Source organism: Miscanthus floridulus, chromosome 5 (assembly GCF_019320115.1).
Source record: "Miscanthus floridulus cultivar M001 chromosome 5, ASM1932011v1, whole genome shotgun sequence".
Taxonomy (NCBI): domain Eukaryota; kingdom Viridiplantae; phylum Streptophyta; class Magnoliopsida; order Poales; family Poaceae; genus Miscanthus; species Miscanthus floridulus.
The window spans coordinates 22,014,967-22,073,811 of NC_089584.1; the positions used below are offsets into that span (position 1 = coordinate 22,014,967).

General features: G+C 44.7%; 3 protein-coding genes and 1 long non-coding RNA gene across 24 annotated transcripts; 2 read left to right on the top strand and 2 right to left on the bottom strand.

Moving 5' to 3' along the window:
• The first annotated feature begins 8,432 nt into the window (after positions 1 to 8,432).
• Positions 8,433 to 18,015, top strand: LOC136454395 (dof zinc finger protein 4-like). Its single transcript, XM_066454838.1, has 2 exons — positions 8,433 to 8,558; positions 17,605 to 18,015. Exons 1-2 carry the CDS (start codon positions 8,433 to 8,435, stop codon positions 18,013 to 18,015), a joined length of 537 nt encoding a protein of 178 aa, XP_066310935.1.
• A 7,865-nt stretch (positions 18,016 to 25,880) lies between these two features.
• On the top strand, positions 25,881 to 28,027 carry LOC136451747 (beta-1,2-xylosyltransferase XYXT1-like). Its single transcript, XM_066452435.1, has 4 exons — positions 25,881 to 26,061; positions 26,139 to 26,210; positions 26,317 to 26,379; positions 26,743 to 28,027. Exons 1-4 carry the CDS (start codon positions 25,950 to 25,952, stop codon positions 27,909 to 27,911), a joined length of 1,416 nt encoding a protein of 471 aa, XP_066308532.1. The 5' UTR covers positions 25,881 to 25,949; the 3' UTR covers positions 27,912 to 28,027.
• Positions 28,028 to 28,536: 509 nt separating this feature from the next.
• Positions 28,537 to 37,084, bottom strand: LOC136449667 (uncharacterized). Of its 21 annotated transcripts, XR_010758081.1 has the most exons (8): positions 36,217 to 37,083; positions 33,114 to 36,113; positions 32,281 to 32,361; positions 31,901 to 32,014; positions 31,409 to 31,534; positions 29,244 to 29,323; positions 28,898 to 29,151; positions 28,537 to 28,814 (listed from the first exon to the last, which is right to left on the bottom strand). It is a non-coding gene; the product is annotated as an uncharacterized lncRNA (long non-coding RNA). The 21 variants fall into 21 exon arrangements; XR_010758078.1 differs by lacking the exon at positions 32,281 to 32,361 and having other exon boundaries at positions 31,409 to 32,014; positions 36,217 to 36,392; positions 36,478 to 37,084; XR_010758077.1 differs by having other exon boundaries at positions 31,409 to 32,014; positions 36,217 to 37,084.
• A 7,375-nt stretch (positions 37,085 to 44,459) lies between these two features.
• LOC136454396 (uncharacterized) lies at positions 44,460 to 47,213 on the bottom strand. Its single transcript, XM_066454839.1, has 6 exons — positions 47,058 to 47,213; positions 46,603 to 46,963; positions 45,226 to 46,482; positions 45,092 to 45,098; positions 44,980 to 45,001; positions 44,460 to 44,882 (listed from the first exon to the last, which is right to left on the bottom strand). Exons 1-6 carry the CDS (start codon positions 47,211 to 47,213, stop codon positions 44,460 to 44,462), a joined length of 2,226 nt encoding a protein of 741 aa, XP_066310936.1.
• Positions 47,214 to 58,845: the final 11,632 nt, after the last annotated feature.

Here is a 58,845-nt window from a genome sequence, read left to right on the forward strand (position 1 = left end):
CATTGCAATTGCAATTGCAAGCCTGCGGGTGTCGGTTTCCGACCAGTTTAGCTAGCCGCCCCCGTAACGTGCCGGTCACAAGGCGGAGTGTTCCCCTCTGAAACCAAAAAAAAAGTAAACAAAAGAAAGAGCAAGAATGTGGCAGCAGCACTTTCAGCCGGATTGACCTGGCTGCTGGTGCTGGCCGCGGAAACAAAAGCGGCGGCGCCAACATGGTCCCGCACTAACCAAAATGGAACAAGTCTATTTAACCCCACACCTTTCATACTTGGTCTACTTCACCCTCCAACTATGAAACCGTCTGTTTTACCCCCTAAACTTTTCAAAACCGTCTGTTTTACCCCCTGAACTTTCCAAAACCGTCTGTTTTAACCCCAGCGTGTTTTTTTTTGGCAGCGGTTTGCTACAGTAACAGCAGATTGCTACAGTAACATCAGTTTGCTGCGGTAGCGGTGGGTTTGAATAATTCATATAAATAAAAAATCTAATTTTGTTGGACTCCACATGAGTAGATCTACATAGTGAATATATAATATGGTATGCTTTAGTACAAAAATTTTACTGTAGCCTTAGATTAATTGGAAAATCTAATTTTGTCTGCAATTAATTAGAATAATTCATAGCTGCAGCTTCTATGGTCCAATTGTGGTAAAATTTTTATGGTACGCTAATTATTGTATGCTTGAACTATAATAAAAATTTCGACTCATTGGGCTATGTATAACTTAGTTATAGATAAATTCTAATTAATTACAGACAAAATTGGATTTTTCAATTAATCTAAAGCTATAAAAAAAATTTATACTAAAGCATATCGTATTATATATTCACTGTGTATATCTACTCATGTGGAGTCCAATAAAATTAAATTTTTCATTTTATGATTTACTATGATTTTTCAAAAATTCATCGAAAATAAATAAAAAAAGGAAATTCAAAACCATGATACTGTAGCAACCACAGGTAGCGTAGCAAACCCGCTGTTACTGTAGCAAAACCGCCGTAAAACCCGCTCGGGGGGTAAAATAGACGGTTTTCGAAAGTTCAGGAGGTAAAACAGACGGTTTCATAGTTTGGGGAGTGAAGTAGACAAGTATGAAAGGTGGAGGGTTAAGTAGACTTTTTCCTAACCAAAATCAGCATATTATATATATATAGGAAAAAGTCTACTTAACCCCCCACCTATCATACTTGGTCTACTTCACCCCCTCAACTATGAAACTGTCTGTTTTACCCCCTGAACTATCTAAAACCGTCTGTTTTACCACCTGGGGCGGTTTTCAGCGACGGTTTTGCTACAGTAACAGCGCTTGCTACAGTGACGGTGGGTTGCTACAGTCCCCGTTTTTTGAATTTTCTTTTTTTATTTATTTTCGGTGAATTTTTGAAAAATCATAGAAAAATCATAAAATGAAAAATCTAATTTTATTGGACTTCACGTGAGTAGATCTACATAGTGAATATATAATACGGTATACTTTAGTACAAAATTTTTACTGTAGCCTTAGATTAATTGGAAAATCTAATTTTGTCTGTAATTAATTGGAATAATTTATAGCTGCAGCTTTTATGGTCCAATTGTGGTGAAATTTTTATGATACGCTAATTATTGTATGCTTGAACTATAGTAAAAATTTTGTACTCATTGGACTATGTATAACTTAGTTATAGATAAATTCTAATTAATTACAGACAAAATTGGATTTTTCAATTAATCTAAGGCTACAGTAAAAAATTTGTACTAAAGTATACCGTATTATATATTTACTATGTAGATCTACTCATATGGAGTCCAATAAAATTAGATTTTTCATTTTATGATTTTTCTATGATTTACTATGATTTTTCAAAAATTCACCGAAAATAAATAAAAAAAAGGAAAATTTAAAACCGCCCCAGGGGGTAAAACAGACGGTTTCATAGTTCAGTGGGTGAAGTAGACCAAGTATGATAGGTGGGGGGTTAAGTAGACTTTTTCATATATATATATATATATATATATATATATATATATATATATATATATATATATATATTACTGTTGCCCAGCCACGTCGACAAGCCCCGCCCAACCCCAGCAATCTCAAAATACTGTTGGGCCGACTTGCCAGCCTGTTGGGTCACTTTCGCCTAATTCACACATCCAGGATATACTTGGGCCTAATTCACATCTGGGCTGAATTTTCTTCTAACAATGGGCATGGATCTAGTGCTTCTAGTTCCGTGGACATTTTCAGGGAACTGAATGGGCTCTTCCCGGCAGGTGCAGACATGCAGTGCCGCGGCGGGGGAGTGTATATTCCTTCCAACGGGGCCCTGGGTGAATACCTCGTGCGCGATGCTATAGAACATTATTAGTGGAAACTTTATTGTTCCTAAATAGGACAAACTTTGCATCTACAGTAGAAATTGTAGCAAAAAATTCTCTTGCAATATACTCCATCGGATCCAAATTATAAGTCGATACATAACAAAATCGATATGCCAAAAAAAAAGTCAAAACGACTTATAATTTGAAACCGAGGGAGTAGCAAATATGATGATAAAAATAACATAGACATTAGTTACCAATATGAATGAGACGAAATTAGAGCAAGATAGAATGGGTTGGCACCACCCTGGTTGCTACCAAAACTATTGTTGAGCTCACAATCATTAACTAAACATCAAGGTAGTCATGCGATAAAATGCTCAAATGTAAAAGAACAATGGCTAGAATGAACCGACTGACGCGTGCACATAGCAAGACACGAAAACATCTACCGGCTCCACTAAATGGCGAGCACTCACCCAAAAACGAATCAAGCAAACAATTTTCAGACATACCTTTTTTTTTAAAAAAAATCCATAAATTTCCTTTTTGGTAGCCACTCAACCCAACCAACAGCTGCACGTTTACACCTTGTACCGTGCCCCCCCTCCTGCGCGTTTTTTTAGACCGCTGACGCCTCCTGCGTGTTTTTTTCAAGACCGCTGACGCCTCCTCTCCTGCGCGTTTTTTCCAGGACCGCTAACGTCATAAAAAAAACATTTATTTCAAAATGGTATAACTTCTGAACGATGTATCCGTTTTTAATTTTGTATATACCCATGTGTTCTACTCGAGGAGACAAATAAAACTGAACCCTACTTACATATGTTTTGTAATATTTTTTTAGTACCAAATCATGTATATTAACTTATACTCTCTCCAGATATTACTCTCCGTCGTCTAAGCAAAAAAAAAATCCCAATAGTCTAAGTCATCCGAGGTGGTCATTCGTATTAGAGCAAGGCTAATAATACAACCGACTTGCTGGCTTCTCTTTACAGTTAATACATAGCCCACTTGTCTCTCTCATAGACTTTCTTAGTTCTTATGCCCAAACCGACTATAACCTTACAGTCCGTTTCTCCTCTCTCTCTCTTCTCCCCTCTTTTTTTTCATCTTAATATTTAGTCAGCGTACAACCTGCTATTATACTTGCTCTTACGGCTGTCTCGTGTGCCTGCGACTCATCAGATGGATTGGGTACAATTACGACGTGACCGCTCTTTGGTTGCATGAGCGCCACTCTGCGGAGGACTTAGCCTTGTTTAGATGCAAAAATTTTTTTTGTAAAATGGCTACTGTAGCGTTTTCGTTGTTATTTGATAAATAGTGTCCAATCATAGTCTAATTAGGCTTAAAAGATTCGTCTCGTGGATTTCGTCTAAACTGTGTAATTAATTTTATTTTTTATTTATATTTAATGCTTCATGCATGCATCCAAAGATTCGATGTGACGAAAAATGTGAAAAAATTTGCAAAATTTTTTGCAAACTAAATTGGACCTTAGGCCATCGTGGCCGCTTTGCACGCACGCATGCGTATTAATTGGATCACATAGTTTATTGCAAAGGACGTGAGCCATCTGTGCTCCTTGGTCTCTGGGCACAAGGCATAAATGGCGGAGACTGATAGACGGAGGGAGTAACGTATAACTTAAATAATAAAACTTATAACATATAACTTATTTCAAAGCTTAGAAATATAAAAGTTATGACAAAATTTATGTACAAAAGTTATTAAACACAAATGAACAATTAATATATAACTTATACCAAACCTTAGAAACACAAAAGTTATTAAACACAAAAAAAACGAAGTATGGAAACACAAAAGTTATGGAACATAACCTATGTCCAAAAGTTACGAAACACAACTTATGTATATAAGTTATTATACACACCTTGTATACATAAGTTATTCAATACAACTTGTGTTCAGAAGTTGTAAGTTATAAGTTCTATGTTATAAGTTAATATACATAAATTGCTACTAAAAGAATTCTTTGAAACATATGCAAGTGAAATCTAGTTTTCTTCGCCTCGTCGCATAGAACATACCAGTGTAGATGTAATTGAAAATGGATATACTGTTCAAAAGTTATAACATTTTCAAATAAATGTTTCGCTTTTTTAAGAGTGAGGTCAGGCACTCCCGGTCGGATCGTTCCCTGGCCAAAAAATGAACGACCGTCAGAATGGATTTGGGAACATCTACTTGGATCTTATGGGCGCAAGAACACGAAGTGTGTTTACATTAAAAAAGAAGGCAAGCCAAAACACAAATTTAGGACATGTTTAGAACGAAGAGATGGAAAACATAAGAATGAAAAAAAAACACGGGAAATGAAGGTAAGTCTAGTGGCAAAACTAAGGAAAGGAAAAACGCAAAAAAGAAATAGGAGGGAACGTTTGGAACATGTGAATTTTTAACATCGTAGTTGCAAAAGTGCATGATTGATAAAATGCACTTAACACATAATGATGTTTGGAACATAGGAATTTATAACACAAGAATTTGTTTTTATTCCTACTTTAAATGGGTAGGACCTGCTATCCATGAGCTATAACTTGAAGTAGTATGGAAGCATACGCCGACGACTACAAACTCGCATTGCATGGTGATATATAGGAAAAAGTGTACATAACCTTCTAATATATTCAGGGTGGTCTACATAACCCCCTGAATAAACTATAAAACTATGTATTATACACACTAAACTTTGTAAAACCGGACACCTATAGTGGTATTGGGAGGTGTCGACATAATATCATCGGTAGTCCTTCGAGGGGTATCCCACGAAGATAGATTGATCGATAGAGAAGCGTGTGATCAAGAACAAGAAGGCAATAGAGACACACACACGAGTTAGACAGGTTCAGGCCATCGGTATGACGTAATACCCTACTCCTGTGGTCTGTTGGTTTGTATTAGCTATCGTATGATATTGCGTGAGTTTGGAGTGGGTCCCTGCCCGCCTTATATAGTCCGAGGGGCAGGGTTACAAGTCGGTTAGATCTGAGAGATAACCGGAAAGTAATAACAGATTACAAGAATCTTGGGATGATACGTATCCTAACAGATCTTGTAGTATCTTCAGGATATCTTCCTGGTGTCTTGCGGAAGGTGCCGAGCAGAGTCGTGCCCCGCAAGGCTTTATCTTGTAGGCTAGGCCACCCCTGGGGGCACAACCCACGTGGTCTGCCGTGGGTATCCGGGGTCATACCCCCCACAGCTAGTTCTCGAGCGCATTGTACCCATTGTGCAACGCCGTCTTGAGCTTGTTCGAGCTGGTGCGAACGAAGCCGAGCAGTCAAACACATGGTCTGACCACCGTGATGAGTTGCCGAGCAGTTGTGAGCAATTGCCGAACAGCATAAACCATCGCCGAGCAGCGTGAACCATCGCTGAGCAGCGTGAACTGTCACCGAGCGGCATGAACAGTCGCCGAATAGTATAACCCAAGTATGGCTTACCATAAGGATGTAAGGAGCTCAAGTTCAGAATCAAAAGTTTCTTCGCAGTGGACCAAGTGTGCCTACTTAGTCCAACCACGAGAAAAGGAGATAGTCTTCTTCAGCTTCAAGAGGCACGGAGTCTTCCAGAATAAAGCAAACACATTCACCGCAAGGTGAAGTGTGCCCACTTAGTCCCCAAGACTGATAGTAGATGACGTAGTCATGTGGTGTCAGGGTCCAAAATAGAAGAAAAGTAAAAGACCAGCCAAGCAGGCAACCAGTCCCCGGGCGTAGCCCCAAAAAGCACATTCACCACAAGGTGAAGTGTGCCACTTAGTCCCTAAGCCTGATAGTAGGTGACATAGTCACGTGGTGTTAGGGTCAGAAACAACAGTCAACTTGAAGAAAATAGAATCACAGAGAAAACACCAGAGTAATGGTTGTACAGTATTAATTACTGAGCCATAACGGTTGGTAGAGTTGTTGGTGAATATTCGGCGAGCTATAACAAATTATGAAGATAAATCAGCAATACGGGCTGGGGCTGCGCGAAGGCCTAGATAACGACCCACCTTCAGTTGTGGGGAATTCAGAGAAACACAAATCGCGGGAACAGTTTCCCAAAAACCATCGAATGTGAAAAGGTGGGGGGGTGCTTTATAACTGTGCTACCGTACCCCGCGCTCATACCTTTGCCCCTTTGCCATTTCATCTTCCTCCTCCGTCATCGCATTTCTAGATTCACATCTACTCCTGCTTCTGCCACCAAACCCTAGCCAGATCTGAGAGATGGCGCCGAAGAAGGGAGATACGAAATCAAAGAAGACGAGCCCCCAGAAGGCGAGTGCCGAAATTCGGTGTGACAAAGAGTGGGTGCAGTCGCGAATGGGAGAGGCGGAGCTCAACAGATTGGTGGAGGTGGGCGTTCTGCTTGACCGCATCACCGCCGGATGGCAGCTGGCCCTTGGTGAGCCCTTCCGCATGCCTCATACCGATGAAGTAGTGGTATTTGAGGACTATTTCTGGCGCTGGATGGGATTTCTTGTTCATCCATTCCTAAGGGATCTATTGGAGCTCTGAGCGATTAGTCTGTGCAACCTCCACCCAAATACCATATTGCACATATCTATCTTCATCTATTTATGTGAGGCGTATCTCAGAATCCTTCCACACTTCAATCTCTTCCATCACCTGTTCTGGCTAAAGAAGAGAGGTGGCGGTGGTTCCAAGGTGGTCGGCGGAGTGTATCTTTAGCTGCGTGATGGAATGGCGGGAGAATACCTTACTGTTCCACTAAGCACATCACTGAAGGGGTGGAACACTAGGTGATTTTACATGAAGCAGAGCCACCCTGCAGTCCGCTGCAATGCCGACCACATACTGGAGAGCCAGAAGAGCTAGTCAGAGACGCCAAACAACACCGATATGGAGTAAGTGAGGGAGCTCCTTGGCTTAATAAAGGGCGTAAAGACCAATAGTGGATTAGTGGCAGCAAGCTTTATGGTGCGCCATATCTAGCCCTACAAGGAGAGGGCCCACCCCACCTTTGAGTTCAAGGGGGAGACCGATGATACCCGGGAGAGGTCGAAGATGCTGTCGAGGGATGTTGTGCATGAGCGGGCCATAGAGCTGTTTGCTCCACTTGCCTCATTCAACCTGCTAGGGCAGACAAAACCCTTTCACTGCAAAAATCTGTCTCCTCAGGTAAATATCTCAGTTGTGTGTTCCTAACGCTTTTTATCTTTTGTCATTGCCGAGCAGTTAACTGATTTACTCATGTAAAGATCCATTCGTAGAAAAGAGCGGTGTACTTCTCGGGCGTGCCAAGGAGCGATTGGCCGAAGAGAGTAGATGCCCGACCACCGGTGCAGCCTGAGGAGGAAACCATCAGCATCTCATCGGAGAGTCCATCCCTGGTGTCGGAGAAAATCCAGGGGAAGAGGGCAGCGGTAGACGAGCTAGCTTGGAAGAAGAGAAAGACGGCGAGTACCGCTCCCCTCAAGTCGAGTGGCATCTCACTTGGTGGCGACCAGACCACTCAGACATGAAGGACCGTGGTGTTTGAGTGGTCGAATGATGATGAAGTTCTGGTGGCTCCTCCATCGAGCATAAAGGCACCTCCACGCAGCATGTGTGTGGAGGAACAATCGATGGAAGGGGAGGAAGTTCCCCAACAACGGGCATCAGAAGTCCCTGAGCAGCAGGCATGGGGAGCCTCGAAGCGGCAGGCGAGGGGAGCCCCAGAGCGGTGAGCGGAGGAAAGGCCAACGATAGAGACTACAGGACCTCCACCCCAAGACGCAGGTGTCGACCCCAAGGCTGTGATGGGGGCTCTAGTAGGCACCGCCGGTTCAAGAAATTGTACCAACAGATCAAACCGTAAGTATCCTTATCTTAGAGTTACTTTACCGTCGTTCCTTAGCTTTTTTGGTGACTGACGAGCTAAACTGATGCAGTGCAATGCGTGCGGGGATCCGACCCCACCTGTCCAGACTATCTAGCAACCGAAGGTTGGTCCCAGAACGGAAGTGGTGGCAGTAGACCCCATTCCAGAGTCCCTAGCTGCTCGATGGTCTGTGGAGGAGGCAGCTGCCGCTACCGATGAACTTGGTGGCGGGAAACAGTTGACGCTGATAGTGGATGAGTCGGCGACGGTGCCTGGGGCAATGGCAGAAGCCACCGGGTCTTCAACGGCAAATACGGGAGATGTCGATGCTGCACCGAAGTCTGGGGCGGCGAGGCCAGTCACGCCCAAGGAGCAGATGGCACCCCTCGAGGCATCACAGAGCATGGTCAGACCCGCTGCTAGCCACGGAACCCCCCGATGGTGCCTCCAATTGTGGCAGAGGAGGATGAGGTGGAAGAGATTGAACATGAGGAGTCTCAACCCTAGGCCGTCTGAATCCTCCACAAACACGGCGACAAGGTGGTGGTTGTTGAGGAGGAGGAGACCACCAGGGAGATGAGGAGACTAAAGTCTGCCCTTGCGAGAGTGATGAAGCAAATCGAGGTCAGTACTACAACTAGGATCCTCATCTTTGACATTAGAGATCATAGTTCGTCATAACCATTGTGCGCTTGTAGGGGATAACTCAGACTACTGAGCAGCACCACTAGCTGATCAAAAGGATGGAGCCTCTCACCGAGGAGAATTAAAACTTAAGGAGGCGATGAACCTTATGGAGAAAAACATCTAGAGGGCCCAGCACGAGCGAGACATTGCTGAGTCCAACGCGCAGGACCTAGAGTACCAGAAAGGCGTCCTATTCGAGCAGTTGGCGACTATGTCCGAATAGCTGTGTGGCAAGTCCGAGCAGCTGGCAAGTGCTTCCACACAACTGGAGTAGAAGTCCGAGCAGCTCAGAAGCATATCCGTGCAGAGAGCAGGTACGATAGATCGGTGAATGTGCTTTGTATTGCTAAATAGTTATATCTTTGGTGATGACTGTGTGTGCTCACAGAGCTCGACCAGCTACGCCAAGCCATTGAACAACTCCACGAGGAGAAGACAAAGGAGATAGGGCGAGTAGACAAACTGGCCGAGGAGCTAAACGGTGAGTACTTCCTGGTCGGAGTTACTACTGAAGTAGTTTCCTTGCTTGATGGAACCTTGTAACGCTTGTAGACTACCATCGAAGGGTCAAGGCATAGTTTGATGTGCTGGTGTAGGAGGCCAGGACCCAATGGGAGAAGTTCGACGCCGTAGTCGTCAGAGTTAAACCAGTGCTCGATGCCATTGTTACCGCCATTACGCATGCCCTTGCAGTGGTTTGTTCCCATTATCAATCCGTTGACCTTTAGGCAATGGGGGCTAGATTCGCTGAAGGGATGGGCGAGGCAGAGACCCAGCAGCTAGAGGAAGAGGTGGAGGACATGGCAAAAAAGAAGGCCAACAACATAGACCTGTTCGGCGAGACAGACGGCGTTGGCGGAGCTCGGTGATCTGCTCAAAGAGTATTATCTATAACATCTAGAGAGGGTAGTTAAAGTGTGCGAAAGTGCAGAAAACATTTATGTATTTGTATAAATATTATAAAGTGCATGTTTATGCAACTTGCTCGTATTTGCGGTGAAAATCGTTGTAGTAATAACCCTAATGCAATTATACATAGTATAAGTAGCATCCGAGCTGTTAGTTCGTTACTGAACTCTTTGGCCTTAGCTATCCCATAGTCCATAACTTCGAGCATGGAGCCCGTGCACGTGTAGAAGGAACATGCGTCACCAAGGAACCACAGCCGACCACCCATAACGTAGAGCGCGGAGCCCACAGCATGTGTAGGGAGAGATCAAAGACTAAGTCTTCTCCATAGAGCGTAGAGCGGAACATGTGCTGCTCGGTAGTTGGTGAAATAACTTGGAGATAAACGTAGTATAAGTGGCATCCGAGCAGTTAGTTCTTTACTGAGCTCTTAGCATTGGCTAGGCCATAGTCCATAACGTCAAGCACGAAGCCCATGCACGTGTAGGAGAAATAGGCGTGACCAAGGAACCATAGTTGACCACCCATAACGTAGAGCGTGGAGCCTGTAGCACATGTAGGGAGAGATCAGAGACTGGGTCTTTTCCATAGAGAACAAAACAGAACGTATGCTGCTCGCTGATCGGTGAAATATGTTGGAGATTTGGAGAAAAGTGCTCGGCGATTTGGAGGAACCTATTTGATGAAATACGATGGCGATTTGGAGAAACGTGTTCAACGATTTGGAGAAACGTGTTCGGCGATTTGGAGAAATGTGTTCGGCGATTTGGTGAACTTGTTCGGTGATAAACATGTTCGGTGATTTCGTATTGGAGTTTGTTATGAAATAACATAGAGCTCGACGACCGTAAGTGGAGATTAAACCATAATGGAGAAAAAGTGGAGACAAATTATGGAGACCAAAACTTTATTCATCAAAAAGTGGAGAGTACATATCTAGGGTGTTTCAAGGATAGAAATGTATAAGGTGCTCGATGTGCCATGAGTTGTGGACATCGATTCCATCTAAGTCACATAGGTGATAAGACCCTGGTCAGGTAACCTCTTTGACGACGTAATGCCCTTCCCAGGGGGAGGAGAGCTTGTGCATTCCCTCGGTTTTTTGTTTTTTGTGGAGAATGAGGTCGCCGACAGCAAATGAACGACCTTTGATGTTGTGGTTGTAGTACCTTCGCAAGCCTTTTAGATACTTGGTTGTGTAGACGCAAGTGATTAGGCATTCTTCCTCAGCCCTATCGACGTTCTTTGTCCGAACAACGGCGGCTTGCTTTTCATCATAATTTTCCACCCTAGGTGCTCGGAAGGCAATAACCGCTGGTAGTATGGCTTCTGATCCGTAGACCAAAAAATATGGAGACACACCAATGCTGTGACTAGCTTGAGTGCACAGTCCCCAGACCATAGCTGGTAGCTCCTTGAGCTATTTGCCTAGATGCTTTTCTTCTTTCTGATATAGCCTCTTTTTGAGGGCATCAAGAATCATGTCGTTCGCCCGTTCAACCTGGCCATTGGCTCTAGGATGGGCAACAGAGACGTATTTGATGGAGATGCACCGGTCTTCGCAGAAGTCCCAAAAGTGATGGCCAGTAAACATAGTTCTGAGGTTGGTGATGATGTTGTTCGGGAGACCGAATCTGTGGATGATATCTTCAAAGAGCTCGACTGCTTTCTTTGTAGGCGCCGAGACGAGCGGTTTATACTTGATCCACTTGGAGAACTTGTCAATGGCGATGTATACGTACCAAAAACCACCTGGCGCTGGCTTGAAAGACCCAATCATATCTAGTCCCTAGCATGCAAAAGACCAGGAAGCTGGGATGGTCTGTAGCTCTTGTGCCGGCACGTGTATTTGCTTGACAAAAAAATAGCATCCTTCACAACGTTGGACGAGGTCTTCTACATCAGAGATGGCCATGGGCCAGTAAAAACCATCTCAAAAAGCTTTGTTGACTAGTGTTCTTGAGGCCACATGGTTGCAGCAGAAACCAGAGTGAATTTTGAGAAGTAGCTTCACTTCATCTTCTTGGGTGATGCATTTTTGTAGTATCCTTTCCTTGGCACTTTTCCTCATCAAGTCATCGTCCACCAGCATATAATGCTTGCTTCGATGGATTAGGCATTTGGTTTTAGTCTTATCAGTGGGTACTTCAGTGCTGGAGAGGTACTTGATGAACTGTTCTCTCCAATCGGCGGTCGGCGAAGGTACCATAAGTACCAGCTGCTCGGTGGGGGGAACTTCCTGAATTTCCTTATCTTCCTTAATGGATGGCGCCAAAAGATCTTGAATGAAGACCCCTGGCAGAATCATGGCGCGGGAGGAGCTTAACTTGGATAAGTGGTCAGCGAGCTGATTTTGATCGCACACCACGTGATGGTACTTGATACCATAGAATTTCCCTTCAAGCTTCCTAATTTCGGCGCAATATGCATCCATCTTTTCACTAGAGCAGTACCAGTCTTTGTTGAGCTAGTTGATGACTAGCAATGGAGTCTCCGTATACCATGAGGCATTTGATGATGAGCTCGATGGCTATACAGAGTCCGTGAAGACATGCTTCGTATTCGGCGGCGTTGTTGGAGGCCGGAAAGTGTATTCGAAGAACATATCAGAGCTTATCCTTGGTCAGTGTAATGAACAGAATTTCCGCACCAGCACCATTGATGTTGAGGGCGCCTTCAAAGTACATCACCCAGTGCTCGGGGTAGGTGGCGGCGGTGGGGTCTTAGATCTCGGTCCACTCAGCGACGAAATCAGCAAGCGCCTGAGACTTGATGGTAGGCCTACTTCTAAATTCAATGGAGTAAGTGCCAAGCTTGATAGCCCACTTGATGATACGACCGTTGGCCTCCTTGTTGTGGAGAATGTCCCCCAGAGGGAACTCAGTGACCACGACGATCTTGTAATATTTGAAGTAGTGGCGGAGCTTGCGCGACATAATCAGGACGATGTATAGCAGCTTCTAGACCTAAGGATAACGAGTCTTGGGCTTGTTAAGAACCTCACTGATGAAATATACTGGATGTTGCACCTTATAGGCGTGCCCAGCCTCCTCACATTCGACCACAATGGCTGTTCTGACGACACAAGAAGTAGCAGCGATGTAGATCAGGAGAGTTTCGTCTAGCCATGGCGCAGTCATGATCAAAGGCTTTGTTAGGAACAACTTGAGCTGCTCCAAGGTTGTGTCTGCCTCCTCCAACCAGGAAAAGCGCTCAGAGGCCTTGAGGTGTTTAAAGAATGGTAGCCCTTTTTCACCGAGGCATGATATGAAGCAGCTTAAAGCAGCCATGCAGCCTGTAAGCTTCTATATACCTTTGATGCATGCTAGCCATTTCATGTTGGTGATTGAGGAAACCTTGTCAGGATTGGGCTCAATGCCTCGTGCGCTGATGATGTAGCCTAGGAGTATACCGAATGGAACTCCAAAGATGCACTTTGAAGGGTTCAACATCCATCAGTACCTTTTAAGGTTGGCGAACGTTTCTTCGAGGTTGACGATAAGATCATCGGTGGTCTTGGACTTGACGACCACATTGTTGATGTAAGCTTCGATGTTGTGGCCGATCTGTTGATTGAGGCACATCTAGATAGCCCTTTGATAAGTTGCCCTGGCATTCTTGAGTCTGAAGGACATGGTTATGTAGCAGTACGCACCGAAGGGCATGATGAACGACGTCTTAATCTGTTCTTCTTCCTTGAGGGAGATCTAGTGATAGCCGGAGTAACAATCGAGGAAGGAGAGCAGTTTGCAGCCGATGGTGGAGTCTACAACCTCATCTATCTAAGGTAGACCGAAGGGGTCTTTAGGGTAGTGTTTGTTAAGATCAGTGTAATCAACGCATATTCTCTATTTTTTATTCTTTTTTTGAACGAGAACAGGGTTTGCTAACCACTCAGGGTGATACACTTCTTTTATGAATCTAGCAGCTAAGAGCCATTTTATTTCTACCCTAATAGCCTCCTTCTTGTCTGGCGTGAATCAACGGAGTTTTTGCTTGATCGGTTTGGTGGTCGGCGAGACATATCTTCTCCTATGGTACCCTCGGTATATCTATAGGTTTCCAAGCAAACACGTCGGTGTTGGCACGTAGGAAGGAGATGAGCGTGCTTTCCTATTTGCGGTCAAGGTGAGCCCCAATCTTCATGGTCTTGGAGGGGTCATCGAGGCCGAGGCCGACCTCCTTTATTTGCTTGGACTTGGTGGAGGCGTGAGGAGGCTCCAGCTCTAGGATCTCCATGTCATCGGTGGGCACCGTCTTGGCTTCGGTGACCACGCTAGCCATCTAGATGGAGAGGTCGGTGGCTTCGGTGAGGGCAAGACTCTTTGTCTCGTAGGAGTAGGCGATGGAGAGGTTGGCCCGTAGGGCCAGAACTCCTATAGGCAAAGGCATCTTTAGCACCAGATACGCGTAGTGCGGTATAGCCATGAACTTGGCCAGAGCTGCCGACCAAGTATGGCGTGGTAGGCGGTGTTGAAGTCAGCTACGTAGAAGTTGATGTGCTCGACGTGGTAGTTGCTTTCCATGCCGAACTGTACTGGTAGGGTGATCTCTCCAAGTGGTTTGGATGCCCTGCTAGGTACCACACCCTAGAAGGAGTCTGAGGATGTGAGATCTGTCATCTCGAGGCCCAACTCCTTTTGGGCTCCAACGAAGAGGAGATTAAGAGCGCTCCCACCGTCGACGAGCACTTTTCTAAAAGGCATCTTTTGGATGGTTGCGTCGAGGACGAGGGGGAAATGCCTTGTGTAGGGAATGTCCGCCCACTGGTTAGCCCTACTGAAGGTGATGGGGACCTCGGACCATGGGCGATAGCTGGGGTTAGCGGCGGCATCTTCTGAAGTGATGATGAGCACCCGCTAGGTGGTGAGCTTCTGTTCTCTTCTGCTTTCGATGGAGGTGAGGCCCCCGAAGATGGTGGCGACCACCTTGTTGTGGTCCTAGAAGGCATTGTTATTGCCCCTAGGTGGTCGGTGGCCTCTAGCTCCATCGTTGGTGTCATCGTCTAGCTTTTTATCTTGGAACTCCTTAGCCAAACCGAGGTAGTCCTTCATCTTATGTCTGGCATTCTTGTGGAGAGGGCACGGGCCATCGAGGATCTTCTTGTATTACTCGTCGTAGTTACACTTGGCGCGAGGTTCATTGACGGTGGTGTTGATGTGGTCTGGGCGGCGGCGGTGATTTTGGCTAGACTTGGGTCCTTCTGGCCGATCACGGCTGCTATCATGATGGTAACTACGGTCATCATAGTGATGGTCATTGTAGCATCAGTCATCGGGGTGGTCGTCATAGCGGCATGTTGGGCGATGAGTGCCCGCATCCTCATTAAAGCGCACCTCGGCTTCCTCGGTGTCGGCGTACTGGTTGGCGGTCGTGATCATCTTGCCAATCCCTATGGGTGGCTTGCGGTTGAACTTGGAGCGAAGCTCATGGTGGTGGAGTCCTTGGATGAAGGCGGTGATGACCTCAGGTTTTGTTATGTTGGGAATAGAATTCCTCATCTCGAAAAAGCATCAGATGTAGCTATGGAGGAGCTCGGACGACTTTTGGTGGATGCGGTTCAGATCATGCTTGGTGCCCAGCCGAGTACACATAGCCATGTAATTATCGTTGAAGACTGTTTTTAGCTCTTCCCAGGATCCAATGGAGTCCGGGGCAAGGCTTGTAAACCAGCTCATGGCAGTTGGCGTGAGCATGATGAGAAGATAGTTCGCCATGACACTGGTGTCTCCTCTAGCCACATGGACAGCAGTGGTGTAAGCCTATAGCCACTATGTTGGATTCATCCTTCCTTCATAGGGCTCGACCTCGGTGATTTGAAAACCATGAGGTCACTGAAGTGTTCGGAGCGCCCTTGTGAATGCTGGGGGCCCTTTAGGGTTGTCGGCGCCGTCATCTGCAGCGTTGCCAATGCCGAGCGGCTTGAGAGCTGAGTCCGGGTTACGGTACTCTTCCTCATACTCCTGGTGGCGGCGTACTTCTTCTTCATGGTGATCGAAGCGGCATTCGTCGATACGCCATTAAGCATCTCAGAGATTATTGAGGTGCACTCAGACGTCCTGGTCGACCTCCTAGCTGTGTTGGCGGTGATGTTCGTTGCGGTTGCCCCTAGCTCTGCCCTAGAGGAGTTGCCTGTCGTCATGGTGCTGATCAGTGAAGTGACTTTGGCGGTGATTGGTTCTTGTCATGGTTGATCAGTGAATCGAGGTTGTGGAGTATGAAGGCCTCTGATCCTAGCGGATCTCATTGACCTGACAGCGTGCCACTTTAAGCATGACGACGACCTTAGCGACCTCGGGTGTTTTGCGGGAGCCAGGCGAGCTCATTGGCGGCCACTGCAAGATTGGCGCTTGGGGTTTTGTAGATGTCGTGGCCGTCAACAAGGACAAACTCATCATCGAGGTTGCGTTGGAGTGGCCTTCCTTGCGAGTCAAGTTGCTGCTCGGCCATCACGAGAGCAATCTCGTTTGCACGGCGCTATGCACGGTTGACATTCTGGTTCTCACGGACAACGTGTTCCTCCTCGGTTTTGCCATTCCGAGGGAGGCTATCGATGCTGACGTTGAAGATTGCGCTGCCATGGAACCGAGGGGGAAGAAGTAGCTCAGTGGTCATTTCAATGACGGTCTCCGTAGAGCCCTGGGACTTGGAGTCTGGATTCTCCTCTAGGATGGTCTAGAGGGACGCTCCGGAGCATCGGCTGACGTGGAACATGTTGATGGCCGACGGAGGCTGGTCGACGATTTGGTCGGCGGGAGGATGGACATCTCCAACCTGGTCGGTGAATCTGCCCCTTAGGGCAACTTGGTAAGCGGTGGCGACGCTGGTGAACCCAAAGGGTAGGGCCGTAGCCCCTAGAGTTTTTCGAGCAGCCTCCGATAGATCTAGATCGGAGGGTGGTCGGCGCTGAACCAGAGTGTCCAGAGTCAATTCGGTGATGGAGAGGCAATCGGCGAGCTTCAGACCAACCCGATCGATAGATGCGACCAGATCGTCATTGTTGATCTCTCTCCTCTGGTAGCGAGGAAGCGGGCGGCAAGTCATCGATGAGGGCGACCTTGGAGGCGGTTCTAAGATCGGATCTGCAGTCGCAGGTGCGGGGGTGATCGGCGTAGAATTGATCTGCACTGGCTCGAGGAGCTCTCCGACTCTGTTAGCGTTGATGATCCACGAGATGGATCCGACCGTGAAGATTTGGCTGGGCTGTGGGAGGGACGAAGAGCGTGCGGAAAAAGCCATCTTGTTCAACAAGGAAACAACACGCATACCCCTACCTGGCGCGCCAACTGTCGACATAATATCGTCGGCAATCCTCAGAGGGGTATCCCACGAAGGTAGATTGATCGGCAGAGAAGCTTGTGATCAAGAACAAGAAGGCAACAGAGACATACGAGTTAGATAGGTTCAGGCCGTCAGTATGACGTAATACCCTACTCATGTGGTCTGTTGATTTGTATTAGCTATCGTATAATATTGCGTGAGTTTGGAGGGGGTCCCTGCCCATCTTATATAGTCCGGGGGGTAGGATTAAAAGTCGGTTAGATCTGAGAGATAACCAAAAAGTAATAACAGATTACAGGAATCTTGGGATCATACATATCCTAACAGATCTCGTAGCATCTTCAGGATATCTTCCCGGTGTCTTGCGGAAGGCACCGATCAGAGTCGTGCCCCGCAAGGCTTCGTCTTGTGGGCTAGGCCACCCTTGGGGGCGCAGCCCACGTGGTCTGCCATGGGTATCTGGGGTCGTACCTCCACAGGAGGTGGTTTTGCTGACATGTCATTCCACGTTGGCTGGTTTTGATGATGTGGCATCCCGACCCACTTGTCAGCCTGAATGACAACTCCATTTATAGTTCCTGCTCTCCGACGTCACCGAGCTGGCCACGCTGCTCACGGACCTCGCTCCGCACAAGCCCGTCCACGCCACTCGAGTCCTAGCGCGCCAAGTCAAGTTCGAGGAGGAGCTGGCTGCTGCGGAGGCTGCGCGGGACCTGCCTTCACCTACAGCGTCATGCACGTGGGACCCAGCTGTACGTAAGTGGTGGCGCTGCCTCTTCACGCCTCCCCCGCTGCCACTGCTCCCGGTGTTCACCTTCGCGGCGCAGCCAAAGGAGGAAGCGCTTACCCCTTCGGTAGCTGCAGCTCATCGGACAGGCATGGCCGCGCCGTCCTCGGTCTCCGAGGACATGGCGCCGTCCCTGGACTCCGCTGGGGCCGCTGGGATATTCGAGCTCGGCGACGCCCCGTCAGCCGCGACGTACTGAAACGCCGGGAGCTACCGTCAGCCGCGACGTACTGAAACGTCGAGAGCTACTGGACAGACGTGCAGGACCCGAGCATGTACCAACCCTTCCCCTTGTTTGTCTTAGGCCTTATTTAGGCTGTGTTTAGTTGGGTGAAATTTGGGAATTTGGCTATCATAGCACTTTCGTTTTTATTTGGCAATTAATATTTAATCATAGACTAATTAGGCTCAAAACGTGCGTCTCGCGATTTCCAACCAAACTATGCAATTAGTTTTTTTCGTCTACATTTAATGCTTCATGCACGTATCGCAAGATTCAATGTGATGGCTACTGTAGCACTTTTTGGAACTAAACAAGGCCTTAGTTCCTCCCTTAAAGTTTACTCCATATTCCATCGAATGTTTGACACATGCATGGAGTATTAAATGTAGACTAAAAAAATAACTAATTGTACAGTTTACGACTAATTCGCGAGACGAATCTTTTAAGCCTAATTAGTGCATGATTTGACAACATGGTGATACAGTACACATATGCTAATGACGGATTAATTAGGCTTAATAAATTCGTCTCGCGGATTACCGATGGATTTCTATAATTTTTTTTATTAATATCTAAACATCCTATACGACACCTCATATGACATCCCAAAACTTTACGCCCTAAATTTAAGCCAGGCCTTAGGTACCGTTTAGTTCCACTTCATTTTGTAAAATTTTTCAAGATTCTCCGTCACATCGAATCTTCGGACGCATGCATGAAGCATTTAATATAAATAAAAAATAAAATTAATTATACAGTTTAGACAAAATTCACGAGACGAATTTTTTAAGCCTAATTAGACTATGATTGAACATTAATTATCAAATAACAACGAAAATGCTACGATACCATTTTCAAAAAAAAATTCGTCAACTAAAGGAGACCTTAGTTACCTATCGCGATCGCTGAATTTAGCCGTGTTTAAATGCTTCTTAACGACCGCGAGCTACGTCTTCCTACTAGCTACTCCATCCATGTCCACGTTGTCTGCTGCTTGCCTCTCTCTGTAACTTTTTTTTTTGTTAGGCCTTGTTTAGATCATCTTCAAATTTCAATTTTTTTTACTCACTCTCCATCACATTAATTTTTAGACGCATGTATGAAACATTAAATGTAGGTAAAAAAAATAACTAATTGCACAGTTTGGTTGTAAATCACGAGACGAATCTTTTGAGTCTAGTTAGTCCATGATCAGACAAAGTTTGTCAAATACAAACGAAACATGCTACAGTGTCCAGATTGCAAAAATTTATAATCTAAACAAGACCTTATACTCTTGTTTATTGGTGGTTTGGCCTCACAGGCTGCGTGTGAGAAAGCTAACATCTGTATGTCGTGTCTGCACTATGCGAGTTCGGCAAGATTGGCGAGTACTATGGCCCTGTTTAGTTACACTTTATTTTGCAAAATTTTTCAAAATTTCTCGTCACATCAAATCTTTGGACGCATGCATGAAGCATTAAATATAAATAAAAAATAAAACTAATTACACAGTTTAGATAAAATTTATGAGACGAATCTTTTAAGCCTAATTAGACTATAATTTAACACTAATTACCAAATAACAACGAAAGTGCTACGGTACCATTTCGTTAAAAATTTCACCAACTAAACACTACCTATGCCTCAGAGAGCATTGTGCTACTGGACCCCCTGGGAGTAGTCGTAGACGACGAGCATCTCGCCGTGCAGTGGTCCATGCACCACCCGCGCAGCTGCACCGGGTTCTTGTGCCGTAGCTTGGCCAGGTTTCCGAGCTCCATGGACGTGCAGCCGCAATTGGTGCGACAGTGCATACCCTGCCGCCACCGCCTGGTGCCAGCACCACCGGCTTGGCCGCACCCAGCGCTCTGCCGCCCCAAGATGCGCCGTCGCCGCTCGATGCTCCGCCGCCGCCGGCCTCTTGCGGTCCCGCCCAGAAACCAGAAACCATCCCGCACGCTGCCAGGAGCCTAGAAGCCACGTCATCAAAGATAGATAGCGTGGAGCACCACACATGCAAACCCACTTACCAAAACCACCCTGGGGTTATTTGTCCGATTTTACAAAGTTTGATGTGTATAATACATGATTTTATAATTTAGGGGTTATGTAGACCACTCTTAATACGTCAGAGGGTTATATAGACTTTTATGACTAATCATCGGTCCTCCAACTATGATCCTGTTTGGATCCCATGGCAAAACTTTAGCCCTGCACTTTTAGCCCTTTTTTTTGCCATGAGATCCAAACAGGGAGGTTAAAAGTGAATAAATGGCTAAAAACTGGGCTAAAATCTTTTGCTCCGAAAGAGACCCTAAACTAGGCTAAACACCCTCGGGGCGGGGGCTGGATGCCCAATGCCTCTTGCCGCTCGCATACATGGCTATACATGGATAATTAAATGAGGGTAAATCAGTCATTGTAGATTAGAGGACTAAAGTTTAGCTTATGGATCCAAACAGCCCAGCAGGAGGCTAAACTTTAGTCCTTGAACTAGTGATACAAACACCACCTAAAGATGTCAAAAGAGAATTTTTGGTTGGGGATAGCTTCCTATCTCTATCCTCATATGGAGAAAAATTCTCCATCTTCGTCCCCCGTAAATCTTCGTGGGTGAGTTTTTCTTCCCATCCCCACCCTGAGTGAGGAATTTTTTTTTACCGTGGAGAACCCATCCCCGTTACAGAATACAATATTCTGAGAGCAAAAGAAAATTCATAGTGTTAAATCCATACAAATTGGATGAGCAAAAATTGATATTACAAGAGACATCTAATTTAGAGTTTAGTTTGCTATTTATACAATGTTAGTGTTGAGCATTTAGTAGAATCTAAATAGGCCAAGAGTCTAATTCTGAGTACGGGCGAGTTCACGGGGCGGGTATGCAGAGAACAGGGACAGAGAAATGATTCCACCTATCCCCATTCCCGCGAACCTAACAGGGACTAAAATTTCCTCATTTCAATCTCCGTTGGAATTACATTGGCTCCATCACCGTCCCCTAATAGGAGAATTCTCCGTGGGGAATAGGGGATTGGAAGTTTGGAACCCCATTGGCATCTCTAGCTGCACTACGGCTGTATAGCCCGATTATACATCATTTAAATGCTATACAGTGGTACACGATTTCTGTTTAAACAGACATTTTGCTTGACAAATATCTATTTTGCTCGAATGATAACTAAACAATAAGCGTGTAACTATTTATTGTTTAAAGTTTAGAATAACACCATCCAATTCTATTCCTCAATCTGCAGTGGCGGATCCAGAAATGGAGCAGGAGGGACAAAATAATAGAAGGTTATTTATGCTGCTATATATTCATCCAATCATTATTTATTTTATTTCTTTGTTTAATCTTGATGATATTCATAGCAGAGGAGGTTCTTTAATTTCAACTTGCCACCGGCAAATTCAATACAAGTCCAATGAGACCATACACCAAAAGAAAATATGTATGTCTATCACTTTGAACCATCTGATACACGTTTCGAGTGGGATTGCCATTTTGCCAAAGGCACCGACGGACGAGCGACGCCGATCCACCGCACGTTCTTATTCTTATATGAAAACAAAAGCTAGTTAATATACTACCGTTCATCCCTTCCGTTTGATTCTTCTTTAAGTAACGCGCGTACTGTGAACAAGTACAGGTGTGGAACGAACAACTCCCTAGCTCGCACTGCGACTCGAATCTCGAGATCACCGACAACAATTGCTTAACTACTGGCCTGATCTGTGCTTTGACCACATATATTATTATTAGCATATACAGTATATGTGATCATGGGAGCAAACAGTGGCGGATCTAGGAATTTAACTTAGGGTATGTCGCTAAAATTTTTTCATATATAATTTGATAAAAACATTTGTGAATTTGATAAGAATAGTAGAATATAACATAATTTAATATACACGCACGTAGTTACAGAATCTATCTCTTATAAAGATAAACCCACTTGCAATTTATTTTGCCATGCACCACATCAGTATCCACTAGAACATTCCAATAACATATTTAACTATCTCTGTCCACATCAGCATCCACTAACACATGACATTATGTCTTCATTCAAGCTATTTACGTTAGCAAACCACATCATTTAGTAACATATATTTAGTTGTCTACATCAGAATGCTAAAAATCATCCACTAGTATATATTATGATATTTATTCAATCATATTAGTATAATTTCATAAGCGATTCCCACAGCAACACGCGGGGCGTTCTTCTAGTAAGTTTTAAATTCAAACGCCTGACAATTCAAAGTTTAGACATAAATAAAAGAGTGCAAGCGACTTATAATGCTACTTGTCTGGCTTTTTTAGGTGATACTTTCTAAGAGACATGAGTATCTTGATTATATTATTTTTATTATCAACTTAAAGAAATATCCTCTCAATGTGAAAAGAAGAAAATAAAAGAGTAGAGGCTCACCTCTGTGGCCGACAGTCAGGTTAGCAGCGGAGCAGCCTAGCAGATCCTTTGACTCCTTGATCTGATAGATCCCGATCATAATTAGTCACAACTCTCCTTTGCTCGTAGCCACGCTAGGCGGCGGGTGCATATGCGGCTTCGCTGACTAGAGTCATCGACGGGCTAAGACTCCGTCGATCCATCACATGTTGCTCCGAATTCTGCGCGGCAGCGTCTGAGCCATGGACTCCAACTCCCAAGTTCTGTTGTGTGGCCAAGGCGCTGGAGTCAGGTCATGTGGGCTGTGGCCGCGGGCCGTGGGCCGCGTTAGCCGTGGGCCTGGAAGTGGAAAGTGGAAAGTGGAATGGCCGTCGCGAGTGGTGAGCGGAAACCATCCAGATGCAACACAGCCGCTGATCATCTTCCATGTACGTTTTTTGTCAAATCTACACGTATATACGTACTCTATAGTTGCTGGATGCAGGGTATGCCGGTGCATACCTGGCATACCATGTAGATCCGCCCCTGTGAGCACACCGCGTGCCATCAACTCGATTCTCGATCGAAGAAATACTCCAAATAAAATTCGACAACTCCAGTGCCCGGACGTCCGACCCTATGTCTGTGTCCAGACGCAGCTCCCGTTTGACGCATCCACCGCGCCCCCTCACGTAAAAATTGTATCGAAACAAAATGTGTGCGTCCGCTACATCCGCGCAATAGGAGAGCGCGCCCGCCGTGCCCCACGTCACCACGCGCCTGCGCCCCTGCTCCCAACCGCGACGTACGCAGCCCCCTCCACCCAGCGTCCATCTCGCTCCGAAGACAGCGTCGCCCAACGCGCCCATCACCCATCCCTCGTTCGTATGGATGCCCTGTCGGCTCGGGGAGAGATGATGCAACAGAAGGTGGGAGGAGAAGAGAAGCAACACACGATCTACTTTCGAAACACCAAATACAACAGTTGCAACATAAGTCTGAAGGCAGTTGAAACACTAGAAACCTGCTTATGAAACACTTGAAAAACACACCTGAAACACACTTGAAAACCATTGCAACCATACGCAATATCCGAACAAAAAACATGCAACATATGTATGAAACATATGCAACATTCAGATAAACACAAATTGCAACTTGCATCCGAAAAGCACAGATGAAACATACCTCTAAAACGTCTGGAACACTTGAAAACATACTCTTGCAATATGCCTCTGAAATAATTGTAACATATACAACTTGTGCAACATCCTCTGATCTACTTTTGTAACATCCATATGAATCAAATGCAACATACCTATGAAACGCCTGAAACAATCAAAACATACAATTGCAACATAGGGAGAGAGAGAGCCTGGCGCGTGGAGTGCCATGGCCGCCGCATCTGCGGCATTGGGGGCTCCTGATGGGGGAGGACACCATTGTGGGGGGAGGGGCGCCGCTGGGGTGGGAGAGGAGGATGACGGGGTTGGGGGAAGGAGATGCCAGGGGTCAGGGGACATATGGGAGGGGGAGGCTGCACCGATCGATTCCGGCCGCCGGGGTTCGGCGGCAATGGCCAACGGTGGCTGCTTCGGAGCCTAGCCATCGCCGGTGGTGGCGACAAGGACCACTGCGACGGTCGACGGCGACGGCCGCGCGCGCTGCAACAGGTGTGGCCACCGCTTCCACATCGAGTGCCTGGGTGGGGGAATGGACCGCCGAGGTGGGGAAGGGGACGGCAGGGTGTGGGAAGGAGCCAGCTGGGGTGGGGGAGGAGGACACCGGGGGTGGGAGAAGGAGCCGGCGGCGGCCAAGAAGCAGCGATGGCCGCGTCATCGGGTGTGGGCGTGGGCCGCGAAAGGATAAGAATGGAGAGGAGTGCGAGCGCTGCGGGAGTGGGCTGTCGAGGCGTCCGTCCATCCGGGCGTCCTAATCTTATCATCATCGAATAAAATTACTAGCCCACACCACTTAATTTGATCCGCAGACGCGATCCACGTATAATCTAATATAACTAGCCAGCCATGCAACCTCGGCTATCTCCACGATCACGGAGAAAATCATAACTAGCTAGATAGAACAACAGTGTTACACACGGAAATCACCGGCAAGGCAAGCGGCAACGTGTGCGCTCATCGGCACCGTATGTTCTCTCTGAAGAAACAAGACACCTAGTGTAGTCTGCACGAGTCGCCGATCGGACGTACCGCGTACCGCTAGCGCTATAGCTAGTCTCGTACTGTAACTTGTAAGCATGCAGAGGAAGTTAGTCACTGAGCATGGCTAATGATCTCGTGCTAACTCGTAAGCGAAAACATTTATTTTAATAGTTATCAAGGATGGAAGAAATGTTTCCTTCACAAATTACGCGTCAATGGCACTGACAATACGCTTTAAGTTATAATACTTCATGATAATAAAATTTGTAGGTTTTATTCTAAATGAGTTTTTATACATTTTAAAAAAATTATGTCATATCAATATTTATATTTAATTCTGAAAGCTAGATTCATGTTTTATAAAATAATACTACAGTACAGCATGTACAATTCTTGGGTATAGCAAACTCAAGTACTCAACAACTTTAGTACCGCGGACCCAAGTTAAAACAAACCGTTTATGCCATTATAGTAATAATTAAGAGTTGGCTAGGACCTAGAATCTTTTTTAATAAAATAAAGAAGTAAATATTTGAATAAAAGATGCAACAAGTATTAGAGTTTCAACCTAATATGTGAATAAAATAAATTACAAAAACTAATAAAATCAAAGTTGAAAGCTAACATATAGATTCATGATATCAAAGAAAAAGACGAAACAAGTGCTTTTATAATTAGATTTCAACTAAATACAAACCACGTTAAAAAAGAGAAATCCTAAAAATTCTAACTAAAAGTGTCGTCTATGACCTAAAATGTTTCCTATAAAATACAAAGGAGAGAGTTAATAAAGATATACTAAGCACAAGAGTTTTAATTAGCTGCACGAATAAAAGATCTTTATCGTCTGACAAGATTAAAATTTGAAAATCAAATGTACATTTATGCCAGCATAAGATTATGTCTGCTAAGATCCTGTGCAGACTGTTGGACTAGTAAAGCCAATTGTTGGCTATATATAGTATTGTCATATTATGTACATCTATCTAATAGCACTTCCATATAAATATGTAGTAGTTGCCTATTGATAGGAGTACACTATAAACAGTAAACACCAGATCGGACGACTCACTTGCAGAGATCGCATTAATGAAGCTTCCGAACAGCACTGCATCGGAGTTGACCCGGATGCTATAGAATTCCGAGCACTAGTAGTTAATTAATAATAGGGACATTGTTCGAAAAAATAATAATAATGGAGACGACCCGGATCTCGAGAACCCTGGAGAGTTGCTTAATTACCACCGTCTGAGTTTTAAGTTTTAACCACGTACTGGGATCGGCCGAGAGAGAGACGACGACAGACCACCACCACTAGCAGCAGCGGCAGAAGGAGGCGGCTGCTAGGTGAAGCTCCCCCGGGAAGAGCATGAAAACCTCGGTGCAGAGCCACATCAACGTCGGCCTCATCGCCGGCGTCCTCTTCGTGCTCCTCACCTACCTCGTCGTCTCGCAGCAGACTGCCATCAGCCGCCCCAACGGTAAGGAACCACTCGCACAAATGTCACGCCGTAGCTGGTTTTCTTAGTTAGTTTGCTTATTATTGCTTAATCTGCAGTTGTCACTACGGTAGCACAATGGCTCTCGAATACTCCAAATAAACAGCAGTTCGAAGGTCTCGGTGAAACAGGTGAGCACTTTTACATACAGCATGGAGAAGACTAGGGTCGACAAGAACTTGTAGGTAGTCAGGCCATCAACTGATGCTTGCTTGCTTGTTGTCGATTAATCTGCAGTTGTCGCCACGAAAGAGCAACAGATCGCGGATAAACAGCTGATTCAAGGCCCAAGTGAAACAGGTAATATAATCACCCAATTGAATTTTCATCGTGCCCAATTTCGGACCGAGAGTCCAAGGTCGTCATCGTAAACCGGGGAAAAAAATTGAGCTTGTCTGTATCGAAGTAAAAGTGTGGGAGACAGTGAACCGTGTCTCCCGATACTGAAATCAAAATTTGCCTTATATATTTATCACGGCTAAATAGTCAGTAAAATTTTGGAGGTGTCTGGCCTGGTGAAATAATTTTGGTAAATCTTAGTAGTAGCTAGAGATTTTATGAGAATTGTGACGGATCCGACTTTTAACACGGCAAGGTCTCCCTTTTCACAAAAGTGTTTGAATTAATCGCTGTGAATCTTGTGCTTTTCCTGCTGTGCAACAGAGAAGCCCAACAAGGTGGTGTGCAGCACGGAGGAGCGCTTATCTGACTACTGCGAAGTTGATGGCGACGTCCGCATCAACGGCAAAGCCTGGTCGGTGGACATCGTGCCCTCGGGCTGGTCGTCGTCGGAGCGCCGGGAGTGGAAGATCCGGCCGTACTCGCGCCGGAGCGCGTCCAACGTCGACAAGCTCAACGTGACGCAGCTGCAGGACCCGGCGGCCGCCCCGCCGTGCACGGTGACGCACCACGTCCCGGGCGTCGTGTTCGCGCTCGGCGGGTACTCGGGCAACGCCTTCCACGACAACGCCGACGTGCTCCTGCCGCTCTTCCTGGCCTCGCTGCGGTACGACCGCGAGGTCCAGTTCCTCGTCATCAACCGGGTCCAGCCGTGGTGGCTGGGCAAGTACAGGCTCGCCCTGCGCCGGCTGTCCAGGTACGACGTCGTGACCCTGGACGGCGACGCCCACGTCCGGTGCTTCCCGCACCTCACCGTGGGCCTCCGCCTGCACAAGGACTTCGGGGTCGTCCCCGAGTGGGTTCCGGGGCGGCGCCGCGTCTCCATGCCTGACTTCACCAGGTTCCTGCGCGAGGCGTACGCGCTCCCGCGCGGCGCGCCGGTCAGCCCGGCCCGGGAGCCGGCGGGCAAGAAGCCGCGGCTGATGCTGATCCAGCGGCAGCGCACCCGGCGGTTCCTGAACGGGGAGGAGATGGTGCGGGCGGCGGAGGCGGCGGGGTTCGAGGTCACGGTGACGGATCTGGTGATCGACGCGGCCGTGGACGAGCAGGCGCGGGTGGTGAACTCGTTCGACGTGATGGTGGGCATCCACGGCGCCGGGATGACGAACGAGGTGTTCCTGCCGCCCGGCGGGGTGCTCATCCAGGTGGTGCCGTGGGGGAAGCTGGACCTGATTGCGAGGATCGAGTACGGCGAGCCGGCGGCGGACATGGGGCTCAAGTACCTCTGCTACAACGTCACCCTGGAGGAGAGCTCGCTGCTGGAGCTGCTGGGGCGCGACCACCCGGCGATCAAGGACCCGGACTCCATCCACCGCAAAGGCTGGGCAGTCATGTTCGACATCTACATGACCAAGCAGGACGTTCGCCTCGACATCACACGCTTCGCGCGCACGCTCGCGGAGGCCATGGACCACCTACGCAGCCTGCAGTAGAGCAGGCCACCGTGTTGTGTTGATCCCCGGAACTCGATCAGTCATGTAGATTTGCGTGAAGTCCTTACATGGAGTTGGTTTACAGTATATCACTGCAACTTTTTTTTGAAGATTTATATCCCTACAAATTAAGCGGTCTCTTGTACTTCACGTTTCTGTAATCCTTGTGCTCTCGTGTTAGTGGAGACGCAATACAGAGATGCATGTTGCCATGTTGGCCTATGGAACCGTGGCCCTGTTTAGATTCAATGCACTAAAGATTAGCCCTCCCCTTTTAGCCACCTTTTAGCTCTTAGGGATCTAAACAGAAGGGCCAAAAGGAGAAGCTAGTCTGTAACCCTCCATTAGCCTATTAGCCCTTGCAAGGTAGGCTAAAGAGGACTAAAAGTGCTAACATGTGCCTTTACTCTCTTTCTCTTCTCTCTTTCACCTTTTAGTCATGTATCCAAACAGCCCGAAAGGCTAATCTTTAGCCCTGGCTAAACTTTACCCAAGGGAATCAAACCGGCCCTGTGTTTGAACGGGTCATTAATTACCCGGCATGTGGATCACATCGAGCACTCCAACTTTATTATACACCACTAGTGGATTGGCGCGCGATTCCGCGCGCTCGCGCGGTAGCACGTTAAGAGGTTATACAGGTCTATTGAAATATATTACAGGGATAAGTATTTTATAGTAGGAAAGCTATACACGGTAGCTGATCTCTAAGCCGGTGTACACAAATAGTTGTCTTCGGTGGTAGTAGCGCTGTCGATGTGTGGTGGTGCTGGTGAAGGTCTGGTGATAGGCGATGCATGATGATGCTGATGTACATCATTCTTCTGTTGCATTCATCCAATCCCAGCGGTTGCCTGCTAGGCTCGGCGTTTCTGTCTGCAGTCTGGTTGAGATGTATTTTTGCTGAAAGCATAGGCATCCATTGTTTCTGAATACGTGAGGTAGCGGTAGTAGATGGGACACATAGCTGGATGTTAGAAGCGTACCTTGTTGGTTTCGTAGTATCCATGCAGCTTTTGCACGTTTTTGTGGTAGTAGTCTATGGTAAGGGTTAGTTCATCCAGTGGATTGCATAGTTCCTGTGACTGTGGTATATGAGCTGCTGCCTGTCTAAACTCGGTTGGAAGAGATGAGATTAACTGGTGTGTGAGGTCGGCATTAGTTTTGACCAGATGGTTGGGGCGATGACTTGAGGCCCCTGGCTGTCATCCCACCCATCCAGGAAACCAATGAGCAGCGCCTATACATGACGAATACCACACAACAGCAATTAAGTTCATATGACAGTCTCAGGATAACATGTAAGAAAGGCAAATGAAGAGGATAACTCACCCAAAGGATGAACTGAACTTGGAAGGTGTTCTCTACAGGATTGAGAAAGTGTTGCTCCTAGATCAGCAAGGGAGCCCAACCTAGAAATATAGACATATCATAACTGGATTGGAAAATAGCATGGAGATCTAAACAGTAGAATTGTTTTGTTGTGTGATGAAGTCGATAAATACAGGATAATACCTCTGAAGGCCATTTAAGGTTTGGGTGGTTCAGTAAACAAAGTTTGTGCGAAGCACTCTAAAAATAAATGCTTCAGGGTGGTAAGGTGTAGAAATAACACATTAAAATGAAAAAGGGAAATTCCATATAGAAAACAGGGGAAAAACAAGTATGAACCTGTCAGTCATTTTTCCTTTGAATGTCATTATAATACCGAATGGGTGCTATACTGCAATTTCATTTTTTAAAAGAAGGGACTAATAGACAATACATCCATGTGTAGAGTAAAAAATATTTGTAATTATAATCATCAGGACTAACAATAGGCAAGCACATCTATATCTGCGTTATGTAAATATGCCATGTCAATAAGCTGCAACAAATCAGTTAATATTTGGTCAACTGAACATGTGGATGTGGGAAGCTAATCAGTCACCTAACTTGGAAGGCTTAGCAGCATGCTTCCTATTGTCCCGCTGACCATGTATATATTTGATTGTCAAATAAACAGAAGGATAAATAGATGGAATATTGATTAAACTAAGCTGAAGACATTTGCACAATCTGAGCTGCTAAACTCTTCTACATCTACCCCATGATGTTTAAAAAGCTAGTTATCTTTCTATTGTACTGAAGCTTTCTTCATTTACAGTTATAAAATAATAGTCTACTAATCATGTATGTGCTTATTTATGGGATCAGAGGTCAATAAATCTTAATAATTTGAATGTGCTCATCTACAATTGCCCCCAAGTAGCCACAATACAGCTGTAATTTTCTTATATGTAATTTATTTAGTGTCAATGTTAGAATAGACTTCATACTTTACCTGAGTAAGATAGATCTTTAGACAGTATATTGCTAAAAAAGATGGGAAATTTCAGCAGATATAATGGGAAATTTACAAGCAGCAGCTGCTTTTCGTATAGTGAACTGTGAGACTTTTGGCTGCAGCAGTGTTGCTTTTAAGAACACCCGAACAAGCCGAGTAATAATGCATAGTGGTAGTATCTTGCCTGGGAACGTACTATATTGGTAAGCATAAATGGTTGATAGAACTACATGAAAATAGGCATTGCAATAGAAATACACGTGGAATTTGGGTATCATAAATGAATGGTAGAAGTACAAGAATGTAGCTGTAGATTTTCTATAGTCCTCTTATCTTCTTCTATGAGTAGTAGCTGATCATGCCTTGAAATTACATAGGTCATAATGCACAGCAAAAGAGTTGTCAACGCATTTGTTGAGACCACTATGTTTGGAGTCATCCATGGCTGAAATTACCTCTTTGGCCAAGTATCTATGACTAAGATTGGTTTGGCAAGTGTTGCTGTGCTGTATTAAAAGCCCTGTACATGGTACTGTTTTTTTGCTTCCAACATTTCCAAAGGAAGTGTAGCCTAAATGTTGAGTAAAAACCATTGCACCAGAACTATGCAACTCGGTTTGGATGGTGCTAAGTGAGCTGAAAGCACAACTCATATGTCAAACGAGCTGTAGCCTGAATGTTATAAGGTGTACTAAACTGGGTATCTTTGATGATGAAACACATGGTTTACCACTGTGCATATAGAGTAGGGAGAGGTTAATTTTACAATCCTATGACATAAAGGCTACGAATCTGACAAAGAGAACCACACTGTAATTTTAATTCTAGTGTACTTTGAGCTCACTCTATTCCTCTTTGTTGTACCAAGCATTCGATGAGGTGATATGAAAATGTCAATGAAAACTAAGGTACCTATTATCAGAAAACTAAACATTCTTAAGATTTAGTTGGGATTAATCCATTCCTTTTTATAGAAAAATAGTTTTGGAGCAAAGAAGATTTGATTTGAACATAATTTGTGCGGTTGTGCTATTATATGTGATATGGTAAAGCCATGGCACAACCTTCAACTGGACTCTAGGACGGAAGGCTTACTGAAATAAGACAAGCAGTATACAGATGATGCTAAGTAGCATCAAATTTAAGAATTATACAGATTGGAAATTCTCACCTTGAATTCTTCGGAAGTGAGCTTTGAGATTTATACAAATTGGAAATTGTCACCTCCAATATGGACACGATATGTGTTATCAGAGGAAAGTGGCTGCAGAATGTCCAAAAAAGCTAACTGTTCTATCTGTACCAAATGGCAAAAAAATAAGATCATAAAAAGCGAGGCCATAAAAAATAGTTACGAGCAGGAGAAAGCTCTCAGTTATATTACGACAGGCAGATGGAATTCCAAGAATTGAGAAGGAAAGGAAAAAATATGGCACACTGATTAACCATTCGGGAACAATAACTGCATAGAAATTATCTTGTATTGATAAAGCCCAGGGGCATAGCACTGGTCTTCATCAACTGATAAAGCCCAACTCAGATAAGAAATGATCAGTCCCGTGCAGCAATACATGTGTAACAAAACAGTGCATTGAACCGTGAGGAGGTGTGGGTCAAAAACCAAAGGACAGAGCAAGACGTAGGATCTGAAAGAATATTTTACCTCCTTCTTATGAGCAGCACCAGCTAGTAACTTTCCATCCAAAGAGAAGTGACAGCAAATAAACAATCTTGCTGTCACCCGTACGGTTGGTACCAACTTTATTCAAAGAAATGCCTAAAGAATTAAAAGTGGGGTCATGTGAGTCGTTGATAGTGGCCAGGGTGGTAAACCGTAAGGTACTTCCCTTCATGATAGGAATTTGTTAAATTACCCTACACGTACACCTTCTAACAATTTTCATGTGTAAGCACATTTATTCTGAGGCTATAACACCTAGGGCCTGTTTGGAACGCAGGAATTTCACAGGAATTGCGCAGGAATTCTACAGGAATCAGTTCATTTTCACAGGGAAAAATCCCGCATTCCAAACAGGCCCTTACCATTTACGCACTCCGGATTGAGCTATGAAGACCCTTATTCACAGTAAAAAATCCCGCGTTCCCAGCCTTGATTGTCGTTGTCTGAGGTGTCCATTGAGGAATTGTTAGAAGTGTCTCCACAGATGTAAACATGTTGTGAGGCTGATGATGTTGATAAGTAAACGGCTAAGGTTGTGCAAATTAAATTTAGAGATTAGGCTTTTGTAGAGTAGGCCAATAATAGGGTTATAAGTCGCCTCCTGCATAGGGATAAGTACATATGGAATGTGTGGTCACTGGAAGTGTGAACGACATCAGAAGAGTTGCAATACTGCTGAGCAATAAGTTACAGAGGCAGTAATGCGCAAGCGTAAAGCACTAAAGTCATCGTTTTTTTAGAGGTTACCATAGCAGTAAGGCAGAACGTTAAATTGCTATTCTCATCGCTTTTTTAAAAGCTACCATTAGAACATGACTCCTTAAAACACATTAGAACCATTCTTAGGCTCCTCAATCTTGGTACCAACCAGATCAAGAAGGTCCCTTTGAGGGTTGTTTATGGATATCTATTTCATGTAACCACGTAATATTTCAAGCAAATGGAAGGTCATAACAAAATAAGAAAAACTGTGTAGAAGATAAAGAAAAAGCAGGTGTGTCACTAATCACTTTCTGGAGAGCTGATTTTTTCACAAGGGCTTGACATGTTATTAACGATGTCATTCTAGCTTGCGCCGAAAGCGTAAAACCTGATGATCTCAAGAACGGAGAATTCGTAACAAGGCCATGTGACGCTGACAGGAACTCTACGAAATAAGAGCCTGTGAAGAATTATAATGGAGAGAAGCACATACCTTTCATTTCTGGCTTTTTCACTTTGTTGTTGCGAAATCCTCCACCAGACCACCGACAACTTATTTTCATAAGCTGGAACCCGAGTTTGCTTTAGCCCCAAATGAGAAAACATAGTGATACAGGCATGGGAAAATTTTGAGGCGCATCACTGTATAGGGACAAACTACTAACCATGTGAGAGAAACACCAAGTTAGGACATTGCGGCAGAATTCAGCAAGACAATTGTCACTTTTAAGAACATTGTGCTTCCTCTGGGATACTAAGGCACTATTTTTTTCCCCTGTAGCTTTACATTCAGGACTTCTAATAAAAAAATGCATTGAAGCTAGAATTGCAGACACTAAAATTAACATATCCTAGATAGTATTAGTATGCTAAGCAGATGGTCCTTTTTTATAGCGGGAAAAGGATTTTTTTAGCCTGATAGTCGTACTTCTATTTGTGGTTAACAATGATCAAATAATGAGCCTAATTTCATTTGAAGCACTGTGGTTTGAATAGCTAATGAGCAGACCCTAGCAAATTTACAACATTACTTTTAAAAATCTCACAAAGTAGTAAAACAACATCCTATTCTGGTAACATAAGGTAACTTAGATCAATATAAGGAATCAAAACAGAACCCTTTTTTTTCTAACCAGGAAAACAGCAGGGGAAGCCCCCACTGTTAGATGACATGAGACTGAATTTTTTGTACTTAGTATGAACACCATGCATTGAAAAGAAGCATTCCTTACTACAAATGAGGCATTAAGCAAGTTGCCAACCTGTAAATCAATCACCTTGTGCTTGCCGTCCCTAGCACAGTTTTCTCCGCGGACACCTTTTAGTCTGCACTGTTTTCATCTGACATCATATTTTAAAGGGAGGAGGGTCAGTCGAAAATGAAAAAAAAGAAAAAGTAGCAGACTATCAGAAAAATTGGTTTGAAAAGGCTCTGAACCAATTAATCGCAGGAACTATCCTATCATAATGTGTTACAATGGGACAACATGAAAAAACAAAATGGATTATCTTGTAAGCAAAATTTAGAAAAATTAACAGTACTGTGTATGGTATAAAAGTCCCCAAATAAGTGCAATAGCTATTTAACATTCAGCAATAAATGGGCATATTTACAAAGGCTGAACACATATATGTATACTTGCAGCAACAGTGCTCTGCAAAGGAAGCAGATTCAGCACAACCTGTGCACACATAAAAAAACAATTACATAAATTAGGCGGAACACATAAAATTAGTCAGAACAAATGAAATCATGTATTAACTGGTGCTAGAACAGATGGAGCCAGGTCGATGCTCTACGCTATTCATTTTAGGTCTTATTCGGTTGCACATCGCATAGTGCAATAAAAAAAGTGTACATGAACTGCCTCAATGTGAAATCAAAGTTTCAAAATTCATAAACTTGGGAACACACCTACAATCAAAAGTTGGCAGATATTTAGATATATCGTGAACACAAAATGAATTTGAAATAAAAGCAGAAGAATTGAATAGTCGATTTTATACACCATAGTCAGGCAAAAATTGCACCTACACAAGATCCACTACAGACCATTAGCAGACTGACTAACTGTACAGAATTTGTTGTGAGACCAATAATTCAATGACCACATTACTTGTTAACAGTCCAATGCTGAGGATCCGAGCGGTCGCGTCGCCAGGAGCAGCTCGCGGTCGTCAAGCACAGGGAGTTAGGGTTTCGTGGAGCACATGCGGACCAGCGGGAGCAGTCAGCGCCGTGGGGAAGCCACGCCGGCAGCCACCGGTGGTGCCTGCTAGCGTCGTGCCATGGTGGGGACGGCTGCCGCCGGGGTCCACGAGCGCCGCCGGGCACCAAACCGGCTGCGCCGTCGCCCAGGCAGCGCGCCGCGCGGCTCTCCTCTCCCTCTCCCCCGGCGTCGCGGCGTGCCTGCCGGGCCCCAGCACCGTCGGGAGCGGCCTAGGCGGCGTGGTGCGGGAAGACGTCGGGGTCGGGAAGAGAAACATCGGGAAGAGTATGGGCCGAGGACGGAAGAAGCTGGAATCCTGACTATGATTCTGTAGACAAGCTAGGAGGGAACGGTCGTAACACAAGAAATCTGTGGAGAAGCTGGAGAAAGCCCACAGTGTAATCCGAAGCCGATTCTAGAAAATTCTTGCTGGGGGCCTAGGCCGTCGGATCGGGAGATCTAACGGTCAAAAAAATTTCTGCCGATGTGGACACGGCTTCCATCTCAGGAGCTAATGGGTTTTGTAACATAAAAGGGAGAATAATGCTTTGCTAATGCCATGGATCCGCAGAGACGGAACAAAGAGATCTATTTTCATTACATGGCAACCAAAGCATGGACATATTAGCAATTCAGACACATGATTCATAGGAAACATCTGTCAGCTCAGGAAAGATCATAGAAGAATGGTAGCAGGACAAGACCAAAACTACTAACCATGTGAGAGAAACACCAAGTTAGGACATTGCGGCAGAATTCAGCAAGACAATTGTCACTTTTAAGAACATTGTGCTTCCTCTGGGATACTAAGCCACTATTTTTTTTCCCTGAAGCTTTACATTCAGGACAACTTCTAATAAAAAAATGCATTGAAGCTAGAATTGCAGACACTAAAATTAACATATCCTAGATAGTATTAGTATGTTAAGCAGATGGTCCTTTTTTATAGCGGGAAAAGGAATTTTTTAGCCTGATAGTCGTACTTCTATTTGTGGTTAACAATGATCAAATAATGAGCCTAATTTCATTTGAAGCACTGTGGTTTGAATAGCTAATGAGCAGACCCTAGCAAATTTACAACATTACTTTCTAAAATCTCACAAAGGCGCATACATAGGTGCTGATTTGGGTACAGGACACTGCAGAAATGCGATGGTCGCAGCCAGAACGCACAGCACAGGTCGGAGACTGCAGACTACGGAGGTTCTAAATGGAGGATTGCCCTCAGGCAAGGAGAGGAGACCAAGCAGCACGGTGCAGCAGGAGCCAAATCGGTTACCAAACTGCAATCCACCAAAATAAAATACAGATTCACCAAATCAAATGTAGATGGACCAAATCAATCTAAAAACGCATCAATTAAAAGCATAAATGAGATGAACACACCCGCCCCGCGCCACAGCGCTGTTCGGCCGTTCCGCCTCCTCAAGCCACCACATGGTCGGTCCTGCCAGGGAGAGGTCCAGGAGGATGGCTCTTTCCACCCGTATGTCGGGGCGTAGAGGAAAAGGCGGAGCGAGGGGAGGTGAAGCGAGCGGGCCTCACGGGGCCAAGCTCGTTCGCTGCACGGCGCCGACATCGGACTGGGGAGAGGGGATCTGGAGGAGGAGGCATGGGAGGAAGTAGGAGAAGAAGACGGTGACGTACCGGCAGATGCAACCGCCGATCTGAGCCGCCGCCGCTAGGGTTTGGTCGAGCGCACGCGGACCGCCGGGAGGAGGCAACGCTGGGGGCACCCACGCCAGCGGCCAGCCGCCGTCGGGGCCCGATCGCGCCGCGCCGTGGCCGGGGACAACGACGGCCGGTGGCCACGCACGGCGCCGTGCCGCAGGCCGGGAGCACCGTCGCGCCCCGCCAGCGCCTGGAGCAGTGAGCCGGCAGTGCTGGCACAGCCAGCACGCTGGGGGAGGAGGAGGGCGGCCGCTGCCGCGGCCCGCTCGCGCAGGTGGCCGTTGCCCTAGCCGCGTTGGGAGAGGTCGGGAGAGAGAGAGCGAAGAGGAGAGAGCGGAGGGGGAGAGAAGAAGCGTCGGAAGGAAAAGCAGAAGCTGGGTATATATTTGTTTGGCTGGATTCGGACGAGAAGCCGGAGAAGCTGAATAGAAGCAGAAGAATTGGAGAAGCACGAGAAGCCGCTTCCCATCAAATCCGCTCCAAACGATCTGGACCGTCCATCACAAGATCTAACGTGTGCGAAGATCTGGGGCGACGTGGAGGGTGGCTCCGGTCGAGGAGCTGGCCATCTTTTTGGCTTTTAAATGTCGATGCCCAATGCTGTTTGAAAATTCTAAATTTTGAATTTTAAAACCTAAGAACTTAAAACAAACATTCGTGACTCTAAAGGTTTCAAATAAAAAAATCTATTGTGAACTGATCATAGATCAGCTGGTTGGGCTTCTTGTAGTGGAACCTGCCTATCCGGGTTTAAGTCCTCGACTGACACGGGTGCTCGTATTTTTCTGGATTTATTTATTCCAGGAAGGATTTAACGCGACGCTATACTTTTCAGTGGTAGGCGACGTTCCCGTCGACAGCGAGGCGCCTGTGGTGACTTCATCTTATAGGGATAGGGTTTGCCTACGTGTGTTCGTAGGGGTGAGTATGCGTGCGATGTGAATATCTGTGTTGTACTGTATAATTCTCAAAAAATCTATTAACTATAATCACAACGAGTTCTATAATTTAGGGGGTTATTTTTATTTATATTTCCTAATGATTTTGGTGGGTAATTTAGATTTAAAATTAGAGGGTTACTTTATGTATTTTTAATTATGGTAGATGTGGTAATGTTTTTATAAAACATAATAGATCTAGTGGTTATCATTGCAACGATGACTACAGTCTTCAAAATTAAAGGTTAGACATTTCTATTTATTGCGAGAAGTTCTAGAATTTATCTATTTTCTAGCGCATCTTAGAAGAATTTACGTAGAGATTATTAAGCTACGCTCCATGCATGAAACTTGTTACTAAACATCTTTTGCAAGTAAGAAAATACTGACAAATAACAAATCATTGGCAATGTAATAGAAGCATGAACAAAAAAGGAAGTCATCTTGGAAACCAAAATCATAACATAAAATCACTTTCTTAGTTCACCAATGTGACTCGCATATCACATGCGTGTGACGATCGGAGGTAACCCAGGCGGCTCATTGTGTATCCTTATGCCAAGAAAGATACATGTGTAATGGCATAAATAAACTTCACATTTTTTTTTCTCTCTTTTAGAAAAGTAGTTACCAGGTCGTAAACGATCGTGGATTATAAGCCAGAACAGTATTTTTCTCTCACACCAAACCCGCCAGCAGTAATAATCCACGATCGTATACAATTGTATCAGCACTAGCCGAACATGCTGTTGTTTTTCCTCTCTAAAAGATAATTATTTACCGTCTTCTTTTCTATGTAAGGACTGTCTCCCGGGGCATCATTAGGAATAGCAGTAGTTTATAACGTACGTTGCGGTCCCTAGATCTTTTAACCACACCGATGTCTTTATTCCTTGCTTGCATATATTTTAATCTATGTTCTGTGCTAGCTTGTAATAAGCTACAAAAGTTTTTTTTTTGGTGACAGATAGTACGCTGGACAAAAGCTGCAAGTCTATATGTAACGTGTTTCGTTGAACTCATCATGTGTGACACCGTCCTAGTATCTGCGATTAGTCCCATTGCTAGGATAGCCAGGAAGCAAAGGGGGACAACAGCCTGAAAAATCATGGGGGACTTGCTGCCGGAAGAGTGGCTTAACTTCTTTATCCTCAGCAAGGCACTCGCATACAAGGCGATGAATGGCTTGGGGACGCTGGCGACCGTATGGGCGACCGTTGTCCTGCTCGGTGGATTCTCGACACTGGTGAAACAAACGGACTTCTGGTACATCACCATTATTGCCTTCCTCCAAACCATCGGGTATATATATATATATATATATATATATATATATATATATATATATATATATATATATATATATATATATATATAGAACTACTATCCTGTAGCTGGCTACAGAATAACTTATTCTGTAGCCACTTTGAGTTACGATAATTACTATGTTATTTTACGAGATTATAGTAACTCCTTACTAAGTGGTTTAATATAACGTTATGGTAAATATCCCCATGTGTTATATTAACCCAACTATCGTAAATATGTATTTATATTATGGTAAATTAGTATATAAAATTATAGTAAATGGAGGTGGCTACAGAATAACTTATTTTGTAGCCGGCTACTGAATAGCCTCTCCCTATATATATATATATATATATATATATATATATTATTATGTTTATATGAATCGTGGTCACCATGCATGGCACATAAATTTCTATCGAACACCACTTGGCTTTCGGGGGCCCATGGTCGCAACAAGAATTTCACAGAAGATAACTCTCAACTCTACCTTGCCCCAGCTTCTTAATTCTCTGATGGAGTGATTCTAGTCGAGGAGATGGGTGAGAAGTAGGTGAAAAGTGATTCTAACTGGGAGGGCCTATTTGGTTGAACTCCTTGTGCTTTAATATTTTACTAAAAATGTTTCTCTACGATTATCTAGGATAATCTCTATGCATACACTAACTCGCAGCCCCTAGCTAGTTATTTCAGTAACCCGCTTCACAGAATAAACATAGAATTACTTCTTAGTATAAGGTCCCTCCTCAAGCTCACCCGGAATGTGCTCTGCCAAACCACATAGGGAGTAGTGAGAAGCGTTTTTTTTTTAACTCATAGCTCTTAGTATAAATGGAGAAGTGGTTCAAATCTACTCTTCCCTAGAATGTATATGATCCCCTTTAGAAGGTATTTAGAACTGTTACTATTTTATGAACAATATCCAATTATGAGTTATCTATTTAAAAACCAACGTAAATATAATTATGATTTTTTTATCGCATCCAATAAAATTATGAATTTATGATGAGATTAAAAGCAGAACCCTTAGGTCCCCCGTCAATTAGTTTCGCGAATCCAAGGCTGAATATTTATGATCCCCTTTAGAAGGTATTTAGAATTGTTACTATTTTATGAACAATATCCAATTATCAGTTATCTACATATAACTATGAATTTTTTGATCACATCCAATAAAATTATGAATTTATGATGAGAATAAAAGCAGAACCCTTAGCTCTCCCGTCAATCATCTCCAAGAGTTCCCAATAATTTCTTCCCAAAATCATAAAGTTTTCCAACTTGCCAAAAATTATTGGAAGAAATAAATATATAATACCATCTTCAACTGTTTTCAATAATTCACTCCTAAAATATAAAAGACAATTTTACATGAGAAATCCTATATAATTTCTAAATTATTCTAACCACTTTTATATATTCCTTCTCTCTTATACATTTGCATCGGGAACCCTTTCCGGCCCTTTATTCTTTCCCACGCCCTTCCATCTTAGATTGGCAGACTGCTACACACGTATTGCACGAGCGCTAAGATATGCGCTTTCGGTGATTTTTTCCAAGTGCCAAAAGATTGGGAGGTGGGATTGGGAGCTCTTAGAGATGGGTTTTTTTCTTTTCTTGCCAAAATTCCTAGATTGAGAGGCTTTATCGGGAACTCTTGGAGATTCTCTTAGTTTAGATAGGAACGACATCCGAATAACCCCAGCGACTGCCTCGGTGGGTGTTAAACAGAGAGACCCTAGTTATAAACACACACACACACATAGAGAGAGAGAGACCCTCCATCCATTAGCCCGTCCGAATTGTATAGATATTAAAGAGAGTAAGAAGGACTTTAGAGGTTGAAAACGATTTGGTCCTCTTTAGGGTCACTAATGTGCTACCCATACACAAGTAGCGTTGACACAAGTATGGTCCCATATCAAAGACCAAGGGAGCGACACTCTCCCCTCAGGCCGGGAACCGTTCCTCTCCCCTCTGCCTGCTAGCGGCAACCAGGCACCGCCACCCTCACTCCTCTCCTCTCTGCTGCATGGCCGCTGGAGCACACCGCCGCTCATGCAGGCGCTAGGACGGCCATGGCGGGAAATCTCATCTCAATCTAAGGCCGTCATGGTCAGATATGAGGCGGTTGTCCACACAGTAGCGACAAACGGCGGCTGGATCAGTGACAGCGTGGGATCAAACAGGCGAGGAAGTGATGTTGTGCGTGGCACGGCAATGTGAGCTTGCATGGCCATGAGCATGAGAGGTGTGGCTTCCCCAAGCATGTGGGTATGGTTGCCAGCGTGCACGTGGGCGTGGCTATCAGTGTGCGCGTTGGCGTGGGCATCGAGCGTGATGGCAGAGCTACCGACGAGCCCTCCCCGTCTCGGCCCACGTGTGCTTATACGGTCTGTCGACTCCTTGAGATGACGGCGATTGATTCGGTGTAGCCATGGTGGGATTCAGTTTCCCTCATCTAAATTTGTGTGACTTTTTGGTCAAAGTTAGTCCAACTGATTTGGCTGGATGTCGAGCCACTCTTGGGACAGCCGGTTCCATTGCTTATGAAAGGACCAAGATGCCCAAGAGGGGGGGGTGAATTGGGCTAATTCTAAATTTCTTTGCAATAATTAAATCATATGGTTAGCCCAATTAACCACTTGTGCCTAGAAAGTGTTTCTAATTGTTCTACCGCATAAAAGACTTGCAACCTATGTTCCAATCCTACTCTAGCATGGCAATTCTAAGAATGTAAATGACAAGAATTGAATTGCTCAAAGTAAATGCTCAAAGTAAAGAAAGGAGGAACGCGGCGATGTTTTGCTGAGATATCGGAGAGTCGCCACTCCCCACTAGTCCTCGTTGGAGCACCCGTGCAAGGGGTGTAGCTCTCCCTTGATCCATGCAAGGATCAAGTGCTCTCTACGGGTTGATTCTTCGACACTCCATCACGGTGAATCACCCACAACCGCTCACAACTTGAGTTGGGTCATCCACAAGCTCTTCGGATGATCACCAAGCTCCCAATCACCACCAAGCCATCTAGGTGATGGTGATCATCAAGAGTAACAAGCACGTACTCTCACTTGACCACGACAAGCCTAGGGAGAAGGGTGGATGCACACTTTGCTACTCTTGATCTCACTAATGAGGGCTCTCTTTGGGATTCTCAAATCTCAATCACCTCACTAGGACCTTGCTCTTCTTGGCATTCTCTAAGGTGTTTCTCAGTTGTTGGAATGAGCAAAAGTACCCCACACATGAGTGGAGGTTATATTTATAACACCAGCTGAAAAACAAACCGTTATGTGCCTCTGCAGGGTGACAGGATGCTCCGGTCAGTACACACCAAACTCTAGTGTTTATAGTGTGACCGGACGCTGGCCAGCGTCCGGTCACGATTTTCCCTCTCTGGAACCTTACTGGAGTCGATCGGACGCTGGCTCTCAGCGTCCGGTCACTTCACCTCTCAGCGTCCGGTCGCACCGAACGTTTTCACCTTGGTCAAATGTACTGACCGAACTCTGCACCAGTGTCCGGTCAAACCAGAACCAGCATCCGGTCAGTGTTTGTCCCTCCATTCACTTCCAACTCTCAATCATATGTGAATGAAGTTTGCTCCAATGGATCTTAGGCATATTTAGGAGCTACCTAGTGCTAGTTTTAACAAGTGTGCACCACACCTAACTCACTAGACTCACCCAGGTCAAGCTACCCATCCATACCCTCCTTAATAGTATGGCCAAAGGCAAAAACAAAGTCCTAAACTACTCTAAGTGTCTCTTCAACACCAAACGACACTTAGAACTAGTCCATCCTTAACCTTGTCGTCCATCCTTTGAAAACCTAAAACAATTTCCATCGTAGGGGCATGACCATCTTAATTGCCTAATCAATCTCCATTACCGTGACCTAACTTAATTGCCTCTGCAAAGCACACGTTAGTCACAGCAATCACGTATTGTCATTAATCACCGAAACCCAACTAGGGGCTTAGATGCTTTCAATCTCCCTCTTTTTTGTGATTGATGACAATACCACCTCGAGTATGTGAAAGAGATGAGGTTTTAACATGCTTGGATCATATAAGCTTTTGTCAATAAGAACAAAAGAGTTAGGACAAGCTTATATGACCCAAGCTATCATGATGTACTCAAAAGATATGAATTAAGCATGAGTACAAGTAATGAAGCTCATTTGCATCGGAGTAAAACACGGAAGCAAAAGCAAATGAGCGTAACACAAGTGATATGACATATGAAAAATTCAAAGTAGAGAGCACACATGTCATATATCACGATCACGTAGATATCACTATCACATAAATATAGCTTAATGCATAAGAAGTAAACACACGACGAATGCATAATAGTGTATCACACATTAAAACTCCAAATGTAATATATAAGCTAATATGATAACTAAGCTCCCCCTAGATACGTCGCTCCCCCTAAGGCTAACATACTCGAACCCTCTCCCCCTTTGGTGTCAAACACCAAAACCTAAGGGTTGGTCGGTGGGGCTATAGCGGACGAGCTAGGCGCTGAGGTACATGGAGCGAGCTGGAACTAGGGTGCCATCATCATCTGATCCAGAGCTCTGAGCTGTCTGACCCTCTGTAGCTGGTAGCAATGCGGTAGCAGACTAGGTCAGATCAAGGACTGGAGCTGCCTGTGACTCTAAAGGTATAACTATAGTAGGCTCTGATGATGTCACTAAGGAAGGGAGCGTCTCTATAGTCCTAGTAATAGGTGCAACTATAGAAGGACCTGGGACATGTAGATATGGAGGAGTAGGCATCCCTGTCAACTCACTAAAGGAAGCACCAAGGCTTCTGGACACTGTGGTCCCTAGCACTAGCAGCGAGGGTGTCTCTTTCGATGTGAAGCCCATCTGAAGAGGTATGAACTGTAGGGCTAGCAGTGATGTAGCAAAATACTAGGACACCTGCTCTGTCGGTGAAGCAAACTGTGTTGGTGGCTGTCCCTGACTCTGAAGCCCACTAGGCTGTAACGCTGGAGTCATAGAAGTAGTGGTAGTATGACCAAGCTGGGCGAAGGCTGTGACAGTGGAGCCCCAATAGCTGTCACAACATGCTGTATAAACCCGAGTAGCTGCTGCTGCATGAGAAGCTGTTGCTAGATCGCCTGCTACTGGCTCTAGAACTCATCCTACCGAGCCTGGAACTGTGCAAATGTAGCGGTGGTCTCCTGTGCCCAATGTTTTCCTAAACGCTAAACGCTAAACAGTCGGCCACCCTCTGTTTACCGTTTAGACAGTTTAAACGGTGTTTAAACAGACTAAATGGATTTGTATAATTTCACCCAAAAATATATATTTATGCATATAAAAATGTAAATTTTCAGACACTATCAAAGTCACAACTCACAAGCATGTAGCTAGAACCAAGAATAATATCACATCATGAGCCATGGTCACATCAATTCATTACACTTGTCTTCAGTACATATGACATGAGTGCAACAAATATGCATCATGCATTCATGCATGACAAATCACAAATGTCGCCTCTAGCCTCTGCTATAATTTCTCACAAACCAGCCACAAGTTAGGTCGACTACTCATGGGTCATGGCATACACAAAAGCTACAAACTGGCTGGAAGTGGAGGCATAGCAAAAGTTCAAAGATATGCAAAGATAAATTAGTTCTAAGTCATAAGCGAAAGCAAAATAAAATAAGCAGCCATGCATGTGCAGTAATGGGACTACTCCTCATTGTCCCCATCCTGCTCATCATCCCCAACAAGTGGGACGACATCCTCTTGGTTAGACTCAAAGTCAATGGCTTCCTCATTGGTTGCTTCTTCTGCTTCAGATTCAAATTCATCTTCAGTGACTTGTCTCATTTGGGCTAGCCTTGCACTCCTACGGAGTTTACCACATTCCTCAACCCCATAGGCCTCTTCAATTAAATTCCATGTCAGCCCACAAACAGGTTCACCATCATCTTCATCTCCACATTCAACAAGCCATCCTTGAGCATGATTTGACTCAGTTGATAGAAGAGGATCCATCTTATTATTCTTCTTGGCCTTCTCCTTTTTTGCACTCATCTTGTTATTGTATTGTACAAAAACAAGTTGATTGAGACGCTCACATGTTAGTCTGTTTCTTTTCTTTGTATGATTCTACAAAAGTAAAGATGAAAATCTGGTTTTAGTCCACACATGACAATTCTAAAATAAAAAATACGAACATATTTGAGTTGGAACTTGGAAGGCTTACCCCTTCAAAACAGCTCCAATTCCTTTCACAACCAGAAGCGCTAGCAGTTAAAGAGAGAATCCTTATAGCCATCCTTTGCAAAGTTGGAGCCTGAGTACCATAATTGGGTCACCATTTTGCTGCAAGTGAAAGAGCCAAATAGTATATCAAAAATACTTGCATAGTAGTTTTGCTGCAAGTGTAAAGTAGTACAGACCACAAAAAAATTACATGAAGCAGGCAACGAATAAAAAGGAAGATAAGTACCTGGATCAAAATCATACTTCTTGCAGCCTTCTTTTGCTACAGGTTTTCCAAAGTGGCCTTGTTTATCCCTGAACTTGGGTAGCTCCTCATTGAGTACTTTGCATTGCTTGTCGTAGTCACCATGGTAGAAGGTCTCAACAGCAGTGATGAATCCATCCATGACTAGCTCATCTGTGAAGATAGAATCATTGTTGTAGCTGTAATATGGATTTAAAAAATATGCAACCAAGTGCAACGGAGTGTCCAGCCTATTCTTCATCTTCTCTTCAATGATCTCTATGACATTGTTGTAGGCATTAAGATTCCCTAGCCTATCAATGTTTCGGAAGCCCACCTTGATTTCATCCTTTGCCTTTATAATGTCTCCATACAGGAAGGCCATGGATGGCTTGATATCACTATCAACCATGCAAAGCACCTTGACTAGTGGCTCAAAAATCCTCAAGCAAAGTGCAACCGCACTCCAAAAGGTAGGTTTCGTCATTGTAGCTGTGGCTAGGACACCTTTGCTGCTCTTCTTTATATGACTTAAACCTAAGAATTTGTCCCATTCATCACACTGAGACATTGCCCTTAGTTGCTCCTTCTTCTCATACAAGCTCTGTAGTGTGAGGAAGGATGAAGCAAATCTAGTAACACCAAGCCTCACTATATCTCTTTTCTTTGTAAATTTCCTCATCAATGACAAGGTTTTATGATGTGAATAGATGAAGATGGTTAATGATTTTGCTTGATCAATGCAGCCCTTGAAATTTTTCATCTTTCCAATTCCTTCAAGCATCAAATTCAGGGTGTGAGTTGCACATGAGCTCCAAAAAATATTTGGCCTCTTCACAAACAGTAAATCCTTTGCTGCCATATTATTTGAAGCATTGTCTGTGACTACTTGCATGATTTTTTTAGTACCTATTCGCTCAATGTAGTCATCCACATACTCAAAGATAAGCTGCCCTGTGTGTGACTCTTCTGAGAATTCCCTTGATTCAAGAAAGCTTGAACCAATGCTGCAATGCAAACAAATGTTCATTATACTTCTCCTTTTCTGGTCAGTCCATGCATCAGTCATTAGGGAGCAACCATTTTTTGCCCATTCATCTTCATGCATCTTCATCAACTTCTTTGTCTCCTCCACTTCCTCAGACAACAATGATTCCCGTAGCTGATGCTGGTTTGGTTTTTTTCCACCAGGGCCAAAACGACCAGCCGCTTCTAGCATTTGATCAAACTCTACATTGTTGATCTTGTTGAAAGATACACCTGAAACAAAATAAAAACCACTGCAAATTAGATCAATTCAGTTTAGAAAGTACAAATGCAGCAATCAATTGAAGCCTTGAAGGTTAAAATGTAGAATGGATCAATGGGCAAGATTATTACCGCGCACATACACCCATCTCGCAATGTAGCGCTGCAAGGCATGTTGTCTCTCTTTCCATACTGTTTGGGTGATTAATTGTTGCCGAGTCACCTTTGTGTTGTTCAGCGAGGCTTTATCAAGAGGCATTATAAACTTATCCATAGGCCCTATTTTTCTAATGCCATTCCCTCCAGAACAATCAATCTCTTCTACTTCTACCGTGGTGGTGTCCTCATCAGCATCCGGTGCACCAACAAGATCCACAGCATCTCTAACCTCTTGTTGCTCTGTATACCTAGCCTTCTTATCTCTCTTTGAGTCATCTATGGCTTTCTTGCACTTTTCTTTGTCCTCCTCTGTTGACTTTTTGCAAGGTTTAACCTACACAATTAGGAATCAAATAGTAAGTTACTAACAATCTGCTATAATGTGGTAAGTATTCTTAAATCATGCTTGATGGCATAGATCATGTAACCTGGCCATGAATCCCAGCAATATGGAGTTTAAACCTATATGTCCCTGCTGATACTTCTTGACCACACAGCTTGCACTTGATCAAATTCAAGTTGTTTGGATCCACCAAAACTCCATAATCCCACCCAATGTCATCAGAGTTCCTCTTCAGGGGCATTGGTTTGCTTGTGGAACTAGAAGGATTTGATGCGGCAGACGACATCCTACAACTACAAATGATGAAATAAAAGAGAGCATTAGGCCACCAGCAGATCAAAATGTAATCAGCAGTACTGCTGTACTGCATAGGCAACTATTTAACAATCTGTACAAGACTACTCATAAGGAACCTTGCTTGTGATCAAATATTCTTAAAAATATGTAAGCAGCATTACTCTTTTACATTTATATTTAGGCAAATATAGTATATTCACCCATTAAAAGTATAGAACTTTTATTGTACACTCTGGGAGCTAGGGTCACATCATGCAGCTAATAGTACTAAAATATACTGTATACTGTATAGTATAACTAGACTAGTTCACAAAACTTAGATAGCAAATAGCATACAAATTACAACATGCATACACTGATTTTACTTTTATAGGAGGTAAACCGCAATCCACAGGTGGATAATAATGTGAAATGGAATGGAGGACATGAAGCGGGACTTAGGTACTACCTGTAGTCCGTAGATTGGAGGCTGATGTGGTTGTCGACATGCAGTCCTATAGAGCGTCCAAGCTTGCTTGTGAATCTGAGAGCAGGGGAGGAACAACCTCACACAGTGGATTTTGAATGGAGTGCGGTGTTGGTCCTCAGAGCAGTGCATGGCGATGTGATTCACAGTGATGAGCAACGAGCTACGCAGCAGCTAGCCGGCGAGCAGCACTAGAGTCAGCTGGCGAGCGGCGCTAGGGTCAGAGCAGCGTAGGGCTAGCCGACGAGCGGTGGTCGCAGCGCCCGAATGAGTGTGCTCGTGAAAGGGGCTGGCGGCGGATAGAATGAAACCCTAAAGGCAATGAGTTGGGCCTCTGAGTATATATATGTGCACTGCGAATTGGGCCGGTTTTTGCGCGCCTCTTGGTGGACCAAAATTTCATTCCCACCCGTGAGCTTCTATCTCCTAAACGGCCCGTTTAACCCGCGTATCATCGTTTACAAACGTTCTGTGTCGCCCATTTTCTCCATTTTTTCTGTTTAGGACCATGTAAACGTTCTGGCCATTTAGGACACCGTTTATGCGCTAAACAAGACGGAGAGCCACTGTTTCCGTTTACAAAACCGTTTAAATGGCCGTTTAGGCCATTTAGGTGAACATTGCCTGTGCCTGGTGAGCCTGATACTGCCTCATTCACTCAAGTATGGCAAGGAGAGCAAGGTCTGTCTGTGGGGCAGGTGGAGCTGAACTAGAGCTGTCGGCCTCATGGTCATGTCGCTGAGGAGGCATCTGAGGAATGGGCTGGTAGTCATCATCAGAACTATCACTGGGGTCGCTCACGACCATCCCCTCCTGCTGAGAAAGCTGCTCCTCCTCTATAGCTGTAATGCCCCTGATAATATCATCCTGCTAGGCTGTAGACTCTGGCACATCGGGACGACAGCGTGGCTGGCTAGGTGCTTGTGGCATGCTATGACAAAACATCTGAGTCATGTTGTATGCAGGGAATTCCGTCATAGCACCATTGTACTCAGCAAGCATCTCTGGTGGCCTCACAGTAACTACCCTGTGAATAAGAAAAGTGATCCAGTGGGCATATGGTAGCTGCCTGCGACCTCTGAAGCCCTCTGCAATAGTGTCCTCCATCTCTGATAGAAGGAGATCCTAGATATCAAATACTATCTGCTACATCAGAGAGTTGATAAGCTATAGCTGTATATGAGTCAAGCCCTCTCTATATCCCATCTTAGGAAGCAATGTCCTCCTCATAATAGCCTCAAGCACGCGAGCAGTGGGATTGAGATCACTGGGGTTCCTCCTCGACCTTTCACCAAACGGCTCTGTGAAACAGTGACGGACCAAGTCAGTAGGGGCCACATTACCGCCATGAGGGCATCTAGGAGGCGTTGTCTGTCCATAGCACACCTCATGTAGCCTAACAGGCTGCTCCTGAAGCTTGAGAATCTCCCTGACCCTAGTGCCCGTCAGCCTGTAATCTCTACCTCTGAATCCAAAGTGAATAAAGTTGTGCTGTGGGTCAATCCAGAGAGTAGCATAGAACTGACGAACCCAAGAAGGAACATACAAGCCTGACTGTCCAAGTAAATCTGTCAGCCCTAGTAGGTAGGATAGATACTAGCGAATGTGCTCTCTAGCTGCTGCAACTATAGAATCAATGTGGAATACCCTCTGAGATCTAAATACAACACCACTGTTAAGATATGCATTATAGAAGTCCTCCTGCAGTGGTGTGTAGAAGCCCTCTGAAGCTCTGTCATCTCTCCTCGGTGGGAACCACTGCTCAAAATCAACAAATCTTAGCTGCTGAACCTGCTTGGCCGTGGCGGCCCTCAAGTCTAGATGTGTCACTGGAGGCGGACCCTGTGGTCTGGGCGGTGGACGAGAACCTCTCCGCTGAGTATCTGCCCTTGGTGTGACTGGGGCATGGGTATGACTAGAGCGGCGAAGCTATGGCTGAGGTGCCTGCTCTGTCTCCTCAGCCTACTCTCCCTCCTGAGCCTGCTCTGTTGGCTCTGCTGGCTAGGGCTGCTGCTATGGCTGTTGTTGTGACTCCCCCTGAGGCTGAGGCTCCTCAATAGCAAGACGTCGTCCTCCCATCATGAGAGTCCCAGGTGGACCACCATGAAGACGCTCAATACGCTCAAGTCTAGCCCTCGCTTCTGGTGAAAGCTGATCTGCAATAACAACTCCACTACGAGCACCTCCTCTCTTGGCATGCTCTGTGGCCTCTACAACTGTAGCTGCTCTAGCTGTCTCTGCACCTAGGTACTTGCGCTTCTTTGATACAATCTTCTTCGTTGCCTTGCCTTTAGGATCTATAGGCAAGCGAGGTGGATGCCTCGGATCCTCATCACCTAGACCACCTCTGGTGTTCTTCACACGAGCCATCTGACAAGAACTGCTGCCTCTGACAAAGAACAACTGCTGACTATCACTTTCGATGCTTGGCCTCGATCCATACTCATGAGCTTAGCCTCGAGTTGACTGACAACTACAAACAGGACCTCAACAACACCGACTCGCTGCATGATGGAATAGATAGGATATACAAATAAATACAATATATCTAATAGATGTGAAACTCTATGAGAGCAAGCAATTTTGGTACGAAATTGAAATGTGGGCTTGCTACCTGATGAACTGGCGATCCGAGGAGAAGAGAAGCGACACGTGGGGAACCACTGAATCGCGAGGCTAGGATTTGCAGTGGCGTGGATCGGCGGCACTGGTATTGCGATTGAAGTCACCGGCGAGGATGTAATGGGGGCGCTAGGACACTACAGGGGCACGACGACGCTGGAACCGAGCACGGCGGCGACGCTGGCGCAGGGCGAGTGTGGGAGTGCTACGGTGGTGCGGTGGCTCGGCTCGGGTGGCATAGGCGTGGGGCTTGCGGTGGCACTCGGGCTCGAGACAGTGCGGTGGAGCACGAGGCTGGCGCGGGAAGAGAGGCGTGGCAGTGATGGCGCGGAACAGCGGCGGCAGAGGCAAGCTCGGCGGCTAGGGCGCAATGCGGTAGCTTAGGCAAAGTCGGCGCGGCGAGGGTGCGGATTAGTTCAAGGTATGGTGCGCACGTGGATTATATGGGGGTCCCTCATGGAGTAGAAAAGGAAACAAAGAAAGAAACCGGGTCCCATACGTTTTCTACTGACCGGACGCTCTGGTGGCAGCGACCGGACACTGCCACCCAGCGTTCGGTCGATTCCAATAAGGTCCAAAACCCTTGGAATCGTGATCGGACACGTCCGGTGGACACCGACCGGACGTAGCCAGAGTCCGGTCACCTAGCCTTGACGCCTTCATGAATGATCGAACGCTGAACCTATTTCTGACTGGATGCTGGGAAAACACTGTTTCAGCGTCCGATCACTCCTTCGCAGCAAATTCACCTCCTATGAACTGACTGGACGCTGGACTTTAGAGTCCAGTGCAGCGTCCGGTCACTCCTTTTTTAGCAAGTCTTCAATGTCCTTCGTGCTGCCTATTCCCAATCAAGTTCCAACTCAAATAAGATCCAAATAAACACCAATTGAGACTGATGTGAGTAACCTCTCTCAAATCCTCAAATTTTTCAAAAATATTTTGCCTTAGGCTATAATTCTTTTTAAGAAAATAGGCAATAAGAGGGCAATTGAAGACAAACGACAAACAACAATCATGCATATGCAATGCAATACTTGAGAGTAAATCTAGTTGCTTGTCAAGTTTGATCCAAGGTTAAGCTTCTTCACACGCCTTTCGGCGGTTATCTTATCTTAACCATGTTAGACAACCTTAGGTGGACTAATATCTTAACCATGTTAGACAACCTTATGGAATAGCCAATTAATTCAAATCTAGCTCCTTTGGGATACCAAAGGCCAATGCTTGGTGTGTGCTTAAGATACCTAAGGATTCTTTTAATGGTAATCAAATGAGTTTCCTTATGATTAGCTTAAAATCTAGCACACATACACACACTAAACATGATGTCGGGCCTAGATGCGGTTAAATATAACAAGCTACCAATCATAGAGTGGTAGAGAGTTTGATCAACCTTGTTACCTCCCTTATCTAGGTCGAGATGTCCATTAGTTGGCATTGGTGTCTTGATTGGCTTACATTCATCCATCTTGAATCTTTTGAGAAGATCATTTGTATATTTCTCTTGAGAGATGAAAATCCCTTCTCTCATTTGCTTGACTTGAAAACTAAGAAAGAATGTAAGCTCTCCAATCATTGACATCTCGAACTCCTTCGACATCAATTCACCAAATTCTTTGCATGAATCTTCATTTGATGATCCAAAGATGATATCATCAACATACACTTGACAAATGAAGATATACCCATCAAGCTTCTTAGTGAATAGTGTGGTGTCGACCTTCCCAATGGTGAAGCCCTTCTCAATGAGGAAGTCCCGAAGGCGCTCATACCAAGCTCTTGGGGCTTGCTTTAGCCCATATAATGCCTTGGACAACCTATAAACATGATTATGATATCTAGGGTCTTCAAACCCGGGAGGTTGATCAACTAGTTCATTGATAAAGCCATTTAAAAATGCACTTTTCACATTCATTTGATATAATTTTATTTCATGATGTGATGCATATGCAAGGAGGATACAAATGGCTTCTAGTCTTGCAACCGGTGCAAAGGTCTCTCCAAAATCCAAACCTTCAACTTGAGAGAACCCCTTTGCAACTAGTCTTGCCTTGTTCCTCACAACAACACCTTGATCATCTTGTTTGTTGCGGAACACCCACTTTATTCCAATGACTCTTGCACCTTTTGGCCGCTCTTCAAGAGTCCAAACTTCATTGCGGGTAAAGTTATTCAACTCATCATGCATGGCATTAATTCAATCCAGATCTTGAAGAGCTTCTTCTACCTTAGTAGGCTCAAAGCAAGAGACAAAAGAGTGATGAGCAATAAATGAAGCAAGTTTTTATGAGTGTGTCATCACTCCCTTTGATGGACTCCCTATGATGAGATCTTATGGATGATCTTGTAGTAGAGGTGTATTTCTTCTATTGACCACTTGAGGAGGAGGTTGTGGAACATCAACATCTTGTGCTTGTGCCACCATTTGATCATGGGAGACATGAGTGTCTTCATTTTCTACTCTCCCATCTTTTTCACCATCTTGTGGCACATTTGATGAAGAGGGTGGATCAATGACTTGTACATCATCTTCATCATCTTTAGGCTTGATGTCTCCAATCAAAATGTTCTTCATAGCCTCCCTCAATGGTTCATCACCTACATCATCAAGATTCTCATGTGCTCCTTGGGAGCTGTTAGATTCATCAAATTCCACATCATATGTTTCTTCAACCAAGCCGGTGGCATGATTAAATACTCTATATGCTTTGGACTTTGATGAGTAACCAACAAGAAAACCAATATCACAACGTCTTTGAAACTTCCCTAGGTGTTGCCGCTTCTTGTAGATATAGCATTTGCAACCAAACACCCTAAAGAAGGAGACGTCCGGCTTCTTCCCATTGAGCAACTCATAAAGTGTCTTGCCAAGGAACTTTTGAAGGAATAGGTGGTTGGATGCATAGCATGCGGTGTTGATAGCTTCCGCCCATAGAACTTCGAGGGTGTTGTACTCATCAAGCATTATTCTTGCAAGAGTGATCAATGTTTGGTTCTTTCTCTCAACTACACCATTTTGTTGAGGAGTATATGTTACAAAGACTTCATGTTTGATTCCAACTTCATCATAATAGGCTTCTATGTTTATGTTGTCAAATTCCTTCCCATTGTCACTTTTAATCTTCTTGAGCTTCACTTCCAATTCATTTTGTACTCTCTTGGCAAACTTCTTGAAGCATGATGCAACTTCGGATTTGTTATGAAGGAAGAATACCCATGTATACCTTGAATAGTCATCAACAATCACAAGACAATAAAGATTTCCTCCCAAACTCTTGTATGTTGTTAGTCTAAATAAATCCATGTGAAGGAGTTCTAGCACTCTTGTGGTTGACATGAAAGCTTTGGTTGGATGAGTATTAGCAACTTGCTTGCCGGCTTGACATGCACTACAAAGCTTGTCCTTCTCAAACTTCACATCCTTCAACCCTCTCACCAAATCATTCTTCATTAGCTTCTTGAGTGAGCTCATCCCAACATGAGCAAGTCTTCTATGCCATAGCCACCTAAGTATTGTTTTGGTGAATAGGCAAGTCTTCAAGTTTGCATCTTTAGAGGTGAAGTCCACTAGATATAAGTTGTTGTATCTGAATCCTTTGAATATCACTTGATCATCATCCTTCTTAGACACAACAACTTCGATCTCGGTAAACAAGCATTGGAAGCCAAGATCACATAATTGTCCAATGGATAGCAAGTTGAAGCTCAATAAAGCAAAATATAACACATTTGAGATAGAATGATTATTTGATATTGTCACTTTGCCCAATCCTTTGACCTTGCCCTTTGAATTATCCCCAAATGTGATTCTTTCTTGTCCATCTACTTCTTCATCTAGTGAGGTGAACATATGAGGATCACTGGTCATATATTGTGTACAACCACTATCAATAATCCAATGACTTCCACCGGTCTTGTAGTTCACCTACACACAAAAGATCAAGCTTTAGGAACCCAAACTTGTTGAGGGCCCTTGACCTTCTCAACAAGTGACTTTGTAACCCGAATTTTCTTAGGCTTATTCTTATTTGGAGGTCCTAAGAATATCACTTTCATCTTTCCACTGGAATCTTTTCTAAGCATGTAGTGAGCATTGAAGGCAAAGGGTCTAGCATGCTTGGGCAAGGGTTGTGGTGGTGGAGTTTGGCACTCATGAGAAAAGTGGCTTTCTTATCCACACTCAAAGCATCTCTTTGGCTTTGGCTTTAGCTTTGATTGTTGTTGTTGAGCTTGAGCCTTCTTCTTCTCTACATTTGCCACATATACAATGCCACTTCTATCCATCTTCATGACGGTGTTCATTAGGAGCTCACTTTGAAGATGCTTACCTCTTGTGAACTTGCTCAATCCAATCTTAAGATGCTCTTTTCCCAACTTAAGCTTTTTGTTCTCTTCCTTGAGTGCATCACTACTTTTATCTACCTTGAGTGCAACCTTGTTCCTCTCTTCCTTGAGTTTCTTGTTTTCTTCTTTTAGCTTCTCATTCTCAAGGACCAAATCACCATCATGATCAAGGGTTTCTAGCACAATGGTGTTGTGGGTTTTGAACACTTCAAACTCTTTCTTAAGCTTTTCATTCTCTTGCTTGAGCTTGACATACTCATCATAACCATTGCACTCAACCACTTGCTTGCCTTTGCCACTAGATCCTTGCTGAACGCTCTCATCAATTAAATCATCACATGATGTAGCTATATCAATCTTAACAACATGGTTAGTAGCATCATGTGGCTCATTGGGTAAAAATTCTTGAGCAATGACAAGGCTATCATGATTAATCTTAAGAGTAGTATATTCTTCTTTTAGCTTGTTGTGGCTAGTGATGAGCTCTTTGTGCACCCACTCAAGTTTATCATGTTTATCTTTAAGCTCTTTCTTAGAAGATTTGAGCTCCTTAAGTTTGGATGACATAGCTTCATTTGATTCTCTAAGCTCAACACTAGACTTTTTGGCTATATCACATTTAGCTAAGAGAGAGTCATTCTTAATCTCAAGCTTTTCATTTTTAGCTCTAGTCTTAATAATGATCTTAGTGTATTTCTTTAGCAATTTAGCAAGATCATCATAAGAAGCTGATTCATATTCATCATCATCGCTATCACTATCACTATCATCATTATGAGCATGATCATCACCACTACTATCATCATCATGTGATACCTTTCGTTCACCTTTGGCAATAAGGCATAGGTGTGTAGAGGATGATGGCGGTGGTGGTGGCGAAGATGATGAGGAGTCAATAACAATAGCGGCCACCTTCTCATTGTCACTATCATCATCGGATGAGCCACTAGATGAATCAATATCCATGAGCCAATCACCAATGATGTAAGCCTTTCCACTCTTCTTCTTGTGGAAGTCCTTCTTGCCATCTCTCTTCTTGTATGGCTTTTCTTTCTTCTTCTCATCTTCATTACTTGAGTCATCTTTCTTGCCCTTGTTCTTGTTCTTGAACTTGTCTTTCTTGGGCTTTGTGCATTGGTGAGCTAGATGACCAAGTTCTCCACAATTGTAGCAATCCATCTCGGAGATTGGCTTCCTTTTAGAGCTAGTGAAGAACTTCTTCTTGCCATCAAACTTGATGCCACTCTTGTTGAGCTTCTTTAGCATCTTGGCGGTTTTCTTCACCATGAGAGCAAGACTTTCATCATCAACTTCATCATCACTTGAGCTCTCATACTCAAGTCTTGCTTTGCCCTTCTCTTGGCTAGCTTTGAATGCTAAATCTTTTTCTTTCTTCTTTGTAGAGGATGAGCCATCTTGAGGTGTGATGTGCATGTACATCTCATGAGAATTGATCTTTCCTAAGATTTGTGTCGGTGTAGCGGTGGAAAGATCACCTTGATGTAGCACAGTCACAATATGCCCATATTTTCAATGGGGAGGACACTCAATATCTTTCTTACAATATCGAATGGTTGCATTTGAGTAAGTCCAAGCCCATTGACTTCCTCTACAAGAACATTCAAACGTGAATACATTTTATTAGCACATTCTTTAGGAAGCATTTCAAAAGAGTTGAGCTTTTTCATGACAAGATGATAGCGTTCCTCATGCTCACTCTTTGTTCCCTCATGGAGCGCACAAATGTCCGACCATAGTGCATGGACGTCTTTGTGGTTCCTCACCCAGTTGAACACATCTTTACAAAGGCCTCTAAATATGGTGTTTCTTTTACATTCCATTTTTCGTAATTCAACTCATCTCCTTGTGGGTGTGCGGGATTCCAAGGTTTTGGGAAGCCTTATGAGGCGGCTCTAAGTATTCCAACATCTAGAGCTTCTAGATACGCCTCCATATGGATTTTCCAATATAGAAAATCATCCCCTCAAAGATAGGAGGAGATCCATCCCCGTGAGACATCTTTCACTAGGCGGTTAAGCCTAAATATGTGAGCATGAGGCTCCAATACCAATTGAAGGGATCAAGATGCCCAAGAGGGGGGTGAATTGGGCTAATTCTAAATTCCTTTGCAATAATTAAATCCCATGGTTAGCCTAATTAACCCCTTGTGTCTAGAAAGTATTTCTAATTATTCTACCACACAAAAGACTTGCAACCTATGTTCCAATCCTACTCTAGCATGTCAATTCTAAGAATGTAAATGACAAGAATTGAATTGCTCAAAGTAAAGAAAGGAGAAACATGGTGATGTTTTGACGAGGTATCGGAGAGTCGCCACTCTCCACTAGTCCTCGTTGGAGCACCCGCGTAAGGGTGTAGTTCCCCCTTGATCCGTGCAAGGATCAAGTGCTCTCTATGGGTTGATTCTTTGACACTCCATCACGGTGAATCACTCACAACCGCTCACAACTTGAGTTGGGTCATCCACAAGCTCTCCGGATGATCACCAAGCTCCCAATCACCACCAAGCCGTCTAGGTGATGACGATCACCAAGAGTAACAAGCACGAACTCTCACTTGACCATGACAAGCCTAGGGAGAAGGGTGGATGCACACTTTGCTACTCTTGATCTCACTAATGAGGGCTCTCTTTGGAATTCTCAAATCTCAATCACCTCACTAGGACCTTGCTCTTCTTGGCACTCTCTATGGTGTTTCTCGGCTGTTGGAATGAACAAAAGTACCCCCACACACGAGTAGAGGTTGTATTTATAACATCGGCTAAAAAATAAACCGTTATGTGCCTCTACGGGGTGACCGGATGCTCCGGTCATGTTGACCGGACGCTCCGGTCAGTACACCCTGAACTCCAGTGTTTACAGTGTGACCGGACGCGTCCGGTCATGATTTTCCCTCTCTGGAACCTTAATGGAGTCGACCGGACGCTGGCTCTCAGCGTCCGGTCACTTCACCTCTCAGCGTCCGGTCACACTGAACGTTTTCACCTTGGTCAAATGTACTGACCGGACTTTGCGCCAGCGTCCGGTCAAACCGGAACCAACGTTCGGTCAGTGTTTGACCCTCCATTCACTTCCAACTCTCGATCATATGTGAATGAAGTTTGCTCCAATGGATCTTAGGCATATTTAGGAGCTACCTAGTGCTAGTTTTAACAAGTGCGCACCACACCTAACTCACTAGACTCACCTAGGTCAAACTACCCATCCATACCCTCCTTAATAGTATGGCCAAAGCAAAAACAAAGTCCTAAACTGCTCTAAGTGTCTCTTCAACACCAAACGACACTTAGAACTAATCCATCCTTAACCTTGTTGTCCATCCTTTGAAAACCAAAATGATTTCCATCGTAGGGGCATGACCACCTTAATTGCCCAATCGATCTCCATTACCATGACCTAACTTAATTGCCTCTGCAAAACACACGTTAGTCACAGTAATCACGTATTGTCATTAATCACTGAAACCCAACTAGGGGCCTCGATGCTTTCAGCTTATGTCCCAAGAACTCCTTGGTGGTGGCGCATAGGCGTTGTGTGGTGGCTTTTCTGTGGCAAGCGTAGCATGCAATGACTCATCATGGAGCTCGAGGGTGGCTATGCCATGGTCTTGAGGTGAGTTGCAGGTTCCGATGTGTTGGTGGAGGACTATTTCTATGTGTGGATAATGGGTTGGGTGTTACGAAGGTGCTGGCAAAAGCTTTGCTAATGATCGGTATCGGTCTTGACAACAGCGACATGCTGACACCTTCAGGTGCCGTTTCCCTTCTTGAAGGTGCTGTCATAGCACTCCATTGATCTTCAGGTGAAAACCTTGCCACAAATTTTGAGGCGGGCGGCATCGGCGATTCTCGTCCTTGTCCTTGGTGGCATCGTTTTGGAGGTCCATCTTCACGCATCATCGTTTGGCAGGTTTATGCAACCCCAATCTCTTGGGCGGCGGTGCTTCGTATTTGTGCAAGATATATGGCGCCTTGTCTTCAGTAGGGAAAGATAGTTGCTTGTGTGAGGCCATGTTGTTAGAATTCTGCAGTAAGTTTGGATTTAGGGTAGACACATGAGTCACGTTCTTTTGTTTTATGTCTTTTATTTCACCGTATGGTGGAGTGTGGTCTAGGCACCAT

Excerpts from the sequence above, each read along its gene's own strand:
- LOC136451747 (XM_066452435.1), top strand. The coding sequence starts at position 25,950 with ATGAAAACCTCGGTGCAGAGCCACATCAACGTCGGCCTCATCGCCGGC. Across the intron at positions 26,211-26,316 it reads CGAAGGTCTCGGTGAAACAG|TTGTCGCCACGAAAGAGCAA; the intron begins GTGAGCACTTTT and ends ATTAATCTGCAG. Across the intron at positions 26,380-26,742 it reads TCAAGGCCCAAGTGAAACAG|AGAAGCCCAACAAGGTGGTG; the intron begins GTAATATAATCA and ends GCTGTGCAACAG.
- LOC136454395 (XM_066454838.1), top strand. The coding sequence starts at position 8,433 with ATGGCAGAAGCCACCGGGTCTTCAACGGCAAATACGGGAGATGTCGAT. Across the intron at positions 8,559-17,604 it reads TCGAGGCATCACAGAGCATG|TTCCTGCTCTCCGACGTCAC; the intron begins GTCAGACCCGCT and ends CTCCATTTATAG.
- LOC136454396 (XM_066454839.1), bottom strand. The coding sequence starts at position 47,213 with ATGCCCCTGAAGAGGAACTCTGATGACATTGGGTGGGATTATGGAGTT. Across the intron at positions 46,964-47,057 it reads TTGCTGGGATTCATGGCCAG|GTTAAACCTTGCAAAAAGTC; the intron begins GTTACATGATCT and ends CTAATTGTGTAG. Across the intron at positions 44,883-44,979 it reads ATTGGAGCTGTTTTGAAGGG|AATCATACAAAGAAAAGAAA; the intron begins GTAAGCCTTCCA and ends TTACTTTTGTAG.